The following is a 72,089-nucleotide window of genomic DNA, read 5'->3' as shown; positions in this document are numbered from 1 at the left end:
TTGATAAGGGCTTCATACGACCTAGTGTATCGTCATGGGGAGCTTTAGTTTTGTTTGTAAAGAAGAAAGACGGGACTATGAGGATGTGTATAGATTATAGAGAAATTAACAAAGTGACAATCAAGAACAAGTATCCTCTACCCCGTATAGATGATTTGTTTGGCCAGCTCCAGGTTACACAGGTGTATTCAAAGATTAACCTTAGATCAGGCTACCATCAAGTGAGAGTGAAAGAAGAAGACGTCTCAAAAACGGCCTTCAGGACCAGGTACGGGCATTACAAATTTCTTGTTATGTCATTTGGTTTGACAAATGCTCCTGCAGTATTTATGGACTTGATGAATAGAGTCTTCCACCAATACTTAGATAAATTTGTTGTTGTTTTTATTGACGATGTACTAGTCTATTCGAGGAATTATGAGGAGCATGAGATACACTTGAGGCAGGTTCTACAAACGCTCAGGGAAAAGAAGTTGTACGCCAAGTTTAGTAAATGTGAATTTTGGCTTGAGAAAGTTGTGTTTTGGGGGCATGTTATTTCTAGAGATGGTATTTCTGTGGATCCTAGGAAGATTGAGACGATAGTGAATTGGGCTAAACCGAGGAACGTTCAGGAGATCAGGAGTTTCTTGGGGTTAACTAGGAATTACCGTCGTTTCGTTGAGGGATTCTCAGCATTATCGGGGCCTCTAACACGACTGACCAGGAAGAATACTATATTTGAATGGGATGATAGTTGTCACGGCATCGGTATTGATCATCCCATCAGGGGGTGAGGGGTATGTTATCTACAGTGATGCGTCCTTGAAAGGACTTGGCTGTGTATTGATGCAGCATGGCAGGGTGGTAGCTTATGCTTCCAGGCAGTTGAAAGAGTATGAAAAAAACTACTCTAATCATGATGTTGAGTTGGCTGTAGTAGTACACGCATTGAAAATTTGGAGGCATTACCTGTATGGTGAGCGGTGTGAGATTTTCTCTGACCACAAGAATTTAAAGTACTTTTTCACCTAAAAGGAATTGAATATGAGGTAGAGACGGTGGTTGGAGCTCATTAAAGATTTTGACTGCGCTATCAGTTACCACCCAGAGAAGGCGAACGTGGTAGCTGATGCGTTGAGCAGGAAGTCCAGGGAACTAGCATTGGCGGCTATGGAGATCTAGTATCCGATCATGATGGATCTGGAGAGACTCGGTATAGAGTTAGTTGAGGGTGGTCCTCATGTATGTATTGTTAGTCTAGTGGTGCAGCCTACTCTGCAGGAAAGGATTAAAGTTGCTTAGAAAGATGATCCAAAATTAGTAGAGGTATTAGTTAGGGTGCGAAATGGTCAGGGGGAGGAGTTCTGTATTGTAGATGACAGAGCATTGCAGTTTCATTCCAGGTTATGTGTTCCTGCTGATACTGACATTAGAAAGACTATCCTGGAGGAAACTCACAGATCTTTGTACACAGTTCATCCTGGTAGTACGAAAATGTATAGGGATCTGCGAGAATTTTATTGGTGGAGTGGTATGAAGAAAGAGATCGCCAAGTATATAGCCTAGTGTCTGACGTGCCAGCAGGTAAAAGCTGAGCACCAAAGGCTAGATGGTCAGTTGCAACCATTATTAATCCCAGAGTGGAAGTGGGATCATATATCCATAGACTTTGTTTCATGGTTGCCATCGGCATCACATGACCAGAATACGATTTGGGTGATTGTAGATCAGTTGATTAAGACCGCCCATTTCCTACCTATAAAGATCAGTTTTTCCCTCAATCGTTTGGTAGAGATTTACATTCAAGAGATAGTTTGTTCTTATGGAGTGCCAGTATCTATTGTCTCAGATCGAGACCTACGTTTCACTTCACGTTTTTGGAGGAGCTTACAGGAGGCTCTAGGGACTCAATTATCATTCAGCACGGCATTCCATCCTCAATCAAATGGGCAAACTGAGAGAACAATTCAGATATTGGAAGATATGCTTCAAGCATGCGTATTAGATTTTGGGGGTAGTTGGACTCAGTTCATGCCGCTGGTGGAATTTGCGTATAAAAACAGTTATCAGACCAGCATTGGCATGACACCGTTTGAAGCATTGTATGGTAAGAGATGTCGTTCTCATTTATTTTGGGATGAAGTGGGTGAGCGACGAATTGTGGGACTGAAGCTTGTTCAGCAAGCACGTAATAAGGTTCGGCTTATTAGAGATAGAATCAATGCAACTTAGAGCCGACAGAAAAGTTACGCTGATACCCACGATAGGGAATTGGAGTTTGACATCGGTGATTATGTATTTTTGAAGATAGCTCCATTGAAAGGGGTTATGAGATTCAGAAAGAAAGGTAAACTTAGCCCTAGGTTTATCGGTCCATTTGAGATTCTAGATAAAGTAGGGCCGATTGCCTACAAGTTAGCTTTTCCACCTGCGTTGTCTAGGATTCACGACGTATTCCACGTTTCCATGTTAAGGAAATACGTCCTTGACCCTTCTCATATTATCAGTTAAGGTGAACTAAAGCTCAGTGATTCACTAGTGTAGAGACCCAAACTGTAATAAGCTAGGTTCGTCGACGAAGAGTCACGTTCGTTGACAAATTCCTTCAGAGCCTCGTCGACAAAATTTAGAGCCTCGTCGACGAGCAAAAACCGAGCGAATTAGAGAATATTCAGAACTTGCGCTCAGCGACGAAGGGATGGCCTCGTCGACGAGTTGTGTGCTGGATTCGTCGATGAAGACGCCGCCTTGTCGATGAATTGGACTTGGTCAAAGGCCCTATAAATATCCATTTTGAGTTGCTTAAGAGCTAAGTTTCTCCCAAAATCTCTCTTTCTCTCTCTCTCTCTCTAACCTGATCACTCTCTCTCTCTAAGATTATTAGCCGTTTGTCATCTGTTTCCAAAAACGGAGGGTACTGCGTAGATCAGAAGAGGAAACTCTACAATTTTAGCAGATCAGATCGTCATTTCGAAGATTTTCGGGTTTTTCTCAAAAATCGAGGTAGGGATCTAATCTTAATTCTGATTGGATATTTGGATAGTAGTAGAAAATATAGTAAGGTTATGTTCTGTGATTTAGGTTTCCAGGATCTTGGGTTGTCGGTTTGGATCGTTTCCGAATGTAGTTTCGTTTCGAGTTTAAGGTAAGGAGAAATTGATTACAACAGCATTTTTGGAAAAACTAAACCGTTAAAAAGCTAGTTTATGTTATTATGTATGATTTAACTACTTATTTGCTAAATTCTACTGAGTAGAAATGTTAGTTTTACGATTTTAAGATTTTTAGTAAAAATGAGGATTTCGGTGTATGATCTCCAAACTTTACAAAAATCATTTATTTGTATTTATACTATAGTAGGAGATGCTCGAATCCTTTACTTAATCATTTAAATGATGTTTACTGGATTTCTATCATTTAGCGGGTTTTGGATCAAACTTGTGTGATATATGTTGAAATGGAAATGTATAACTTTTCTATACTATTGATATAGATTGTGGGAATGAAGTTCCAATTTGTTATACTGAATATGTTGAAATGGAAATGTATGAATTTTCTATACTATTGATATGGGAACAAAGTTCCAATTTGTTATACTGAGAATGTGAAAAATAGAGGACGGTGATACACCGAATTGAATCAATAAACAAAAAGGGGTAAACTGAGTGGAAAGGCGCCGGTTTGAACCCAATGTGATCATCTGAATTTGTGAAAATACTGGAATTGCACAGGTTACTATTTTTCTATAAATTGTATATATGATACTAGAACCACAACTTGTGACCAAAAAAAGTTGCAAGAAACTTCAGTAAAAGAGGTTGAAAGAAACTTCAAAAAAAAGGGTTGAAAGATACTCCAGTTCGGGGGTTGAAATAAACTCCTAGTGCTAGGTACCAATGCTGGCAGTGTAACCATACATGTTTAAAATCAGTATGGGTATATTAGATGGTCGACTTGCGAGGAGTTAGTAAGCTGCTGGTAAAAATAAACTAGGGGGCGGTTGAACTATAAAGATGCTCGGCTTTGTATGCACGAACAGGACACTATCAGAGGCAATTAGTGCACAACCTATGCCATGGGATAAACAGGCAAATTGTCATATCAAGCTGGGGATGTTCTAATAATCATATGCATGATTTAAATACTTGATGTGCAGATAAATGTTATATGATACAGTATTATAAACAAATGTTTCAAACGTATGAGTTTGTATGAAAATGTGCATATATGCAGTCACACACTGTTGTAACACTTTCTTCCTTACTAAGAGGTGTCTCACCCTATCTTACAACCTTATTTTCAGGTCCATCAGTACGTCAGTCTAGTAGCTAAAGGGATTAAGGAGGTTGTTTTTGGTTTAGCTTACGTAAGCATTTGAATCTTGTATTAAACTAAGAAGAAGTTCCTTTTTGGAGGGTTGTAATAACAAGATTTATTCTAAGTCCGAATTTATTTAAATTGTGTGGATGTATTAGTAAAATCTAGTATAAGACAGATAGAAATCCCAATGAATGTTTATGTTTTTCTGCAACATTTACATTATTATTATGTATGAGTTACACCCGTATGTCCCTGTTTAGGGCGGGTTGTCTATGTATCTGGAACAGGTACAAGTATTATATGAGTGAGTAACACCTGGGTCCATATAAAGGGTCGGGTTGTTACAGTTGGTATTAGAGCCATAGCCAGTTGAAAGTATGATTTGATTCATGCTGCCTGGTTAGGGAGATGTGCTGAACTTAAGAGTTTCTAGTTTTGATAGTCTAGAATATACCAGAGTATAGGACATGGATAAGATCTGGAGTTTTTCTTGGTATACCTAGAGACTTAAATCCATTGATAGACTTCTGTGTTTTTCTGGATAAATCGAAAGGTTCAAGAAAATCATGGCATTCCATTGACGGTTTTGTTTCATAGTAGAAGAGTGGAACTTGAGCTAGAATGAGGATGTCAAATTTATGGAGTACGTCAAAGTTAAGGATATGAACTTAGAGAATTGACTTTATATTGTGATAGTAGTAGTTGATGGGTAGGCTATTACTTTTCTAATGGATTCTCGTAATTGTTTTCAGGATGGAATCAAGGGATATCACTGCCAACGTGGGTGGTAGTAGTAGTGAAGGTGCCGGCCCTGAGGCTAGTAATGACTCTACTAGTGTGTTGCGTGACTTCGCACAGCAGCTTATGGCTGAGGTAGTGCGGACGAATAGGGGACAAGATCGTTCTACGACTGAGTTGGGTTGCTCCATTGAGCAGTTCACCAGGTTGAAGCCCATGAATTTTATGGGCACTACAGATCCAGTTCATGCTAAGAATTGGATCCAGGAGATCGAGAAGATCTTGGATGTGTTGAACTACACTGAGGGGCAAAAAGTCACCTTCGCCACATTCAAGTTGGTAAAGGAGGTTGAGAGATGGTAGGTGTCTGTAAAGCATATGGAAGAGCACCGATCGATACCAATAGCATTGACGTGGGCTTGATTCAAAGAGCTCTTCTTTGAACGTTATTTTCCGGCCACAATTAGAAATGCAAAGATGGAGGAATTCATGAATCTGACGCAGGGATCACTGACAGTGCAACAGTACGCTGCCAAATTCCAGGAGCTATCCCGATTTGCTCCATTCATGATTCCTGATGAAGCGAAGAAGGCCTGGAAGTTTCAGAGGGGTTTGAGGAGCGAGATCTATAAGCAGACAGCGATCTTGCAGTTACAGGACTTTGCTACGTTCGTTAATAAAGCCACAGTAGCAGAGGAGTGTTTGCTAGAGGATGCAGAGGTTCAGGTTACGAAGAAGAGACCAGCACCTCCTAATTCTTCATCTGGGGCAGGACAAGATAAGTGGAAGAAAAACAGTGGTGGTATGTCCCAGAATACCACACGTGTTCAACATTGCTTTTTGTGTGGTAAGAAACACCATGGGCAGTGTTGGTTGTCTACGGGGGCTTGTATGCGGTGTGGTAAGCAAAGACATCAGATAAGAGATTGTCAGATGCTGAGGAATAGTGGAACCTCGCAACAGCCATACAAGGGTAATACTCAAGCACAGCGTGGTGGTCAGCAAGGGGGGTACGGCCCAGGAAAGGGTGTATTTTTTGACTCCAGCCGATGCTGAGAACGCGGGCAATGTTGTCATAGGTATCATTTACAGGTTTTCTCATGAAGCTGTTGTATTATTTGATTTCGGGACAACACATTCTTTTATTTCCCAAGGTTTTGTTAAATTGTGTGGATTAGAGGCGCAATTGTTAGATTATGAACTGGTAGTAGCTACACCGTCCAGGTCTGCGGTCGAGTGTGGCAGTGTAGTCTATGACGTTCTAGTTGAAATACAAGGGAGGATACTACCAGTTTACCTTGTGGTGTATGTCATGGTTGGATTTGATGTCATCTTTGGGATGGACTAGTTGTCATCCAGTTATGCTAGTATTAACTGCCACAGGAGGGAGATGTTGTTTAGACCACCAAGAGAATAGGAATTTCAGTTTTTAGGATCGTGTGTGCGTTTTGAATCACGGATCCTTTTTTCTATACAAGTTAGAAGGCTGCTTCTTAAAGGGTGCCAAGGGTATCTGGAGTTTGTGAAAGAAATGTCAACAGAAGAACGGGAATTGGAGATGATTGTTGTAGTGCGCGAGTTCCCTGACGTATTTCCAGAGGCCTTGCTAGGGTTACCTCCAGATCGTGAAGTGGAATTTGCCATAGAATTAGCTCCAGGTACGACACCGCTATTGAAAGTTTCATATCGTATGGCTCCACCTGAGCTAAGAGAGTTCAAGGAACAACTTCAAGAGCTGCTTGACAAGGAGTACATTCAATGTAGTGTTTCTCCTTGGGCAGCACCAGTGTTGTTTGTGAAGAAGAAGGATGGGTCGATGAGGATGTGCATCGACTACCGAGAACTGAATAAGGTGACGATAAAAGAATAAATATCCGCTACCCAGGATCGACGATTTGTATGACCAACTTTAGGGCACGCAAGTCTTCTCCAAGATTGACCTATAGTCTGGGTATAACCAGATGAAGGTGAAAGTGGAGGACATTTTGAAAACTGCATTTCGAACCCGGTATGGTGATTTTGAATTTATGGTTATGCCTTTTGGTTTGACTAATGCACCTGCAGCCTTTATGGATTTGATGAACAGGGTCTTTCATGAGTATCTAGATCAGTTCGTCGTGGTGTTTATAGATGATATCCTGGTGTACTCCAGGAATGCTGCAGAACATGAAGTTCATTTGAGATTAGTATTGCAAAAACTTAGAGACAAGAGGTTGTATGCTAAACTGAAGAAGTGTGAGTTTTGGCTTGAACAGATTGTATTTCTGGGGCATGTGGTGTCTAAAGAAGGTATATCAATGGACCCGAGTAAGATAGAAGCAGTAGTTGATTGGACAAGACTGAAGAATGTTCAGGAGATCAGAAGTTTTATGGGTCTTACAAGTTACTACCATCGGTTTGTGGAAGGTTTCTCCAGTTTAGCAGGTCCTTTGACGAAACTCACGCGGAAGAACGTGAGGTATGATTGGACGGATGAGTGCGAGCTGAGTTTCTAGGAGCAGAAACGGTGAGGTTGGTTTGTGGAAGGGTTCTCCAGTTTAGTAGGTCCTTTGACGAAACTCACGTGGAAGAACGTGAGGTATGATTGGACGGATGAGTGCGAGTTGAGTTTCCAGGAGCTGAAATGGTGACTGGTCACCGCTCCATTTCTAACTATTCCATCCAATAATGGTGGCTTCGTTATTTATAGTGATGCTTCAAAAAAGGGTCTTGGCTGTGTTTTAATGCAGCAGGGCAAAGTAGTTGTTTACACTTCTCATCAACTCAAAGAGTACGAGAAGAACTACCTGACACATGATTTGGAATTAGCAGCGGTAGTATTTGCACTGAAAATTTGGAGGCACTACTTATACAGTGAAAGGTGAGAGATTTTTACTGACCATAAAAGTATTAAATACGTTTTCACCCAGAAAGAGCTTAACATGAGACAGCGTAGATGGCTTCAGTTGATTAAAAACTACGACTGTACTATTAGCTATCACCCAGGAAAAGCTAATGTGGTAGCAGATGCTCTGAGTCAGAAGTCTATTGATGCGTCAGTCTTAGTCGTGGAGGTTCAGCATCAGATATGTATGGATCTTGAGAGGTTGAGTTTGGAGGCAGTAGAAGGAAACCATCAAGTCGTCCTTGCTAGCTTGGTGGTACAACCAACTTTGCAAAAAAGGATCCATGTAGCGCAGAAGGAGAATCCCAAGTTGGTTGAGGTTATGGAAGGAGTTCAAAAGGGGTTAAAGTCGGATTTCAATATCTCTGGCGATGGGATATTGAGATTTCGTGACAGGGTTTGTATACCTAATGATGCCGGGATTAAACGGGTCATTCTAGAGGAGGCACATTGTTCATTTTATACTGTACATCCTGGTAGTACGAAAATGTACCGGGATTTGAGAGAATCTTTCTAGTGGTCCAACATGAAAACAAAGATCGCCCGATTTGTAGAATAGTGCCTGACATGTCAGCGGATTAAAGCAGAACATTAGAAGCTGGCAAGACCACTTCAGCCACTCGACGTCCCTGAGTGAAAGTGGGAACACATCTCGATGGATTTTGTGACAGGTTTACCTACGGCGGTGCATGGGCAAAATTCCATATGGGTTATAGTGGATCGGCCAATGAAGACCGCACATTTCATTCCAATCAAAGTCAACTACTCTTTGAATAGGCTAGCAGAACTTTATATGCAGGAGGTGGTATGACTCCATGGTGTCCCTATTTCTATTGTTTCATATCAGGATCCGCATTTTACATCTCGTTTTTGGAAGAGTTTACAGGATGCCTTAGGATCACGATTGACATCCAGTACATCTTTTCACCCGCAGGCGGATGGACAGTCGGAGAGAACTATTCAGACGTTAGAGGATATGTTGCGGGCTTGTGTACTAGATTCGGTAATAGTTGGATACGATATCTATGGCTTGTTGAATTTGCATACAATAACAATTACCAGGCGAGCATAGAGATGGCACCTTATGAGGCTTTGTATGGTCGTCGGTGTCGATCTCCGTTGTAGTAGGATTAAGTAGGTGAGCGGAAAATACTAGGTCCAGAATTAATTCAGCAGACCTCTGCAAAGGTTGAACTAATTAGGGAAAGAATCAAAGCAGCTCAAAGTCAACAGAAGAGTTATGTTGATACTCGTCAATGAAAGTTGGAATTCAAGGTAGGAGATATGGTATTCCTTATAATCGCTCCGATGAAAGGGATAATGAGATTCGGGAAGAAGGGGAAGCTAAGTCCTCAGTATATCAAGCCTTTTGAAATCCTTGAAAGGATGGGTTTGATTGCATATCGAGTGGCTTTACCTCCAGCGTTATCTAGAGTCCATGATGTATTTCACGTGTTTGTACTGAAGAAGTATGTACCAGATCCATCACACGTACTGAGTTACGAACCTCTAGAGATCAGCGATGCCTTATCGTACGAGGAAGTACCAGTGCAGATATTGGATTGAAAAGTACAGTAGTTACGGACTAAGGAAATACCTCTTGTAAAGGTATTATGGCGTAACCATGCGGTGGAAGAAGCTTCATGGGAAATAGAATCTGAAATACGCCAGAAGTACCCGCAGTTACTTGATAGTATGTAGGTATATAGTAGTGTAAGTGGTATAGATTGAATGATGTGATCATTGGGAGAGTTTTGTTTATATATGTAATATTCCAAAGTATCTTTTGCGTAACCACGGTATTCCTCCGCCAAATGTGAGGGTATGTAATGAATTTGGACCAAAGTCACTTAGTAGGTGACGGTCGACTCTTTTTGAAAAGCGGGACTATAAGAAAAGAATATATTAACGATTGTTAGTAAACTTTGAGGAAGAAATTCTTATAAGGAGGGGAGATTATAGAGACCCAAACTGTAATAAGCTCAGTTTGTTGATGAAGAGTCATGTTCGTCGACGAATTCTTTCAAAGCCTTGTCAACGAGCAGAAACCAAGCGGATCAGATAATATTCAGAACTTGGGCTCAGCGACGAAGGGATGGCCTTGTCGACGAGCTATGTGGTGGATTCGTCGACGAAGACGCCGCCTCGTCGATGAATTGGACTTGGTCAAAGGTCCTATAAATATCCATTTTGAGTTTCTTAAGAGCTAAGTTTCTCCCAAAAGCTCTCTCTTTCTCTCTCTCTCTCTCTCTCTAACCTGCGAATCACTCTCTCTCTCTCTCTCTCTCTAAGATTCTTCGCCATTCGTCGTCCGTTTCCAAAAATGGAAAGTACTGCGTAGATTAGAAGAGGAAACTCTACAATTTTAGCTGATCGGATCGTCATTTCAAAGATTTTCGAGTTTTTCCCAAAAATCGAGGTAGGGATCTGATCTTAATTATGATTGGATATTTGGATAGTAGTAGAAAATATAGTAAGGTTATGTTCTATGATTTTAGGTTTCCAGGATCCCGGGTTGTCGGTTTGGATCGTTTCCGAATGTAGTTTCGTTTCGAGTTTAAGGTAAGGAGAAATTGATTACAACAGCATTTTTGGAAAAACTAAACCGCTAAAAAGCTAGTTTATGTTATTATGTATTATTTAACTGCTTATTTGCTAAATTCTATCGAGTAGAAATGTCAGTTTTACAATTTTACGATTTTTGGTAAAAACGAGGATTTCGGTGTATGATCTCCAAACTTTACAAAAATCATTTATTTGTATTTATACTATAGTAGGAGATGCTCGAATCTTTTACTTAATCATTTAAATGATGTTTACTTGATTTCTATCATTTAGCGGGTTTTGGATTAAACTTGTGTGATATATGTTGAAATGGAAATGTATGAATTTTCTATACTATTGATATAGATTGTGGGAACGAAGTTCCAATTTGTTATACTGAGAATGTGAAAAACGGAGGCCGGTGATACACCGAGCTGAATCAGTAAACAAAAAGGGGTAAACTAAGTGGAAAGGCGCTAGTTTGAACCCAATATGATTATCTGAATTTGTGAAAATACTAGAATTGCATCGGTTACTGTTTTACTATAAATTGTATATATAATACTAGAACCACACCTTGTGACCAAAAGAAGTTGAAAGAAAATTCAGTAAAAGAGGTTGAAAGAAACTTCATAAAAAGGGGTTGAAAGATACTCCAGTTTGGGGGTTGAAATAAACTCCTAGGGCTAGGTACCGATGCTGGCAGTGCAACCATACATGTTTAAAATCAGTATGGAAATATTAGATGGTCGACTTGCAAGGAGTTAGTAAGCTGCTGGTAAAAATAAACCAGGGGGTGGTCAGACTATAAAGATTCTCGGCTTCGTATGCACGAACAGGACACTGTCAGAGGCAATCAATGCACAACCCATGCCACGGGGTAAACAGGCAAATTGTCATATAAAGCTGGGGGTGTTCTAATAATCATATGTATGATTTAAATACTTGATGTGCAGATAAATTTTATATGATACAGTATTATAAGCAAATGTTTCAAACATATGTTTCACACACTGTTGTAACACTTTCTTCCTTACTGAGAGGTGTCTCACCCTATCTTACAACCTTGTTCTCAGGTCCATCAGTACGTCGGTCCTAGTAGTTAAAGGGATTGAGGAGGTTATTTTTAGTTTAACTTACGTAAGCATTTGAATCTTGTATTAAACTTAGAAGAAGTTCCTTTTTGGAGGGTTGTAATAACAAGATTTATTTTAAGTCCGAATTTATGTAAATTGTGTGGATGTATTAGTAAACTCTGGTATAAGACGGATAGAAATCCCAATGAATGTTTATGTTTTTCTGCAACATTTACATTATTATTATGTATGAGTTACACCCGTACGTCCCTATTTAGGGTGGGTTGTCTATGTATCTAGAATAGGTACATGTATTATATGAGTGAGTGACACCTGGGTCCATATAAAGGGTCGGGTCGTTACAACTAGTGTATGAAGAAGTGTCAGTACAGATTTTGGATAGGAAAGTGTAGGAATTACGTAACAAGAAGATTCCTCTGGTAAAGGTTTTGTGGAGGAATCATACAGTGGAAGAGGCTTCTTGGGAGTCCGATGAGCAAATGAAGCAGAAGTATCTGCAATTATTTTAAGAAGTTTAAGTAGTTAGGTAATATTTCTTTTGTAGGTACATGTAATAGTTAGTAGTAGCATTTTAGTTTTGGGGGAATTTTCTTTTGTATATTTAATCTCCTAGGATTCGGAATGTAACCACGGTATTCCTCCACCATAAGTGAGGGAAAGTAATAAAATAAGTTGATCAATTTGTTTTAAGGGATGATGAATCACATGAATAGTAAACTTCGAGGACAAAATTTTATAAGGAGGGGAGAATATAGTGACCCAGAGAAATTATAATATTTAAGTAATAAAAGAAAGGGGGAAAGGGAAAAAGAAAATAAGGCCTCGTCGACGAATTCGGGGGGTTCGTCGATGAGAGAGCATGAGGGGCTCGTCGACGAGAGAGCGTTTCGTCGACAAGAAAGTACTGAGAGGATGTTTTGGGCATTTCTAAATTTCGTCGACGAGGGAAGAGTTTGTCGATGAATTGTCTTCTTGACCTCGTCAATGAGGTGACGTGGCTTGTCGACGAAAGCCAGTGTATAAGTAGCCCTAAACGCGATTTTTCAGCTATTTTTGACCGCAGGAATTCTCTCTCTCTCTCTCATTTAGGTTTTCCCTCCTTCTCTCTAAGATTTCGAGCCGATCTTTTATCGGTTCAACGATCTAAAGCCACCACGACACTCCTGGGGAAGTTCTTTACAAATCTACTGGAGTGGGTTGTTGGTGGGGCTAGTTTAGAATCCATCCCAGATCTAGGGTAAGGCTTTCTACTTAGTATTTGACTTTCTGACAGTTGTAAAAAGCGTAGTACGCATAGAAATACTAAAGTTTAGTTCTGGAAAATGTTATTTTCAGGGTGTTGGACAGGGAACCCTGCGGGTGCAGGATTGTTTATCTTAGGGGCTTTTTTGGAATCAGGTAAGGAAATAAACTAAACTAGATGTTTTATGAAAAATAAGTATAATTTGATAGCATTTGATTTCAGGGAAATATATGTATTTATATATAATTATGCATTATGTTGGAAAATACTGTTAAAAAATAACGATATGTTCGGAATGTACGTAATACCCATTTTGTGTGGCATGAGTAGAATTTAGGATGAATTACTATTTTTTGGGAATATGATAGTGATATGAATTTTTATAATGAAAAACTAGCGTACGGGCCGAGAATTTTATATATGTTTTGCCAGCGTACGGGGCGAGCTATGGATATGTTTTGTCGGCGTATAGGTCACACTATGGATATGTTTTTCTGGTGTACAGGCCAAGCTATGGATATGTTTTGCCGGCATATGGGCCGAGCTATGGATATGATTTGTCGACGTACGGGCCGAGCTATGTTAAAATGTGAAATGTCGGCGTACGAGGCCGATGATTTTCATGATGTATATACATATACAAAATGATGTGAGATTATTAATTTGGAAAATATTTGTATGACATATCCATGTATCACAGTTTGATTATATGTTATATGTTATCAGAACCTGGTTGGCTTGGTTTAAGCTAGCACTTGCACGGTATCGATGCTATATGTTCATGATCATCATAATATTGTGTTAATGTTGCCGTACGGGGCGGCGTGAGGACGAATAGTCGATGTGATTTTAAGAAGTGTGAGCGCCCCTGGTGTACGAACCAGGTTTAGCAGACCCATCAGACTTACAGACTATACTTTTAACTTGGTAGTGGTCGGCCAACCATTGTCAGGTCCCACCTTCGAGCCATACAACCCAGTCATGCGGGGGTAATACATGACAACAACCAACTAACCTACCAGGGTTGTTTTTGTATTATTACTATAAGAGATGCCTTATGCTATGAAAATCCAGTATGTTCTACCATGTTATGATTATACATGTTTTTCCCAGAAATGATACAGACATATTTACTAGATATGCTTATATATGCTTTTATGTATAACACGGATAAACTCATGTTGCCACACACTAGTATTAGTTTATTTCCCTTACTGAGACGTGTCTCACCCTAAATTATATGATCATTTCAAGAGCCCCTAATAGGAGAGCGGATAAAGCTCCGCTGAAGTAGTTACAACCGGTCTGCCTTTTTTGAACGATAAGTATTTTGGTAGGGTCGGATGTATTTTTGTGGGAAATGACCCTAGGACTCCTTTTGGGTTGTAAATATAATTACAGTGGATGTAGTAACTCTAGTATTGTAATGTATGGTGTTTGTGTATATGGTACTATAAGGTGTTTATGATTTATGTTTCCTGTTGCTTAGGCTTCCGCACATTATTCTGTTATATCTTTAGTATGTTCAAGTTGATTATGATCTGTCGGGTTTTCATATCAATTTTTACAAAAAAAATATATGGAAATTAAGCAGGTCGTTACATACTAGCCCTGTGGAATAGTCTCGGATTGGCTTTGACTCGGTTAGGAAAGTTAGGTGCACCACTCTGGTAAGGCATGTTGTATTAGGTGTCACTCCACCCGTTTAAGTGAGCCATAGTGGAATCCTTGTGCTGGTGTAGCCAAGGCAGGGACGTAGGCAATTTGGTCGAACCTCGATAACATATCACATGTTATGATTACATTCTCATACTATTTATGATGCATGCATCGTGAATCTTATAATCGACAACCTTCCGTCTAAAGGGTATGGATCATATCCTATTCAGGAATGTTACATTTACGTTGTGATCAATCGCTCAAATTCCTTCATCGTAGTCATTATAAATTTCGGCAGCATCTCCCCATGGCTCTCCAAGTACACGAGATGGGGGAAGTGAATATGTTGCTAGTTTTCCATCACTAACAAATTGTCACAACATCCCACTATGCACCCAGAGAACACAAGTAGAGACGTGCTCGAAATATATAACGACAATTGACAAAGCGTGAACGATGACAACATTGTAAATACAACTTCCTAAATTGTCCACATTGGACAATCCAAGAATGGTTGAAATACAAACATTACTAATCATAAGTGAAACAAATAATTAACATGTTCAATTGATTATTAGTCAACATAGTATGACTAATAATCAATTTCAATAATTGTTTTGTCTCACGTGTACAATGAGGCATGAATGTATAGTAACCATCCTTGAACGGGTCTAAACTTCAATAAACACAAGAAATGACAGTAATTAATTTGGCAGTTTACTTCATATGGCATTCAGTTGGCTTTTCCTAAGCGTCGTATGTTATACATTGTTGTTCCAAAGATTTTCTAACCGTGCACAATCTTAAATGAATGCACAATAAGGATAAAAAAAAAAGTGAACACTTATCTACTTACCTTATCTGTGTAAGTAACATCTACATAAATTCCAGAAATAGCTAGAAAAACATAATGATATAGCGAAACACAAAATACAGGTAGAAACCAAAAGCTCCATGTATTTTCATTAATTTCAGAGGCAATACAATGTAGATAGACACATTGAAGCACGCGTACAGCCATTCAAAAGCATGGTAAAACAGAATACAGGAAAAAATAAATAAAAGAAAAAGAAATAAAATAAAAGCAAAGGGTGCACGAGCACAATACATATGCAAAAGAGAAAGCACATAAAAAGATCTCAACCATCTAGTTTCTCCTAATCAGAGTCAAAATTAGAATCGGAACTACACGAGCAAGGCGAGGCAGCTACTGCTCTAGTGACGTCTCGGTCCCATGCCATTTCCTCCAAAAGACGACGCAATTCAGGGGTAAGAGGGGAGGGTGGTGGTTTGCATGGCTTGAGGACCTAAGGCAGCAACTCTGCAGGAATGTCCGTCGGAGGCAGAGCCTCAAAATCATATGGCATGGTCAGCCTAATCATACGAAACAACACCGGATGAGCGGGCATGTCCTCTGGAAGCCTTGGGATAACATTCGAGGACTACTCTCTAATGGGTGGCGCAACAGAACATGCCAGCGGCAATTGCACATCCTCAAGAATCACCCTTGGTGCTCTTGTCTCATCCGAAATCCTTTTGTGTTCACTCAATACAACTCGACCCCTAGAAGAAGACTCTGCCTTTGGCGGGTCCTAATCCCTTTACCGCTTGGCAGCGCATTGTGGCTAGTGGTCGTGCTTACAGGCAGCCAGAGGCTTCATTCGCGGAGGCATTGGCCAATAAATACAAAACCCTACATGTCACGCCCCGAACCCAGAAATGGGACCCAGGGATGAAAATGTGATCTGACCTGTCCCTGTATCATACAAACCATTCAAAGACACAGGGAGAATGAATGAGGGTCCGACCCCGTGGGGTTCCCAGGCACCCTATACACATTCATGCACAACAGAATATATGCAGCAGAAAAAGGTCATTTTATACATACATGGTACCATACCAGAGTCTATACAGGAAACAGAGTCCAGGCTCCACACATACAAAATGTACAACCGGGTGCTGAACGTACTCCAAAACAGTAACCCATGAAACATAATTCCTAGCACTTACCCAAGCGCTACCCGCAATACACCGACCACTACGCTCCCAACACCAGAACGCTAGTTCCGGTTACTCAAAGGACCTGTTAAAATGTATGTGCAGTAGGGGTGAGACACATCTGAGTAAGGCAAACACAGGTTATATTAGTGTGTGGCATTTGAGTGTTATTATAACAACAAAAATATACACAATTAAAAGCATTTCTAGTGTTTTCACAATGCAGTTCCAGTACAGTGCATACACGCACACACATGCATACGCATGCCCATGATCTACCCGGTGTCGTCACACCCCTCGGCCTGAAGCCAATTCGCGATATCTGGCATTAGCCTATAGCCAACCAGTGATACATGGCGCCATCGGCACATGGCTAGTCCCACACGCCCTCGGATATAGAGTCGGACACTCTTTCGTACCTGGAACAATTTGGAACCCAGTTCCTACTGCATTTCAACAAAACACAACCATGCATGCTCATATAACCAAACAAACCACACCCATTTGGTAATCTAAAATTATGGTTTTCCAAACACATACAGTTTAAACAAGTCAAGGCATGACCATCCTAATATCACAGTATAAAGCATCATATACATACGGTTTTCAACAAAACCAAGGATGCAGCCCAATACCCTTTTTTTGCCAAAACTGTAACCATGAAAAATCCATAGTTTTATCCGTTAGATCCCCCTAAATAAGTAACCAAAATACACACAGGACCATGAACCACAATTCTACCGAGTCCGATTTAAAAAATAACCAATATAAACTATATTCCCTTACCTTTCCCCCAAAAGACCAATCCCGAACTCTACGGCTCCTAAACAGCGAACAAAGTTCTCAAAACCTACAAAACGCAGTATAGAATATACTCACGACTTCGTTATCTACCTAACTATTGGATCAGAAAAGAAAATCGAGCCTTACCTCAATTTTTTACCAAAACCCAAAAATCTCCGAAACGAGTTTCTGATCCGTAGAACTTGTAGAGAATCTTTCACTAATCCTCGTGGTAACTTTGGATCGTCGAATCGGACAATAAACGACGAAGAAATCTAGAGAAAGGAAGTGTGTGGAGAGTTTTTAGAGAGATAGAAAGAAGATATTTAGTTTCTTAGTTGAGAAGTAATGAGAAAAGATATTTAAAGCTCCTTTGACCCGGCTGCCCTCGTCGACGAATGGCGTCCTCGTCGACGAGGCCATATAGTCAGCTCGTCGACGAGACGATGGCTTCATTGACGAATTTTGATATTGTCGATTTCTCGAAATCTCTCAGCTTCTCCTCGTCGACGAGCCTCTGAATTTCGTAGCACTTCACAATACCTCTCGGCTTCTCTTCATCGACGAACACCTCTCCTCGTTGACAAGAAATATGAGGCCTTTGTCGACGAACTCTGGCTTCGTCGACGAAGCCTGTTTAATTGCCTTTTTACCCCTCTCTTATTTTAATTAAACCCACCTATCACGGTTCGAGTTCTTACACTACGATTTATGTTGAAAACAAAATTTTTTTCAGAGGGACATACTTAATAATAACATTACGAGAAAATATTCACACCTACTTATTAAAAAAGTTCAACATAAATTTAAATTTAAAACTCATTTACTAAACCAAATAAAATCATCAGGGATGACTCAGGTGAGCGCTTCATTTATATATATATATATATGATTATAATATATTAATTCATAAATAATAAGGTAAACATTAAGTTGTTTAGGGTGAGTTTGATGCCCCTCTTTTGTCTTGTCGTTTTTAAAAGATAAAGGTAAGTCTAACTTTTGGTATAGTTTTTTTAGTTTCTAAAAATCAACTTTTAGTTTTTTAGAAGTTACAAAATTAAAAATTGAAAAGCTAAAAGCTAATTTTTTTCACAAACAAATTATTTTTTCTATTGTTGTCCTTAATTTTTTCTAACACTCTAACACGGTTAATGTATTAATTATATTTCCTAAAAATATCATATTCTTTCTAGTTATTATATACTTTTAAACACCTTACAACTTTTTTCATCAAATACTCAAATCTAGCTTTTTTCTTTCTAGTAGCTCATTTTTCACAAGGAGACCAACCATTTTTAAAACGACTTCAATAAATTCACATTTACCAAGAGAAATTGTTGCATTTGACATCCGCCAATGAGGTTTTGCATCAAATTGTAACAATTTGAGTAAATATGAGGTATAATTTAACAGTGTAAAAAATTATAATTGGTCTAGCCTAATAATTCTCCCAATAAACCAAAAAAAAAGGATAAATTATTTAACATGTCTCTAAAGTTTTATTAAATTGCACTTTGTTTCTTAAAATTTAAATTATGATAGATTAACAAAGTTTAACCTTTTGATTTTTGTTAAGTGTTTGTTTATGGAATTTATTATGGTTGAAATAAAACTATAAGGTTACATTTAACTAGTAAAATGCCAGTTTCCAAGAATATATTAGTTTTAGTTGGTTATTTTCAATTAGTTGTGCAAGAAATTTGTTATTACTATAAAACAAGTAATAATGTAAAACATTTTAAGAGTTCGTAATAAAAAATAGATAACAAATAATTATTTCAAAATTTCATTATGGGGATGTGTATTCTTTTCTTATTTAATGTTAAATTAAATAATTAGGAATATATAAGAAATAACTTTCCCATGATTCTCAAAAGTTAAACTATATTCCATTTTATTTCAATGAATAGCTATTTTCGTCGAACCAAACAAACCGATTCAAAAGTTTTGTTCAATGTTGCAGAAACAAAATGTTCGTCATTAGCCAAAATTGAGACGGGGAATCAAAAAGACCCATTCAGCAATAGTAGCTCAAATTTCATAAATGAAGTGGGGAATCAGCAAGAACCTATTAGCAATGGTGTTGCCAAACCTGTCATGCCACCCACAGCAAAGACATCACGATGGGTACTGCTGCAGTTGCTGCTTCAAATAATATACTTGCAAAAGTTCCACCCTCCCCGAAAATGGGGATGTAAATCCAGTGATTGAAAAAGAGATGTAAAAAAAAAGGAAAAAAGAAAAAAAAAATTGACAGGATCAACTCAAGGTCTGCTACCGCATCTTTGTAATATTAGGCCATTGTTCATTGTGGCTCGTCCTTGATGCATTGACAAGGATTGTGTTTAGCCCCATTGTTAAAATTGATCAGGTTATGATCCATTTCATACATTAATCTTTAATATAGTAATTTTAAAAATTGTTTTCCCAAGTCTTAATAAGAATTTATTTAGGGGGGTTTTCTAAATATGTACATGCCAATGACCCTCCCTCAGCTTCAACGGTGTAAAAAATGAAGTTATGCTCTCGTGTGGTATAATTATGGGTTAGGGGTTCGATCAATTTGTTTAATTCAGTTAATTAATTAAAAATTTTTGATTAAAAGTTTCATTAATTGAATTGATTGAAATTTCATATTAACAAAACTCACAATAGATTGATCTAAATTTCGATTAAATCGATTAAGTGATTTTAATCGATTTAATATTTTAATATAATATATATAATTATTTTTTTATATTTTCAAATAAAAAATATAAAATAACAAACTGATTTTAAGCTCTTAAGAGCAAGGAAAACACTTCCAGAATGTTGATGAAATTAAAAATTTATTTATTAGAATTTGTGAGTCTGAATTCTCTGTTAGACAAGTACAAAGAAGACATGAAACAATTCAATTTTGGCCCTAATGGAGGAATACTGACATCCCTTAACTTGTTTACAACAAAGTTTGAAACATACCTTGAAGGCTAGAAGGCTTCCGGCAGTTGATCTCCTCGACGAAGGTGACGGGGACGGATCCAGAGCATCAACGGCGGTGGCGACGAAGAGAGATGGAGAGACTGACAGAGAGAGAGAAGAGAGATTGAAAGATATGGAGAGACTAAGAGAGAGAGAGACTGGAGAGATTGAGAATACGTTGAAGGCCTCTAACGGTTGATCTCCTCGGCAAATGTGACGAGAACGGACCAGAGCATCAACGGCGACGGCGACGAAGAGATCAGATTGAGAGACTGACAGAGAGAGACCAGAAAGATTGAGAGATATTGAGAGACTAAGAGAGAGAGACTAGAGAGATTGAGAATACCTTGAAGGCCTCCGGCGGTTGATCTCCTCGGCGAAGGCGACAAGAATAGACTGGAGCGTCAGTGACAATGACGACGAAGAGATCAGATAGAGAGACTGAGAGAGAGAGATCGCAGAGATTGAGAGATGGAGAGAGAGAGAGAGAGAGAGAGCGGAGAGATTGAGAGATGGAGGGAAATAAGGAGGCTTGGAGGGAAAGAAATGAGATTGGGGAACCTACATGTGGGTTTTTCAGTGTCAGACTATTAGTGACGAATCCTCAAATTCATCGCTAATAGTGTTTAATACATTTTTTTATTTTTTAAAATAACAGAAGTATTAGTGATGGATTTAGGAACCGTCACTAATAATGGGATAATAATAACGAATTTTAAATTTCGTCAGTAATATTATGAAATAGTTTTTTTTTTTAATAAAAGAAGTATTAGTGACGGTCCCCAAATCCGTTACTAATAAGAGAATAATAGTAACGAATCACTAAATCCATCACTAATACTATGAAATAATTTTTATTTTTATTTTTTTAAATAAAAGAAGTATTAGTGACGGTTTGTAAATCCGTCACTAATAATGAGATAATAGTAACGAATTTTAAATTTCGTCACTAATACTATGAAATAATTTTTTTTATATTTTTAATAGAAGAAGTATTAGTGACAGTCTACAAATCTGTCACTAATAAGGGAATAATAGTAACAAATCTTTAAATTCGTCACTAGTACTATGAAATAAATTTTTTATTTTTTATAAATAATAGAAGTATAGTGACGGTTCCCAAATCCGTCACTAATAATGTGATAGTAGTGACGAATCATCAAATCCATACTAATACTATGAAATAATTTTTTTATTATTTTTTAAAACAAAAGAAGTATTAGTGACAGTTTGTAAATTCGTCACTAATATTGCGAAATAAAATTTTTTTAATTTTTTTAAATAAAAGAAATATTAGTGACGGTTCCTAAAATCGTCACTAATAATTGGCTAATAGCGATGAATCAACCAATTTGCCACTAATATTATAAAATACACTTTTTCAATTTTTTTAAATAAAAGAAGTGTTAAGGTTGACTTCTAATTCATCACTAATAATTGGCTAATAGCGACGAATGCTAAGATTCGTCACTAATATTGTAAAATAAATTTTTTTTGGTTTTTTTTTAAATAATATTAGTAACGGTTATCAATTGCCACTACTAATTTTCTTTTAGTGACGGATTTAATTCGTCACTAATACCTTAGGAATTGTCGCTAATATTTTCCCGAGTCAATGTCTGCGTGAAAATTTTTTTTCTGTGATATTTTCTAGTTTTTAATATCAAAAGTATTAGTGACGGTTTAAAATCCGTCACTAATAGCCACTTTTAGTGATGAAATTGAATCCGTTAATAATAGTTTTGTCACTAAAATCAATTTTTTTGTAGTGAATAATATATTAAATAATACCCTGTTCAGGAAAATTATTCACAAAATGACGCTCATGTAATCTTGCTACTTGGTCCAGCGAGATTTAAAAATCTCGTTGGACCAAGTAACGAGATTATGTGCCACGCATTAGGATTAGGATTAGTATATTTCCCAAGCAAATCTCACTGGATCATCTAGTGAGATTTGCATGGCACGTCCATCCCCTACATTAGCCTAGACCTGACAAAGCGGATCGGGTCGGTTTATCCATGACGGATAAGGCGGATTATCGGGTGAAAAAAATCATAATCCTTATTTGACTCGTTTAAGTGGTGGATTAGGCGGTTTCGGGTCGGATAATTCATAGCGAATGGGCGGATAATCAGCCATTCTCAAATATAATTTTATTAATAATTTATTTTTTATCATAATAATTTAAATTGTATACAATAACTTGCGATTAGTTTATATATTAACTTTTTAGTAACTATATCAATCATTCAATCATTTATATTAATTAACAACTCCTTATTCATGCAAGTAAAACTATACAATAAAACATAATAAATTAATCCCAATCTAACTCAAAATAGAAACTCAAACCGTGTGACTTGTGTGAGTTTAAAATCTAAATATTATAATTATTCTTAAAGCATGTGAATTTCTTTAAACACAACTATTTTCAAATCGTGTGAAATTGTGAATCTCTCAAAATAAAACTATCAACAAACTAAAAAAAATCTCAATCCATCCTTTAAATAACTTCAAAATCATTTGAATGCCTTGAATTAATTGAAATGCTTTCATTTGTGACATCAAAGCTTTCATCTTCTTCTCCTCGTGTGCCTATCATGAAAGAATTCAAAATATAATTTAAGTTATGAATCGAATAACATAAATTGAACTTATTAATTAGCATCTCAAAAGTCAAAAGTTACAAGTTATCAAACTGGAAAAAAAATTACAAATAATTTATTTAACACTACAAGTTAAAACAACAAATAAACAATTATTTATTGACTACATAATTTTCAAAATAAATAGAAGCACTAGCTGCGCAGCTTGTGCTAGAGTAGTAACGCAATCTGCGCTAGTGTAGTAATATTGAAATAAAGTCAAACAGAGCAAGATGATACGCTAGATGAGGTATGACCTGCTCTTTTAGCTTGAGCAATATCTTCAGCAAGTTCTTCCTTATCTACAAAATCTTCAACTGCATTCAAAATTCAAAAGATAAATAAATAAATAAATATTGCATAATACATAGTAATTATAATAACATAGAAATATAATTAAATAAGCATACCTCCTCGACTATACAGTCAATCATGAGTTAAAATAATAGTTTCACCATTATCAGGCATAAAAGAACTACGTGACATATTTATCACTTTTCCTCCAATACTAAATGCTGATTCTGATGCAACAGTTGATATTGGAATTGATAAGATATCTCTTGCCAATCGAGAAAGAATCGAATACCTATATTCGCGACTCCTCCAAAAATCCAAAATATCCAATTCTTTATCACAATCTACCATCCGCTCTCTAAAAAACATTTCTAATTCTGACATTGGAGCTTCTTCATCTTCCTTAGCAAAAACTTTAAAACACTAAAAACAAGTATGTAACAATATAAATATAAAAATTTTATAGATGTATAATAAAAGTAAAATCAATTTTGTACTTAAAAAAACATCTTACTTTTAGTGTCACATCAACTGATGTTGTAATAGGTGTCATATGACCACGATCATGACTAGTAGTTGCTTCAAAGGAAGGCATTTTCTTAGAAGTCGAAGGGAAGTGGTGCTTCATATACTCATCGAAAAGAGAATGCATCTCACGCTGGATGTCATTTACTCGATCTTTCCAAGACATTGGTTGCACTTCTTTTAAACAAAAAGATACCAATTGTATCTTGAAACGAGGACCCAGAATAACAGCCATTACCAAAATTTTACTATAATCTTACCAGTATTTGTCAAATTTCCCTTGCATTTGACTAGCCACATTCCTTAAAAAGGCATCATCACCAATACTGCATTAAGTAAAGTTACTTGTACCTTCCATACTCCTTGAAAGTACAAATTTGCAGTTGGATATGATGTCCCAGAAAAAAGATTTGTCAAGTCATAAAAAACCTTCAAGAAACTAGCAATTTTCTCAATTTCCTTCCATTTATCATCATTTGGGCAAAACTTAAAATTCTTCTCACTAAACTTGAATTGGCAAATAGCATCTCTATAATACAAAACACTTTCAAGCATCATATAAGTAGAATTCCACCTAGTAGGACAATCTTGGCGAAATCCTCTTACACGTGGCACTCTCACCTTTTCACAATATTCATGAAATCTAAACTTTCGATGTTGTGAATGTTTCACATATTTGACATAATCTCGTATTTTGTCCACAACCAAATGAGATAATTTTAGGTCATCTTGGACAATGAGATTCAAAATATGAGTGCAACAACGAACATGAAAAAATTTTCCTTCCCTTACTAAAGCATTTTTCAAGTTCAAATTAGACTTCAAAAACTCTACAAAACAGTCATTGGATGTAGCATTGTCCAATGTTATGGAAAATAGTTTCTTGTCTATACCCCAATTCACCAATAAGTCCATGACTTTGTTACTAAGTGTTAGACCAGTGTGTGGAGGAGGCATGCTTGAAAAACTCAATACTTTCTCTTTTTATCCACAAAATGTGCAGTTAAACATAAATAGTCATCAGTATTTAACGAAGACCATAAGTCTGAAGTAAGAGAAATTCTACTAGAATTATTCAATAAAAGTTTACAAATGTGCTCTTTTTCCTTTAAAAAAACCCTCATAACATCAGCTTTTGTAGTATTTCTTGTCACAAATTTTGTCTCTGGTTTTAATTTTAAAGCCCATTCATGAATTCCTTCATACTCAACAAAAGAAAATGGCAAATTGTGTCTCACAATTGCCATTGCCAACTTCCTACGTTGTACAGCTTGATCAAGTTTTCGTGTATGCAAAGACAACTTTCCATCACCTTGACTCATTAGCATTTATTTCATATCATTATTTTTCTTTTCCATGCATTTTTTTATACAACAATGTAAGTTTGATGTCCCAGAGTTCTTACTATGGTAGAGATATTTCTTAGGACAATACTTACATTGGGCATATTGTTTATCTCCACTTTCAATCAACTCAAAATCTAACCAAATACTATATGTTTTTTTCCTAACTCTTTTTACCTGTGGAGTTGTTTCTTTTGTAGGTTCTGTGTTTGATGAATCTAGCAACTGAACTTCTTCTTCACTCATTTCATCATTTTGATCAATTGAATTTGCTATTGATTGAGACATTTTTTCCCAAATCCTTGTAATGCACTGCAAAAAATTATGAAATGGGATTAAATGTTTTCATTGCCCTGCGAAGGATTAAATTCATCTTGAAACAGAAACAATGCTACTATGCAGGCCTACAACAATAACAATGTAGAGATGTCAAAGTATTTAAAATGACAAAGGCCTACAACAATAGCAATGCAGAAATGTCAAAGTATTTAACATGACAAATAATGTAGTTGCTAGAAGTATTGGCTTAGAGCTTAAAATTCATATTTTCACTAGCCTCCACTAACTTGAACATTAGTTTGTTTTGCCAAATTTCAAATATTTACTGCCTTGTTAATTGTTTGAAAAAAGATTTCGAACAAAGGACTTTAGTATCATCAAGCACTGCACTCAATCTATTAGCTAAGACTTTAGTAATAATCTTATACACACTAGAGACAAGACTAATAGGACCAATAGGTCTAAAACCCCTCACTTTAATAGAATTAAATTTCTTCGGTACCAAGGCTATAAAGGAGGAATTAATGCTTTTACCAAGGACTCCATTATCAAAGAACTTGCTAAAAACTTTCAGTAGGTCCTCCCAAGTCCCAACGCTCTTGAAATAAAGCAATGTTAAAACCATTCAGGCTTGGCCTTATCCCTTTCCATCCCAAAAACCACCCCCCTAACTTCCTCCTCATGAAAAGGTCATTCTAACCAACACATTTGATCAACAGATATACTGATATAGGGTTCCAATCTGTAATCCCTTTATTATCAGCCTACAGTGATCCTCCTCTGAATACAAGTTCTGGAAAAAATTGGTGATAATAGAAGTAATATGACATTGATTATTAGACACTATTCCATCCCCCACATCTAACTAGATAATCAAATTCTTACTTCTTGTCCTATTAGCTAGTCTACGAAAGAAAGAAGGGTTGCAAACTTACAATCACCATCCTTAACCCATTTGAATTCGGACTTTGGTCTCCAACTCCTCATTTCTTTAAATATCACCTCTACTAGCTCAAACACAAACACCTCGGCATGTGAAGACACAAACACAAATACAATGGTGAAAGGCATAAAGAGTGGAGCTCAGAGTCGGGACTACCTTCTGAGTTCTGAAGACCCCTCGGATAGAGGATATGAAGAATAGTGGAACACCCGCTGGTTTTGAATAAAGGTCTTGCTGGTTCAAAGGATTGAAGCTCCTGCTGGTTCGAAGGATCGAAGAGACTCGCGAGTCGCGAAAGGTCGGAGACTCGAAGGGCTGAGGGCTTCGAAGGGTCGAAGAAGGTCTCTCACTCTCTTGTCTCTCGTGCGGCCGCCGACTGGTTCCCCACTTCTCCTTCTCTGAGTCTCTGTTGGCTGAGGGCTTGAGGCTTAAAATCTCAATTCTCAAGTCTCTGTGGCTAGGGCTCTTTTTGAATGGGAATGGCCAAATGAGGCTGACCTAAGGGCTGGGAGCCTGGGACACTAGGAGTGGGAGGGGCCGAGACTCGAGAGGGGCACGCGTGCGGGCCATGTGGGCACTTGGGCCTTTGAGCTTTGGGTAGTGCCATAGTGGGCTGGGCCGACTGGCTTAGTATACTATAGGCTATAGGGGGCAGTGAGCTTTTATGGGTTAATATTTAATAATGTAAGTGGGTTGGCGGATATCCGCCGGATAAACCCGAGCCGACCCGCTAAGGAGGCGGATATGAAAATGAAAACTCATATTCGACTTATTTAATAAACGGATGATTATGAGTCAGTTAAAACGGGCCAGATACGGTTCGGATTAACGAATTTTTATCCATTTTGCCAGGTCTACATCAGCCTACGCTCCGATGAATCTTCGAAGCCCCATATTTTCTTCACCACCAGAACCGTTTCAGAATCGCCATTTCAGATTTCGACTCTGTACATGACACCGGAGCTTTTAGTGCTGATCATGTTCACTGACATGAGATTTTGGACGACGTCGTCGACGGAGATCTCCATTTTTTGATAAAAAGTCATTCCCAAATGCTCTTGAAATTGTTTTGCTTATGATTACAGGCGCGAAGTAACATGCAAATTGAGAGGAGTACTAGTACTGCACAGGCGCAAAGGAGGAGAGACATAATCGTTGCTAGTTTCGCGACTGATTTGGGGCGGCCAATGGGAGGAAGAACACCGTTTCCCAAAATGGAAAGGGATGGGTTTCTGTCGATGTTGCTGGCGGGGAGGTTTTGGAAGATTGGGGTGTTGGGCAATTCATTGGAGAATTGTAGCTTAAATTGAGGGAAATTTCCAGCTTTGGAAGTTGACCAAGCTGGTTTGGTATTTCGCTGAAGAGCCATTGTTCCCGAGGTCTAACAATGTTAGTTTATTGTAGGACACGATCTCCATCGGAATTCTGTAGGAAAGTTTATTCCCTCTAAGAATAATTTTGGATAATTCAACCAATAATCCAATACCAACACCCTTTAATGGACTTGAAAGCCTATTTTCCGAAATGTCCAGAACCTGGACTCTAGTCAGCAGCATCTTCGGTAGAGGACCCGTGAACCCATTTGAGCAGAGAGCGAGAAACTCCAAGTTTTCACATCTGGATATTGACGGAGGAATTTCTCCAACAAAATGGTTGTTGCTCAAATCGAGTAAATTAAAACTCTTCAAATTTCCAATTTCCGATGGAATATTCCCGACCAATCTGTTGTCGTTTAATCGGAGTCTTTACAAATTTGTGTAGTTCCCTATATCCGACGGTACAAAACTGGATAAATTGTTGGAAAATAAGAGCAGTTTGGTTAGATTTTGCAACCCAAAGATTTGTTTTGGAATTGAACTAGAGAGGTCGTTATAAGAGAGGTCAATTGCCTGAAGATCGTAGCACTGGGAAAGACTGTCAACTTATTTTTCCACGCAAAGAACAAAACCAAGTTCATTAAATTGCTGGTAAGATTAGGAATTTCGCCGGAAGATTGTTGTTGTCGACTTCCAGATACGTGATAGCTGTGCAATTCGAGATTTCCGAAGGTATGCTATCAAATAACTGGTTAATGCTCAACTGAAGTTGTTGAAGCTTTGAGAGGTCTTTGAAAGTCCCAGGAATGGTTCCTGTCAAGAGATTGTTCGAAACGGACGTGTCATATAAATCTCTCCAGCGAGATTTGTTTGGAAAATAAACTCATCCTGATACTGATGCGTGATAAATTTTGCAACTTGATTCAGCGAGATTTGTCCTGACGCATGACAAATCCAGCGAGATTTGTTTAAATTTTATTGGATTAAGTTGTGAGATTAGTCATTTATAAAATAAAGATAAATCGGAAAAAACTCACATCATTTTGCATCAGCCAGCTAAAAATTCAAACCTTGACATTTTATTGTGGTAGGCCTGCATTGTACATTTGTACGTACTGAGCCAAACAGGGGACAAGAAAATGAAAGGTCACGTGACTTTGAGCCGCGCACAAGCAAAACCTTCAGAAGAGAAAACAGAGCATGGAAGATAGAGCACATAAATCCCTGTCCAAAAAGGCAACATGTCATCCTCTGTACGATTGCCGTATCAAATGCGTCATACCAAATTGGTCCCTCTGCAGTCTTCTCTGTTCTGTATGCTTCTTTCCAAGAGGTTCCTTTCAAGCAAGCCCTGCTTTATTTATTTCTTCTCGAACGACACGAAGCCTCCAAACAGGATTTTAACTCTTCGTGAATCACAATGTCATCACATCTCATCACCTTCCCATCATCTGTACGCTCTTGTCCATTTTTATAATTTATATTATAAATCATGTCTGAGCATAGTTTTAAATGGGGGAAGAGAGAAAGCAGAGAGGGCATCAAAGGCATAAACAAGAAATGCTGAGAAACCCAGTACGCAGCAGACGACAGAGGAAGAAAACAAAAAAAAACTGAAATTCATCAGAGAAGTTGAGAAAGGAACAGATGGAATCAATGAAACGGAAAGTGGATAGAGAGGCCCACGCTCCTATATAGTGCGTGGGAAAGCAGAGGAGGCAGAGTCTCTGTGATTTGGTTGGTGAGTGACGAGGACGCAGATGGGTGAGGGAGTGGGGGAGGAGGTTTTGGAAACTTGTGGGTATTGGGAAACTAAAATCCCAATTCAGAAAGCAATATTAAAAAGCCTGAAAGATTAGTAAAATTCATGAATAGGGCCGTACCGAATCACTGATATGATATCCTGTTGATAAAGATGGAATAAAATTTCCATTCTTGCTGCTGCCGTTTCTGCATTTCATCTCCTTTTCTTCTGGACATTAGTTCAGTAGTCTTATTCTTGTGTGTGTGTGTGTGTGTGTGTGAGAGAGAGAGAGAGAGAGAGAGAGAGAGAGAGAGGTGTTTGTGTGTTTGATGACAAATGCGGAGCTTCAAAGCATCTCCTACCAACGCCGAAATGTATTACCAGTCACCCTTCTTCCTTCGGTATTTTCCCCTCTCTCTTCTTTGCTTCGTTTTTGTTTTATTTTTCCATTGTGCTTTGTTGGTTCTGCTTTTACAGACTAGAGTGCAGCTGGGTTTTACATTGCGGCCTGGAAAAACTGTTTTATAGAAGATTTTGCCTTTTCGCTGTACAAAATAAGGGGCTGATCCTCTTTTTCTATCTGCTTTTGTTTGTGTGCGCGCGCGCGCGCGAGGCAGTGGGGACGAGAGTAGCCGCAATCAATCGCGTTTTTCGGGTCTTGGAGAACTTGAACGGTCCGCTGCATTCAATCATGACGATACTGTTGATTTAAGCAGAAGTATGCTCTCTCTCTCTCTCTCTCTCATCATACCTTCAGATTTCCGTAGCTACTTCTGATTCTGATTTTTTGGTAATTTTCAATATCCATAGGCTCCATGCTTAGCTTGAGGTCGGGTAACATCGCTGTTGTCTCTAGCATACAATTTGGGGGCTTGAACACGGTACTCAGATAGCCATACCCACGAACTTTAACTCTATTTCTACTTGATGTTCTATGCTTAATTATTCAATGCTGTCTTGGCCAATGTACAGAACATTGGTGCATTGGACATAGCTTCATCAGCCGCGGGGGTAGATGCAGGGGAGTTTATGTTCCAGAGGGGGCTGATGACAACCGCTACTACGGCCGCCCCTGCATTAGCTAACGGCCATTTTGAGAACTGGGGCGAGTCTGGCATGGCGGAGAACAGTCAACAGACGGACACTTCCACAGATGTTGACACAGATGATAAAAACCAAAAACAGGTCTCTTTCGCTTTGAAATGCGCTGGCATGTGCGTTGCTTTGCTTGGATGATGAAAAATTTGCCTTAGATTTATATCTATGTTGTTTGCCCATTATTCTTATTTGAAGATTTTTTCAGTATTATGCTCCTCTGGATTGTGCTTTGCCTTGACATTTGCTAGATTTGGGTAAGGAATTTAACTCAAGAAGTCTTTAATATAACAAAGTGAGATTGGCAGCGCGAATCATTTTTATGGTTATGTTCTACTACTGTCTTCTGTGTTGTTATGGGCTGCTGTATCCTTTCACTAACTTGAATCACGTTTCTTTTTTTATTTTTTCTTGTTCTAGTGGAAGCTTCAGGCAAGATGACAACCTGAGGTTAATCCATTTCACTTATATGTTGAGTGAATTGTTGGTTGATTTAAGGGGTATATTAAGTAGTGATGGGACCAATATTAGATGTGTTATGGGCATTTGCATGCCTTATGAAGAAACGAGCTTGACTTTGTCTTATGGTTATTAAACACAGTTGCACTAATTGATTGCTTAAGAAGAAACGGTTCTGGTTTGACTGAATTCTATGATACACCTTATAAGAGAAAACTGATTATCAAATATTGGTATGCTTGGTTAAAGGATCTGCATGGGAGCTCTGCTTGATCTGACTTTTTCTGCTGAGGAAGATTCTTCATTGGAAAGTTATTCCTGATTAACGAATCTTCTCTTGTTATAGTATGCTGGAGTTCATCATGGAGCAGTTATTGCTGTGGATTCTTTGGATCAACCCGAGGGAAAAGCTGGAGATCAGAAGGTTGTTGATGTGGTGTTACTGTACTGGCATGTCTGCTTGCATCTCCTGGTTATCTATTTGCCAGTTTAATCTTATGGTTTTTGCTGCTCTTGCATTAAATTCTTGCAGATGCTTCGCAGGCTGGCTCAGAATCGAGAAGCTGCACGGAAGAGTCGATTAAGGAAGAAAGTATTGTGTTACTAATTTTCTAACCACCCTTTATATAAATAATTAGAATTTTGGTTTTTATGTTTTTAAAGTCTTGATTTTTCTGCCATTCATCATGTTTTTAATTCACTTAGCTCAACTGTCAGTTATTTGTTTTGAAAATTGCCTGGATCAGAGTGCCTAGCCACTTGATAGTTGGTATCCGTGAACGGAGTAGTTTAAGTTCATTACCTCAAACACAATTGTCAGCAGGATGGAGGGGTATTAAACTTGATTTTTCAGACAAAAATGATAATAATCCAAGTCATCTTTAGCCCCCGAATGCCCTTGTAGAATCACTTTCTTAAGTATTTTATGTTTGGAAATAGGAGTTTTACCTCATTGGAATATTTTTGTTTAATTTGCTCATCTGGAACCTTTGGAATGCAAGATTATAGTGTTTGGTAATAACAATATTCTAATGTCATTTCAGTAACATTATCAGAATAGCCTAAAATGTAATGATAATATTATGTACATTCTTGTAATTTATATACAAACATATTTTCAAATAATATTTCATGTTTTAAATAATAAAATAATCATAATAATCAAAACAAAAGGACATTAATAATAATTGTAGTAGCAGCAACAACAACAACAACAACGACCAAAACAACAACAATAATTGTTTAATCATAATAATGAAAACAAATAATAATGTAGTAATAATACTATAAACCAATAACAATAATAATACACAAAGGGATGAAAAGGAGGGATATTTTTGTCCCATTTATTTGAATTCTCACGAGAATCTAAAATCATCAAAGTAAGAGGTGGCTATTGAATACACATGTTCTGGAATTTGGGGTATCTTGCATTCCCAAGGATTTAGAATTCTCATGGTTTCCAGACGTGGGCATTCAACATTCCACTCACTACATCCCTTGGCATCTTTCAGTGAAACCTGACCCAAACGCCCCTTGAAGAAGGGATTAAGAGTCCTTGATTTAAATACTCTACCACAAGTTCACTGCTAAAGCATAAGAAAAAGTAATTAAATGCAAACATGTATTTATTGTAATTTTTGTATTATATCTAGAAAATATTGGGATGTAATAGCTAAGTAATTAGAAAAATCATCACATAGACAATATACAAATTTCTGTAGAGCATGTGTGAATATCTTCAGATATGTTTCACATTAATTTGAGATACAATGACAAAATATATAAAAAGAACAAAAATTCATATATCAATGGCTAATAGACTACATTTTAACAATGATGTTGCTAAACAAATATGTATATATAATTTTTTATTTGTTAGATACATTATTACCAAGGAGAAGGGGAGTCTTGGCCCAATAGTGGAGTTGTCGCCATGTGACCAAGAACTGGAAGTTATGATTTTGAGGTGTAAAAAAAGCCTTTTGCAAGGTAAGGCTGTGTGCTATAGATCCACCATGGACCGTCCTTTCCTTGGACCTTGCATATGCAAGAGATTTGTGCACTGGCACACCCCCCTCCCCCCAAACCCAAAAAAAAAAAAAAAAAAAAAACAGAGGAATTTAGTAGAAATATGCTAAGAATATATTATTTCATGCTTACTTTTGAGAAAAAAGTAATATATTGCCTAATATTAATAGAATATAATTACCCCAATCGGTGAAAGTTTGATACTCCTAATCTTGAATCCGAGGCAGTCACACTTCATTAATATTTAGAAAATATGAGATAATTTTTGTCAAAATCATCATCATGTTAAGAGATTATCAACACTCATTTATGTATTCATTTATGTCACAGTCCTATGTTTGCGTATTCATGACACATGCAAGATGGAAAATGAGGTTGTGGAAGGAACTATGATAGACTTGGATTCGATTATGGACATGTCATAGCATGTATTTAAATGTCACTATGGTTGTGGTGGGTTCTGGCAGTTATCATGGTGGCATTCTTGAGTTACTGATATATGATTCTACCGACTACAGATGGCTGCCTTGTCTGGCACTAAGTGAGCACATTGAGGGGCATCTAGGACAAGTTCTTAACATTCTCCTGGGGCATCTTGGCTTCTGTGTGGGATTGGGAGTCCTATGGACAGGAGAATGAGGTTGTGTGTCACTCTCAACCCACAGGTTAGGATGTGCATTTGTGTTGGCCCTTGCGTTTATCCTCAGGTGTTGTTGTCTTATATTGGTTGTATTATTGAGGGATGTTGAACCCCTTAAAATAGTGTATGGCGTATGGGTTCGCTTCTCCCAGCTTTAGCTTGTGGATGGTTAGTGGAGTGTACACTTACACGAGAAACATGCTGTAGAAATGGGAGTTACTTTAAGTGCTTGTTGAATGTGTGTTCAACATGCTTACTATTTGAATCATGGTTCCTTGATGCCAATGGACAAGGGTTGTCCTGCCCTTAGACTATAGACGATTTATTGGATTCATGAGTCTTTCCATGTATCTGGATGAGTGCGATATGACAAGGGCTGTAATGCATGATGTCATGAGACTAAACCACTTAATTGGATCAATGAGCATTTCCATGTACTTGGATGAGTATGGTTGGACTGGACTTTGTGTAGTTTTGTTGCTGCATGGGCATGAGTTCATCACATGTAGGGCAGATTGACGCAAAGGTTGTTCTTGTGGCCTTGGGATTCTACTGCCCCCAGCCACCTAGCTTAAATATAAAAAATTAGCGAAATAGAAAAATGAATGGTTAAACTTGGATTGATAACTTTGCATGTTACTTTCCAAATAAAAGAATAAAGGTTCAAGATTTTGTTAGTGCAAGTTATTATTATTATAACATGTTAAAACTTTATGTAGTAGGATGACACTTGATGCATGGCGAACTAAGTTTAAGAATTTTCTGATGTGTTATAACTAGGGGCAGTATCTTGCTTTCATAAAAGATGTTTTTAATTATTTGAGTTTTTCTTGTCAATGCTACTTAGTCTGTTTGTTTGGGATGATTTGCTTATTTGATTTGGTTTCAATTTACTTTTCTTGAAAATCCATTTCGTTTTAACAACTCAACATGACCATTGTGGTCAGTGGGATCATCCATGTACTAGCATAATTTATTTTTGTTACAGCTAAATTGATATCTTCCTGAAATATTTTATTTTTAATCTGCCTCGCTTTCTCTTAGGAATGTGATATGTTATTTTAATGAGAAAACATATTTGGGTCATTTATAGGTTTTGGTTTTGGATAGGCATATGTCCAGCAGCTGGAGAATAGCCGACTGAAGCTTACTCAACTAGAGCAAGAGCTTCAACGTGCACGCCAACAGGTGCAGGATGTATATTTAGCTTTTTCTCTTCCCATCCCTGGAAGGGGGTGGGATTGTCTTTTTGTCTTTTATTATGCATATGTTTAGACTACAATATTCCTGAAAGCATCCCTACTCAACGTTTTTTGTATTGACTATAAATTTATCTCTGGATTTCATAATTGAATGCAGGGTGTTTTTATTGCATCTGGATATTCAGGGGATCAGAGCCACTCCCTGGGTGCAAATGGTAAGTAATTTTACATGCATCTTAATTAGTTGTTAACAAACTTCTATTTTTATTTTCATTTTTTTACATGCCTAAAGAGTTAATAGATACAAATTTTTTGGGTAAGAGAAAATATATTAGACAGTATGACGAAGTACAAAGAGAGGAGAAAAAGATGCCCTCCAAAGGAACAAAAGAAAATACAAAAACAGTTACAAATAGTTATAAAGAGCTGCCATCCAATCCCTTTAGAGGTCAGCAACAATCCCCAGAAAAAATCGAAAGAATAAGCTCAAAAAGAGGCAAGAAACACAGCTGTCCCATAACAAACTAGGAGAAGTTGTGTGGTCCTTTAAGATTCTTTAATTCCTCTCTATCCATAGAGTCCATAAGGTAACAGAAACAAAACATTTCCATAAAGTCCTACCCTTTCTGAATTTGCTAAAACATAAGAACTAACTTTCCACCCAAGCTTCGCCAATGCACGAGAAAAGAGCACACGAAAGAAGTATTGGTACAATTCATAATTTAAAGAATAGTGAGATGATTTAAATTGGTTGTGGCCACATGTAAGTGCGCCTGCACACATGCCAAATGGACATTTTTATTGCTCAAGTTAGTAATATGTGAAGGATATCTTCTGCTATTTAACTTTTCTGCTGTCATCATTCTTATCGTGTTCGAGACTTGTAACTCTCTAGATAAAGCACAGGTGCATATTCAGTCAACCATGTGATGAGAATGGCTGATGCACCAGCCTAGTGCTAACAGATGATGGTTCAGTTTTGTAAAACAGACTTTCAGAAATACCATCCTTGGTCCTTTCTTTGAGTGCTTAGCAGATTTTATGTGCTGATAATTTACTGACCTTGGTAATTTCAGCTAAAAGCTTGAATGAGGTTTAAGAATAGTTTTGAACCATGGGTAAGTAGAGAATTCGCATTTGCATTCTCAAGTGAGTAGGTTGAAGTAGATGTCTAATGAATGAGGATGTTCAAAGATGGAGGAATAGTGTTGCAATTCTTGTTTGAAAGAAGAGAAGAAACCAAGGATCTAAAGGTTTTAGGATAAGTATTAACTAAGACCAATGCTTTCAAAGGTGAAGGTGTAAGGCGAGGTGTTTTAACCCTTAAAGGGCAAGGCGCAAGCCTTAAGTTGTTGGGGCGTAAGCCTTTTGAGATTTTTTTTTTAAGATAAAAATATGTTAAATGAATTATATATATTTAAAATAAAGTAAAAATTAAGAAAATCACAAATATATTGTAAAAAAGAAAAAACTAGATGTACTTTGCAAAATATTGGTTGGCCATTCAAAAATTGCTAACTTGAATACATGACATAAATCATGACAAGAGATACCTATACCTTTACAAAGTTTAAACTATTTTCATGCTGTAAGAGATGCAACTCTCAGTTGTTTGGGAAAGGTTGAGGTTCAAAAGTTTTAGAAATAAATTCAAGTTATGACATTTCTTTTACACAAACATGTAGTTAAAATTTTCTAACCAATTCTAACTTGAGAATCACACCCAAAATGCGTAAATCTCAATTGAAAAGGTGCAAAAATGTGCTTTTTGTAAGCATGAAATCAGTTAGCCTTTTTGGAATTTGGTATTTTAGATTGAACCTTGAGGCATTTTAGGCATGTCTTGCCTTGAGGCGAGCCTTAAGCGAGCCTCGATTGAGCCTTTTAAAACACTAAGACAAAGGGAAAATGCAGGTAATGTAAATTTTGTATTGATATGTTTAATAAAAATGGAGGATTCCATGTTGAATTTCTGTTCTTTTGGAATGAATATCCACTATAATGCAGATACCAAGGATGATATAATGCATCAACCATTGTGTTCCTATTTGATGTGGGACAAGAGAACTATGGAGAAGGTTTTGAATCATACAAAGCTCAGACGTTGAATCAATGTTCAAATTTTTTCAAAAGAAAGATATAAGGAGATATAGGAATGCTCTTAAGCCAAACAAGGAGGGCTGCCAAGCCCCAAAAACTTTTGGACTCAAATTGGTACTTTGTGTTAGCAGATGAAATTTGTGAAACGAGATGAAATAAAATTTAAAGCTGAGATTCCTTGTTTCAGACTAACCATGCATGCCACACACATTTCACTTTGCATTTTAGTTCTCAGATTCTCTTCTTCAAGTCACGTGCCATGCTTGCTCATGAGTGCTTTCAAAATTTTGGTTGTCTTCATACAAGGGAAGCCCAGCCTCCACACTCTTGTATAGATGGATTTCATCAAGTGTGATTCAGCCTTCACACATGTATAGGCGACCCAACTTTCACACTTAATAGCAACATTAACCACAAAAGAAGAAGAGTAAGGCTAACCTTTTCATCCCATTGTTTTGGTACTTGTTTCAAACCATATTAGGATTCATTAAGTTGACACATTTTGTTTTCATGCTGAAGATTCTCAACCCCTTGGATGCTTCCATTTAAATTTCCTCTTCAAGGTCTATATTTCAGCGGGCAGACTTCATTTCCATTTGATGTTTTACAAGTTTATGAAAAAATAAATGCAATAGTGGGTAAAGTTCTTGTTGAGGTGATTCTAGCCATAGGTGGATAAAAGTTTTGTAATGATTTAGTCCATCTTTCTATTGTAAACCTCTAAATAACTATCCTTGCCACATTTGCCAATTATTTTCTGCAGGTCTTTTCTTCTTTCTAATGACCCGTTTGCAGCTATGCCAAACCCGTTTGCAGCTATGCCAAACTTCATTCTAGTTCATCGTTTATAGCCTCTTTTCAAAAAGAAGCATCGTGTGAAGTGGCAACCTTAAAATAGATTGAAGGTTGTCCCCTTAATTACCAAGAGAGTTATAATAAAAGTCATCCAAAAAAACGTTTTCTCTGCACACTAGATCCCTTCTTCTAGATTTAGATTCTACTCTTAGTTTTGTTAAACAACAAGTACTATGCACATTTTCTATTTTATCTTCAGAGCCACATGTCATTGAAGATTTGTGTTAAACAAACTAATTATCTCCTACCTAGAATGGTATTAAGACTCTAAACTTCTTAGTTGTCTACTAAGTATCTATAGCATGAATTATTGGAAGCATAACAAATGGAAAAGAATTACTCTCTCTCTCTCTCTCTCTCTCTTTGCTCTTCTTGTCTCAGCTAGTTGCCCACATTGTAATACTTAAGCTAGCTACAAAACCTCCCCACATTTCAGATGTTTTATGAAATTTCATTCCAAGGCACTCTAGTAAGACTATAATAGGTGAATAAAATTGCTTCCTCTCACTTGCTCAAAGGTAATCTAGAACTAATTAACAAAGTGTTCATGGTCTCTTAAAGTATTCTAGTTTTTTTCATTGTGCTACATTGTTTTGTTGAGGTGATAATTTCCTTATTTAAAATTCCGATAGATTCTCAGAGTTTGTAAAATAGTGGAGTCATACACACCACCTTCGTCAAATTTGAACTTGTGATATTTTTCATCAATTGATTTTCACCTTATGTTTTATATTTTATAAATACATTTAAGTTCCTCATCTTCACATTTTACAGTATGTATTTTAGTATGTGTTGAAAAATCATCTGCAAAATGATGTTATATTTGCTATACTTTTGGTGTTTTGAACTCTCCCAAATCATTATGTATGTGGCATAGTTTTTTAGACTCCCTACCAAAGTTTTTAAAAGCTTTCATTGCATATTGAGGCTTAATGTGAATTTCACATTTACCAAAATATTTATGTGAGAAATTTGGTAGAAGGCCTAAGAGTGTGCTTGGTGTAACATCTTTCGACATTCTCACGAATGTGATGCCTCTAGCATCTTTTTCCCATGTTTCTTTGGGCACAAGAATCTTACATGATGTGAAACTTAATATTCTTGAGAATGAAGGATTTCCACAAAACATGAGCATTCTATTCCCACCCTCCCCATGAGTAAGTTTAATGAAAATCCTACTTTTTGCGCCAAATTGCCTTCAATATTTTGGTCTCTTGTATAATGCCTCAACAATATAGTATTTATTACATGCTATTTTTATATTTAAAATAATAAATTATCAATAAAAATGAAAGCAAATATTATTATGTTACAAAAGTAAAATATAATGGTTAAAATTGGAGATTATATTGCTCCCACTTTTTTCGGTTAATTGGAATATGAATTGTTGAAATTTTAATTTTATGATTATTGAAAGCTTTAGGACATGGATTTGATTAGGTACATATTTTTAGTAGGTTTTGTGTTGAAAATATAATTATACATTCGTACATTATTTATGCTCATGTAAGGGTATAATTATCTTCTTGCATGTTGAACATAATTTATCATAGGCATCGTGTCTACATTCTTGGGAATCTTACAATATGAACCAAAGTAGTTATCCTATTGCTCGGAATGAGATTTAGGGAATGTAGTTCAAAAATTTATGTTGCAAACCAAACGCCTCCTAAGTCTTCATGTTCTTTGAATTGAACTCTCACCCATGTGTCTTTGCTTATCATCCCATATTCTCAAAGATTTGGTTAAACTAAAGAAAATGAAGTACTTGCATTTTCACTTAAAATATGTAGTATTGAAGGCCATAGCTATAATATTCTTTCTCCATTTGACATCTGGCCGTGGATGATCCTTACTGAGTTCAATCTCATACTTGAGAAAATCAGCCTTTACACTTCTAATTACGTTGCTACTTGCCCAAATTTATAAACTATAGGCTTTGATAATGCATTATTATCAAGGGAGTTCTTTTGTGGCACAGTATGCATGAACAAGCAGGAACTTGACCCAAAAGCTTGAGCCATGAAGTCCTAGCTCCAAGGCATATTTATATAGCCCGCTCATCTTTCTCATTTTTTTTTAAAATGTGAAACAACTCTTATACGTGGAATTTCTAACAATCTCTCACCCACTTGTTAGTCTCTGGTATTGTCCCTAGAGTAGCAACCATTTTTCTCTTGGGAGAAAAAGCTCAATTCTCTAATAGGTCGTACCTCCTTTTGCTTTATTGGCCTCAAATTTCATTTTGAATCAATCTTATCCAATTCTATCTCCCGTATTGACCCCATTTGTGTTTATCTACCTAACCTAGGTAGTCCTCATTGGACTTGGGGCACATTTAGTCCTCCAACTACATGCATGTCAAGAGACTTAAGATCTTCTACATTGACTTGTGTTGTCACCCACCTAGAGTTATCCAGTTCTTAGCACCGAGATACTCCTTTTGCATGCATGAGCTGGGACAATGCATTAGCTACAAATTACAAGTTCTTAGCACTTGGGTGATCCTTTTGCATGCTTAATATACATGGATGAGCAACAATTTGACTTAAAACCTTAAGTCATTAAGTCTTGGATCCTGTATACTAGTCACTCCTTTGCTTTATTTACTTACTTATTTTTTATTTTTTTGTTGTCCTGCATGAGCTACAAATTACCAACTCTTAACACTGAGACACTCCTTTTGCATGCTTGATATACATGGATGGGTAACAATTTGATCTAATACCTTAAGTCATTAAGCCTTGGATCCATCCGGGGTCCGCTATGGGATGACTTTCAAAAGTGGAACTTCCAACACCCACAAGCCATTGTTATGAGTGAGAACTAATTTTTAGATTCAAATGATAACTTGACCCCTATCTTATTTGGTAAAGACCCAAACATCAAGCTGCACCTAATTTTAGAAACATTCTAAACATCATTTTGAAGGGTTCTTATAGGAAGCAAATCTTCTCCTCTACCTCTATTAGCAATGAGCTTGTGTTGCCTATGTAAACTTGTTGGCCAATTCTATGAGCACATGCGCAATGAGCATTCTCCTTTGGTTACACGTGTTGGGTGGCTTTGTTGTTCGCCACCCAGTCCTCTCTTAAGACCTATTTCGCTTTAGAGATCTCAATAGCTATCACTTCCTCAACCTCTTGTGAGGAACCTTTTCACGTGACTTCCCTTTGTAAGATATTTTTATGCATTGGCTTCAACTTTAGCAAGATTGGTTATGGAAGTCCCCTTTAGCAAGAAAATCATGCATACACAAACATGTAGTGGAATGAAACAAGCATGCATGCCAAAACCAAGATCTAACCATGTTTGGTTTTGATAAAAAAGGAAAATGAAGTGAGATTATGACGATTATATCTTTCGGATTTTTGTGGCTTTGTTGATTCTTTTTTCTCTAGCTGCATATGTGCTTAGCCTCCAAGCACATGCATGTGGAGCAACAACAAAACAAAAAGTTCTCCAAAGAACCTACTCTTCACACATTTTTGAAGAGAAGTGTGACCACCTCATTGCTCCTCTCCATCAGGGGTTTTTTTGCATCTTTTATTTATTCAAAATTCCCCTCCCTCCTTGTCATAGGCGTCTCATGCATTTAATGTTTCTCATCTTCTTAATTGCACTTTGCTTCTTTTGTGTGACTTTTTCGGTTCATTTTAATTTGATAATTGGTACTATGATATTCATTTCCACTAATCTCAAAGTCACAATTAATTTGGTTCCTTAAATGGTATTAAAACCTCTTTTATAATCCTTATATAACCTTGGTGAAGGATTTCTCTATGTCATATCTAAATCGAAGACCCAAGACATTTACTCTATTTATTGAGTGATAGATGCCATGTGAGGCTCCCATACTTGAGCTAATAGACTCAAGGCGTGTGTGTTTTAAGTGTCTTGGTGAGAATATAAACACACTCCAGAGGCAAAGTTTTGAAGCTCTTGTACAAAACATTTGTCATGCCTTCACTCCAAGGAGACTTCACACAGCTGGAATTGAGTATTTAATTGATAGACTATAAAACTCTATTTAGATATTGATCGAGAACCACCAATGGAGGATTTTAGATGTTTATTTTGTATCAAGCTTTTTATATTTTAGTTTGGGAAAGTCTTGTTATTTTAGAAGTTTAGTCAATTTAGGTTTATTTTTTGTATTTAAGTACTTTAGGGTTATTTTGTAATTTCTCGTTTTATTGGAGCCTTATTTAAATATGTGTTGTAGTTAGTAGTGGGTAGTGGTGGGTATAAGTGCTGGACATGTAAGTTATTGTACAATTATTGTTTTGAATCAGATTGCAGTTTCCCTTTCAGTTTCTTATTCTTACCATTGTCTTAGTGTCAATGCCCAATTCACCCTTATAATACAAATGTAAGATAGATCATTCTTTTTATATTGTCTGGGTCCAATTCACACTCTGATGACTAGTATAATATATGAATTGAGTGCCAATAAATATAAGTATCATGTTCTTAACCTCTTGAACAATTCATCTTTGACTCGTTCTTGTGATAAAGGCAGCATTAGTACATCATGAATGACTAATTTATTTTTATTAATTTTATAATGTTAAAATATGATGATTTTGTAGCTGTCTTTTTGGGGCATGCAACTAACACAACCCCAATTTTGTTAGATTAGATCACAGACGATTGATCTCTTTGATATAGATGTGCACAATCAAACCCTATATGATCACATCATTATGCTTGTGCAAAGTCATCTTATTGTCCTTCAAGGATGGAGTAGTTTCTCACTTTCTTGATCAAAGCCCCCCTAGCTTGGAAGCTTCCATTGATCATTTGGGATAAAAATGACTCACTAGTTTGAGGTTAGGTGGATCAATAGGAGACACAAGACCTCCTAAAGGAAGTCAACTCTTAAAAAAAATAAGCTCAATTTGACATAGTTTAATCTTGGAAGATAAGTAGAAGATTAGATCACCAAAAATATAGAGATTTATAATAAGAAGAGATTCCTATGAAGTAGGGATCTTAATTCTCTGACAACTTCTATAAAAGGGTAGGTTGAGGAGAGAGGAGGGTAAGGCGTCCACTGTATTCCATTTTCCCATTCCCTATGCTTAATTATACTTAAGGATTTGAGAAGGCTTTTGAGGCCACAGGGTCTCCCTAGCTATTTGGTTTTTTTGTTTGTATGTGATCAACATCAAACCTCAAAAGTGAAGATAAACAATGGCATGGGTAGGGGGACATGTGTTTCCTAGCATCTCCAAGTGATTCTTGTAATTGGTCCAAATTTCATTTTATAAAAAAGCTACAAATTGGTTTCTCAACCATGAAAATTCTGCTCACTCAAGATTGGCATGGTGAGGCCATAAAGGAATATCTTATTTCTCCTATATGTTTGCAGATATGCAAGGCTTGGGTAATGGCGTAATGCCTCAAAAAGAAACATTGGATGCCAATGCCATCACTATTGAACAAACTTACTCCTCGAGGTGAAGTACTGCTATCTTTCTATTGCTAAGCAACCGTCATCTATCACATTCAATAGTCCTCTCTACATGAAATTTGGGCCAGATGGTTGATTTGACCAAGAAATTCATCAATGGGCCATGAACCATCATGTGTGTTGCCTTTGCTTGTTGTCTCTACCTCATCGAGTCTTTACTACTGTCGAAGATGGGTCCTTAGGTTCAGCTTGGGTGTAGAAGAAATTGGGTCTAGCCTTGAGATGGATCCCAAGGTTCAAATTCAGTTAGATTTGGTTCTCAGTCCAACCTTAGATCAAGTCCCAACTCAGAGTGTACAAATAGTGTCTTTTTTAACTCAAATGTCTTCCAAGCCATAGGACAAATATGTCCAAGGGCAATAGATGTAAATCATGTAGTTCAATTGGCATGAGAATGCATAAAACTCATGTGGAACTAACACTGCAACAAGGCTTTAAAGGCACACAAATTAGATGATAAAATGTCTACGAGAGACTAAATATTGTGCATATGTTCAATCATCGACTTGAATTTTTGGAAGACTAATGGCGCATTTGATTCAGCGGTATTGTTATTCCTTGGAATAAGATGGAATATAGTTTAAATTTTGGGAAGTAAGGGAATAGTTAATCGTTGTATGTTTCTAATTATTTCATTTAACATATAATAAGAGAGGAATAGACATTCCCATGTTGGAATTTGGGAATAGTTATTCCTTATCTATTCATTATAGACTCATAAAATGTTTGATATTGTTATTTACTTTATAGTAACAACATAATTTCTTGTATAACTAATTGTAACTAACCTACAAAAACTGGCCTATTCCTAGGAATAGGCATTCCGCAAAGCAAACGTAACCTAAAGGTGGCTTATTTTTAGGACTAGATTAATTTTCTTTAATGATGGCACAATTTTCAAAGTGGGCTGAACACTGAAAAGTTAAGTCATTTCCCACCATAGTACTTGTTTATTTATTTTTTTATTTATTATTGTATTTTCCCACACCCATTGAACATCGATCACTAAACAAGTAAGCATAGGTGACCCATGAAATATCTCATCTCAAGATTTTAATGTGCATTACCATAGCAATTATGAATTTTTCATATGCTCTAAATTCAACATGTACTAATGGATGCCTACCTAAAAAACAGTACTCCTACGGGCAAGATACACATAAAATAATTTCATTATGAATTTATGATGCATTTATGAGGTGTTTGCTTGCATTTGGATGTGGTTTTTCAACTTTCGTATGCTTTATTTAAGTTGACATTGTAAATTCACGCATGGCAAAAGTGCTAAATTTGTAAAGGAATACATATCTAGTGCTAATGAATGTCTTCATTTTGTCATTACTGGGGAGTGCATATAGTTTATTCTCTAATAATAGAACCATGATGAGGATGGTTATTTACTCCTTCCACTTATACCACTTTACACTTGATAGAATGATAGACCAATGTGGAGATAGAACCAACACCCTAATGTGAATAGGCATGGGCTAACAGTCATAAAAATTACATATTACAAGTAGAGCAAAGAACAATGAAAATTTATTGGTGATTGGAAGCTAACTATTGCTACACATCAATATGTTATAGTAATACCAGGATGCATTCTCGCCTGAGCAACCCACATGAAAAAACTATTTTCCAGATTGCCCAAGAAGTAGAAAAAAAGCCCAAAAGGCTACGACATTGGCCTAGGCCTCTATAGAGGTCAATAAAGAATGAGCAATTGTATCAATTTTCTTAGAAGATAAAAATTTTGTGCAATCAAAGGATCAACATGCTAACATTGGTAGCTTGATCTAATGTTGCCAAATTGGCCAAATCATATAGAGTAGCTTGGTCTAAGAAAAAACATTGCTAGAATGGCCAAAAGCATTCTATGGCATAGCTTGAAACACAGACCCAATAAAATTAATTGAAATGACACACAAACTACTCCTAGAACTAGTTCTCTTTCGGGATCCATGAGTAGGTGGTAGCTCAGGTATAAAAATGACCCATTAGCTTGAGGCCATGTGGACTAGTAGGTGAGCAAAGACCTCCTAAAGTCAACTCTTCTTGAAAATTATCTCATTAATATATGGGTAAATCTTGGAAGGAAGACCAGCAGAAGATCAAATCTCCAGAGGTTTAGAGATCGACAATAGGGCTATGATTTAGGATCTTGATTCTCTTGCAAAGTCTATAACAAGACATTTTGGGGAATAAGGAAGCTAAGACATCTACTATTACTGACTACCCCAATCTTTCTCATTCTCTCTCCCATCCTAATTTTAACTTAAGCATTGGAGATACACCCTAGAGGCCTTCTAGGGTCCTCCCAAGCTTATATTTGTTTTGCAAGCAGATCAACACATGGCCTTGTGGAAAACAATGGTAATAGTTTCCATTTGAGGACTTAATTGGCCAAGTATGGGTACACTGTGATTTGTGAGCACACCAATTTTTCATTTGGCATGCTCAAGTTTAAGTTGTCAATTACCAATATCTTAGACCCAATATCTTCAACCATATTCCCCTATACTTGTGAATCCAAAACCTCTTTTGAGTAGTGAACAATAGTCATATTATTGAGTATATAATTCTTTCAAAGTAGGCTAGCCTCGTCTCACACTAGATTAGAAATAGTTCTAGCATGTTCAACCTCATCTCAATGGGTTGTTTCTTTCTTTTTTTAAGGAACCAAATCCATGTGGATGGTCTCAATGGTACCATCTAAGGGTTTTGACTTAGTGATATGAAGGACTTGGGTAATGATATCATTGTGGTACATTTTACAAACTTTGGTTCAAAATTTTTAAAAATAATACGTGATCAATAATGATGATAGGTGGAAAACATCATATTTAAATAGAAGTTAAGAGTGCACATAAAGTAATTGTATTAATAAATTCACATGATAAAAAAGGAACGACATTCACTTTCTTGGAATTGAATTTGCCACCATAATGGTGTAGTAGATTGTTGGCACCTTTCTCAAGAATTGGCAGCCAAACCTCTACTTGGAAGTCTAATACCTTGCCAGTTAAGTTGAGCTGTATGTTTGTACCCAAAGTTGGCTCGAGAAAAAAATAAATTGATGAGAAAGAAGTAGCTTCTCAAGACGAGAAGAGAGGAGTGGAGAGCTCTTTTGATGATCAACAAGTTTATGGCCATGCAGTCTTTTATAGTTGTTGTGGTGCTTAACAACATAACTAGGAAATAAATTTTAAGAATTCAAAATTACTTGAGTGGGCAAAGAATTAAAATCAGTTTATATGGATTTCAATTTATTACAGTTTATATCCCATGTTTCAATGACTTAGATTGCATGTTAAGAAAATGTTGAGGTATTCATTGCACTTGGACAAATGGCTACCAAAAAGAGAAAAATGAATTGGTTAAGGAACATAGTTGTTAAAAGTGTGTTTGAGGTGCGCCAAGGCGCGAGGCGCAGACAGGTGAGGAGGCCAGCGCCTCATACCATGCGAGGCGAGGCGACTTGTAAGAGGCGCAATGAAGCGCAGAGGGGCATCACACGACGTGAGGCGCACTTTGAAATTTTTGAGCCTGTTTAAATAAAGGCCAGAGCCCTAGCCCTCATTCAATTCGAACCAATAGAGCCTTTGCCCTCTTTGACCCACGACCCTTCGCGAGTTCGTCTTGCACTGTTGCACATTTCGAACCAGCAGGAGCCTTTGAACTAGCAGCACGAGTTCGTCTTCGAGCCTACGAACCAGCAGGAACCTTCGCGAGCTTATCTCTTCGAGCCTTCGAACCAGTAGCGTCAGTTCATCTTTGATATTTTGAACCAGCACGACCCTTTGTGAGTGTGTCTTCCACATTTCAAAGCAGCAGGAGCCTTCGTGAGTTCGTTTGCGAGCCTTCAAACCAGCAACGTGAGTTCGCCTTCGACATTTTGAACCAGCAGCGAACTCGTCTTCGAGCCTTCGAACCTTCGTAAATCGTCTTCTTTTTCTTTTTATTCTTCTTCTTCTTCTTCTTCTTCTAATCTTAAACTTCTAAAAAAACATATTTTACAAAATGAGAAAAAAATGCAAGTTGAAGATTCGTAATAATTAATATAATAATCAACAAGTAATGAGCTAGATAAGGTTGTTTGATCAACATAACTTAAGAATTTAACTTAAGCTGATATTTAGATTTTAGACTTTGAAATCTTTTCTTGTACTCTTTTATTTTAATGTTGAACTATGTTGAATTGTTGATGCTTTTGGCCTTGGCATTTTCATTAAAATTTTCAATTTTGCTATTGAATGTTTTGGCATTTTAATATCTAATATTACTAGATATTCATATGTTCATATATCAATTACCCCAAATAGGCATTTTACAACATTCTAATAGTTGTGTGCCTTATCGTCGTGAGGAATGCCCCTTCGCCTCGTGCCTCGGGTTCAAATACCCTTTGCGCCTCGGCTTGCCTTGTGCCTCTGACTACTATGGTAAGGAAGCAAAAAACAATTTGAAGTCCTTGCGCGCAGGGTGGGGTGGGCGGTGTGGTGTGTGTTTTGACGTGGCCAAGCACAACGGCCTATGCACAAGAACTTGTCTATAAAATACCATTGAAGGAGTTCTCACTTGTAAACTAGGATCGTTGTGGTCACTAAGATTGTCCTATTGAGGTCATTAAATTTTAAATTGTTGCAATTAAGTCATTGGACTTGACCAAGTGTTGTAATGCCCTCTTCTTCGTCTAGCAAAAATGCTCCTCTATTAAAATTGCTTACTTCGTAGCATGGGACCCATGCATGCCGCTTTCTCTTTTGTTTTTTGAATTTTGAATATAATTTGAAAGGTAAACTCAAATTATTGTTTAGAATAATTTCTCGACCTCTGCCATTGACCATTGCTGCCACCACAACCACCTTCATGACATCACCAAAGTTCCCTTTCTAGTTTTTAATTCCTGTTTCTTGTTTTTTTTTTTTCGTTTCTCTAATTTTGACGGTGATTCTGAATGACCCCTAAATGTTTTGATATGTGTGAACTATTTTCATATTATTTTAAATGTATTGTGGGGGACTTGCAGAAGTTGTGCACATTATCAAGGTTGATGTGCCTAAAATATATCACCTAATATGAGGTCAACGCCTAGTCATCGCTGCCCAAGTCAGACCTTCTGGCAAGAGCAATCAACTCCCACCCAATAAAGAGGGGGAGAGATCCACGCCAGCGCCTTAAACGATCGGAGTGATATACGCAGGCACTTTATGACCCGGGAGCTATTCACGCCCCCGCATCATAAAGATAATTCAACCCAAGGGTCAACCCTAGCCGCTATAAGGAGGGACGCAGGGAAGAGGTCAAGGTAAGTCAATCAACACCCATTCTTACTGTTGCCTTTAGCCTCTTTGAAGCATTCCCTTAGGCATCGAAGCAATCCCCAGGAGTACGCCCCGGGTCTTCCAAGCCTTTCTTTCTTTTCCCTTTTTCAGGTCAACGAAAGTCGAAAGAGCAACTGATTTTATTCCGCAACAGTTGGCGCCAACTGTGGGAATTTCTTGAGAGGTTTTCTCTTTCAATTTTTAATCATGACTAATCAAATAATTGAAGGTCGATCATTGGCTTGATTGAGATCGTCCAAAATGCCGCCATCTGACACCTAGACGTACTCGACGCCGTCTGATCCATCACCGATCGGGGCCTTACCCAGCGCAAGCTCTTCATTCACGACCTTGGATGGGAACTATCATCAAGAACCTACCTCAGAGAAGACGTTGCGATCCTTGGCAAGGTCACCAGGAAAAGTAAAGGGTACGAGTTTATCACGTTCAAGCATGTCAATGGCGCTTTGCTCGCGTTGAAGGCGCCAAGTATGAAAATTTACGATGAATAATTGGGACCCAGCTTGCAATATTGGGAAATTTCGGATCTAATGCGAATTCAACTGCAATTGATGTTTCTATGCGTAAGATTTATGTAGCTAACATGCCTATTCTCAAGATATGATTTTTTCTCCATCATATAATAATAATTCTAAAAAAAACAAATAGATGCCACAGTTTCAACGCTTAAGAGCTCTACCTTGATGGCTAATAATAATTAATAGAATGTTCGAGTTATTTAATTGATTGAACAATGTCCTATGCCCCAAATGCATAGTGGGGTCATGACAACTGCATTGCCAATCAAATAAACAAAGTCAAGCTTTGAAATTCAAATGGGTTGGTCGAATGCACCATGGGGTCGGCAATAATGACTCTTGCATATTAATGTGCGCTGAATAGTGCTTCGAACACCGAATTTGAAATTGCAATTTAAAATTTGAGTTGAAATTGCAACGCACACTGAAATTGCACCATTATAGCAACTGCAATGGGCAAAATCCCAAATAGCAAAACCAAGCTCCTCAATGACATTCTGTTGAGCACCTGGAACCTAATTAGTTGAACAATCCACAACATAATCAAAACAAATAGTAACAAAATCACTGTTGTCAACGGTAGACATCTTGCAGATTTCATTCTAAACTATACTTTATTGTTGCATAAAAAACCTTTCAAGCCAATCCCTGACTTAGGCATCAGAGAGATTCCTCGGAGTACACCCCGGGTCCTTCAAGCCTTGCTTATTTATCTCTTTTCAGGTGGTCGTGATCAGGGATCGTGAAGATCGTTCAATTTTTGGCTGCAACAGTTGGCGCCGTCTGTGGGAAATTGTTTTTGAGAGGTGATCATCTTGCTCTCGACTTCCAACATTCATACCATGCCAACCACACGCAATTCTAGCTCTAGACCTGCCGCCGGAAATAAGTCGCCCCAGTCCAGTCACTCCACACTTGCACAACCATCGGAGGTCACCAGAGAAGTTCTTCTTGCTTTTCAAAAGAAAATGGAGGATATGTTCAACTTGCTCTTACAGCAAAAGAGTTGGGAAGGGCATGTCCCCCATCAACAACAGGTGAGTCCCGACGCAACCAAGAAAGCAGATAAGCCAAAGGAGGGTGAGGATAAAACCTACCTCACCAAGAAGGTAGAAGATGCGAATAGCGTAGGAGTCAACGAATAAAGATCCACGAAGTTGGAAGAAAAGATTAAGAAAATAGACTAAATAGAGAAAATGATGAAAGAAGGCAAGACCAACCCCTTCTACGGGGAAGCATCATTAAGGTCCTCGAGCCACCATTCACCAAAGAAGTGACGGAGGTTCCACTGCCGAGCAAATTCAAAATGCCAACTTTTGAAAGGTACGAGGGTCTGTTCGATCCAATCGATCATTTGGACACCTTTAGGGTGTTGATGCAGTTGCAAGGTGCTTTTGACGCCATCATATGCCGAGCTTTCGCAACAATCCTTAAAGGAAGTGCTAGGGATTGGCATCGGATCCTGCGATTCGGATCGATTAGATCCTTCTCGGAGATGGAAAAGCTGTTCACCGGCCACTTCCTTAGTAGTCGGAGAATCGTCAAAACATTAGCCCATCTAATGAGCATGGTCTAGGGAGAAAGGGAGACACTTACGAAGTTTATGCGTCGCTTCAATACTGCGACCTTATAGATCCGCAACCTAGACATGGGGGTGGCTTTGGCAGCTCTAACCACGGCCCTATAGCCCGTTAACTTCCTGTACTCTATAGGGAAGAAGCCATCGAATGATATGGGAGAATTGATGGCCAGAGCACAGAAGTACATCAACCTCGAAGAAATGGACACAAGGGGAAATCACATTGAGCTGAAAAGGAAAGGTAATAGTCGGGAGACAGGAGAACCCTCTAGACCCACTAAGAGATAGGAGACCAGCATGCTGCTTGCCAGCTTTAAGACGAGAGGGCAGTCCACTAAGTTCTCCACCTATACACCTCTAAACGCACCGCGGTCTGATGTGTTGATGCATATAAGGAAGAAGGACTATGTCTCATGGCCCGAACCTATGCGGACCCCTTCATATAAATGCAACATGTCCAAGTTTTCTCAATTCCATAGGGATCATGGGCAAAATACAGAGGAGTGTATTCAGCTAAAGAATGAGATTAAAGCCTTGATCAAAAGGGGATACCTGTCAAGATTCATAATGAAGGAAGATCGGCAAGGGGAACCTCATGATCAGAAGAAATCCATTGGGGACGAGAAGGAAGAACAGATCATGAGGGAAATCGCGGTGATCTTTGGAGGATCCGCTAGTGACAGAGATAGTGGAGGAGCTTGCAAAAGATATGCTAAGCAGGTACTTTCAACGTAAAGAGCAGAACCAAGCGGCAAAAGGAGCAAACAAGATGATGTTATCATATTTAACAGCAGAGACGAAGGAGTGCAATAACCACACGACGACGCATTAGTACTCTCCCTACCGGTGGCAATTTACAAAGTAAGACGTGTGATGATAGATAACGGGAGTTTGGCCAACATTATATTTTGGTCAGTGCTCGAAGGAATGAAGATCGACAAGGAACGATTCAAACCAATCTCAACTCCCCTAGTTGGGTTCGGTGGGGACGTTGTTCATCCCATGGGAACAATCACCCTACTGGTAACAATGGGGATGACCCCATAACAAGTTACTTCACTGACGGAATTCCTGGTGGTCGACCGGCCATCAGTATACAACATCATACTGGGCCGCCCCTTGCTTGATGATGTCCGAGCAGTAACATCAACGTACCACCTCAAGATGAAATTCTCTACTCCGTACGGGATTGGGGTGGTCAAGGGAGATCAAACAGCAACTCGGGCTATGTAATGGTCCTAAAAGGGAAGACGGAAGCACGGGAGACCTTAACTGTAGAAGACCTAGAAGTAAGGGGGGAATACCCCCAAATCAGCACGGTGGATGAAGACATCACGCGTATCTTCCTAAAGAGCAACCAGGAGAGGTGCGTGCAGATCGGGAGCCGCCTACCTGACACCTTGAGAGCAGAACTAAGCGAGTTGTTAGGCGATTTAGCTGACGTGTTCGCCTGGTCGGCTGAAGATATGCCGGTTATTGACCTTGCAATCATAGAGCAAAGGTTGCAAGTTGACCCCAACCACCAGCTTGTAAAATAAAAGGAAAGAAGTTTCGCGATGGAGCGAATCAAGGTAATTGATGAAAAGGTGACGAAGCTAGTGCAAGCCAAGTTCGTTAGGGAGATTAACTACCTGAAGTGGTTAAGCAACGTGGTTCTAGTACGGAAGCCAAATGGAAAATGACGCACCTGCATAGATTTGGCAGACTTAAATAAGGCATGTTCGAAGGATAGCTTCCCTCTCCCCCGAATTGATCAGCTGGTGGATTCGATCTCCGAGCATGAACTTCTCAGCTTTATGGATGCCAACTCGTGATACAATCAAATCCCAATGCATTGAGCTGATGAAGAGAAAACCTCCTTTATCACCGAGAGAGGGCCATATTGTTATCGAGTAATGGCCTTCGGACTAAAAAACGTAGGGGCCATATATTTGAGATTGGTGAATAGGATATTTAAAGATCAGTTCGGAAAAACGATGGAGGCATATGTAGACAACATGCTCGTGAAAAGTTTAAAAGCGGAGGAACATTACAAAGATCTAAGGGAGACGTTTGAGCTGTTGTGCAGGTATCAAATGAAACAAAACCCTTCGAAGTGCGTGTTTGGTGTTTCTGCGAGTTTATAGTGATGCACAAAGGGATAGAAACCAACTCGGACAAAATAAAGGCGCTGTTAGAAATGGAGCCCCACGCACGTAGGAGTTCCAAATCTTGACAGGAAGGATAGCTTCTCTCAGCTGATTTCTCTCCTACTCAGGGAACAAAGGCCTACCCTTCAAGGCATTAAGGAAAGAAAGGAAGATTTGAATGGGGGAGGAGCAGAATAGAGCTTTCGAAGAGCTCAAACAGTATCTTGGCTCTCCACTGCTATTAACCAAGGTAGAGACGGGAGAAGACTTCTACTTATATGTAGCTTCGACGACAAATGCGGTCATCTCGGTGCTAGTTCGAGAAGAGGGCAGGCAGCACAGACCCATATATTACACTAGCAAGGTGCTGAGTGGGGCCGAGAAGAATTACAGTATGGCTGAAAAGGGGGCCTTCTCCATCATTTGTGCTGCACGAAAGTTGAGGTCCTATTTTCAGGCGCACAAGGTAATTGTGTTGACAAACCTACCATTGAGGCACATTCCTCAGCGGCCAGAGAGTTCGGGAAGGATGATGAAGTGGTGCATTGAATTGGGCGAGTTCGACATACAATAGCTGCCAAGGCCTGTTGTGAAGGGCCCAGGTGCTAGCCGACTTCACAGCCGAAAGACCTCTCGAGGTAGCAAGAAAATCGGAGGTATGGACGTTACATGTCGACGGGTCATCTAATGCGGTTGGAGGAAGTGCGGGGTTTATACTCACGACACCAGACAGTAGGGAGACTATATATGCATTAAAGTTGGAGTTCTCAGCAACAAACAATGACGTTGAGTCTGAAGCTTTGCTAGTAGGGCTACGCATGAGAGAAGCACTAGGGGTAGTACAAATTAAGGTATCAAGTGATTGCCAATTAGTGGTGGAGCAAGTGAAAGGAGAATTTGAGGTTAGGGATCAGAAAATGAAGAATTATCTAGCCAAGACCCAAGAATATGTTATAGCATTCACTCATTTCAATATAAAACGCGTGCCAAGGGCTGAGAACACCAGGGTTGATGCCCTCATGAAGTTAGCCTCAGCCACCAGTTCGGAATGGAGGGATGCTATTTACCTAGAGCGAGTCGAAAAGCCCTCATATGAGGAGGGCAGTGTTAATTTGTTGGATTTTGAAATCAACGAGGTGGACTTGAGGGCGCCTCTGGTGCAATACCTCCGTGACAGATCCTTACCAGAGGACAAGGAGTCTCTAAAGGTAATGAGGAAGGCGGAAAGATACACACTCATATACTAGGAGCTATATAGACGATCCTTAATGCTGCCGTACCTATGTTGTCTTAGTATCGAAGGAGAGTACGTACTAAGGGAGATCTACGAAGGGGTATGTGGAAATCTAGCCAACAGGGCTCTAGCTCACAGGGCTCTATGGCAAGGATTTTACTGGCCCACAATGAGGAAGGACGCTGTTGAGCTTGTCAAGCGGTGTTACATGGGCCAACGGTGCACGGGAGTACCTCACATGCCGTCTAATCTTCTCTCCCCTCTGACCAGTCCTTGCCCTTTCGCCCAATGGAGACTAGACATCTTGGGACCTCTACCTCCAGCAACCGACCAAAGGAAATTCCCGTTAGTGGCGATTGATTACTTCACTAAGTGGGTTGAGGTCGAAGCCCTAGCCCACATAACCGAGCGAAACATCACACGATTTGTTCGGACATCGATGGTTTGCCAGTTAGGAATCCCATGGGCCATGGTCACTGACCATGGGAAACAATTCGATAATGAGCGCTTCAAAAAATTTTGGTATGACTTGTCCATTAAACTCTTGTTTAAGTCAGTGACACATTCCCAAAGTAATGGTCAGGTGGAAAACATGAACAGAACGATACTGCACAGCTTAAGGACATGGCTTGAGTCTGCGCAAGGCAGGTGGGTGGAAGAGCTCCCCTCCATAATCTGGGCCTACCACACTACCCAACGAGCATCGACAGGGGAAACCTCGATCATGCTTGCATTTGATGTGGAAGCTGTCATCCCCGCTGAAGTGGGAATCCCCTCTTGGCGAAGGCAATGCTTTGACGACTAAGACAAAAATGAAGAGCTCAGGGTGGACATAGACTTGCTAGAAGAAAGGCAGGAGCAGGCGTGTCTGAAAATCGCAGCATACTAGCAAAAGGTGGCTAAGTGCTACAATACTCGCATTAGAGTGCGAAAATTCCAACCTGGAGACCTGGTCCTTAGTAAGGCGCAAACCAGCCAATTAGAACCAGGGCCGCACAAGCTAAAGCCGAACTAGTAGGGACCATCCTAAGTTACAGCGGAAATAAAATCGGGGACATACAAATTAGAGGACGTAGAGGGAAAAGAGATTAAAAATACGTGGAACTCTGACATGCTAAAAAAATATTACTCTTAAGTTTGTCATTTTGCCATGTATCGTGCAACGAAGTAGTAAGATTCAAATACAACAGTTGTACCATCAGTGAACTCAAAAATGCATTGCATTATGTTGAATAAAACTACAGATAAAATGTATTCAGCGGATCAGCTGGCTTTGCTCCCCTCTCTAGCTTCCTCTTCCTCCCCCTCGTCCTCCTCCTCCATCTCTTCCACGAATTTAGGACTCTCACGACCGTACCCGTGAGAACACACCCCATCTAGAGGAAGGTCATGGTGCATAGTCCAGACCTGCTCTCGACACGTCCTGAAGCCTACTCGATAAGTCTTGGCGGTGTCCATAATGAACCGTGCGGAATCCTTGTACTCCCGTACCGCAGCTCGGGAAGCATCAGCAGCGGCAGTCGCTGCAGTCTGAACCTCCTCCCTTTGGATACCTTAATTTGTGCTACCCCTAGTGCTTCTGCCAGGCGTAGCCCTGCTAGCAAAGTTTCATACTCAGCGTTATTGTTTGTTGCTAAGAACTCCGACTTTAATGCATATAGAGTCTCCGTACCATCTGGTTCCGTGAGTATAAACCCCGCTCCTCCTCTGGCCGCATTTGATGACCCGTCGACAAGTAACGTCCATACCACCGATTTTCCTGCTACCTCGGGGGGTCTTTTGGATGTGAAGTCAACTAGTACCTGAGCTTTGACAACAGGCCTTGACAGATATTGTATATCGAACTCGCCCAATTCAATGGACCATTTCATCATCCTTCCCGAACTCTCTGGCTGCTAAAGAATCTCTTAATGCTAGGTTTGTCAACACAATTATCTTGTGCGCCTGAAAGCAAGGCCTCAACTTTTGTGCGACACAAATGATGGAGAAGGCCGCCTTTGTAGCCGTACTATAATTCTTCTTAGCCCCACTCAGCACTGTGCTAGTGTAATATATGGGTCTGTGTTGCTTGCCCTCTTCTCGAACTAGCACCGAGTTGATCGCATTTGTCGTTGAAGCTATGTGTAAGTAGAGGTCTTCTCCCGTCTCCGCCTTGGTTAGTAGAGGTGGAGAGCCAAGATATTGTTTGAGCTGTTCGAAAGCTCTATTCTGCTCCTCCACCATTCAAATCTTCCTTTTTTCCTTAATGCCTTGAAGGGTAGGCCCTTGTCCCCTGAGTAGGAGAGAAATCTGTTGAGGGAGGCTATCGTTCCTGTCAAGATTTGTAACTCCTTCGTGTGTGGGGCCTCTATTTCTAGCAGTGCCTTTATTTTGTCCGAGTTGGTTTCTATCCCTCTGTGCATCACCATAAACCCAAGAAATTTACTTGCAGAAACACCAAACACACACTTTGAAGGGTTTAGTTTCATTTGGTACCTGCGCAACAGCTCAAATGTCTCCCTGAGATCTTTGTAGTGATCCTCTGCTTTTAAACTTTTCACCAGGATGTTGTCTACGTCTCCGAGCTGATCTTTAAATATCCTGTTCACCAATCTCTGATATGTGGCCCTTGCGTTTTTTAGTCCGAAGGGCATTACTCGATAACAGTATAGCCCTCTCTCGGTGATAAAGGAGGTTTTCTTTTTATCACCTCGATGCATTGAGATTTGGTTGTATCCCGAGTAGGCATCCATAAAGCTGAGAAGTTCATGCCCGTAGGTTGAATTCAGATCAATTTGGGGGAGAGGGAAACTATCCTTCGAACATGCCTTATTTAAGTCTGTGAAATCTATGCAGGTGCGCCATTTTTCATTTGACTTTCTTACACTAGAACCACGTTGCTAAACCACTTCGGGTAGTTAACCTCCTTGACGAACTTGGCTTGCACTAGCTTCGTCGCCTCTTCATCAATTACCTTGATTCGCTCCATCGTGAAACTTCTTTTCTTCTATTTTATAGGTTAGTGGTTGGGGTCAACTTCAACCCGTGCTCTATGATTGCAGGGTCAATACCCGGCATATCTTCGGCCGACTAGGCGAACACGTTTGCGACTTCTTCCAACAACTCACTTAGTTATGCTCTCAAGGTGTTAGGTAGGTGATCTCCGATCTGCACGCACCTCTCCTTGTTGCGTTTTAGGGGGATACATGTGATGTCATCATCCACCGTGCTGATTTGGGGGTATTCCCCCCTTACTTTTAGGTATTCTGCAAATGAGATCTCCCGTGCTTCCGTCTTCCCTTTTAGGGCCATTACGTAGCAGTTCCGAGCCGCTGCTTGATCTCTCTTGGCCACCCTAGTCCAGTGCGGAGTAGGGAATTTCATGTTGAGGTGGTACGTTGATGTTACTGCCCGAATCGCATTAAACAAGGGGCGGCCCAGTATGATGTTGTATACTAATGGCCGGTCGACCACTAGGAATTCTGTCAGTGAAGTAATTTGTTGTGGGGTCGTCCCCATTGTTACCGGTGGGGTGATTGTTCCCATGGGATGAACTACCTCCCCATCGAACCCAACCGGGGGGGGGGGTTGAGATTGGTTTGAATTGTTCCTTGCCGATCTTCATTCCTTTGAGCACCGACTAGAACATAACGTTGGCCGAGCACCCGTTATCTATCAACACATGTTTTACTTTGTAATTTGCCACCAGTAGGGAGAGTACTAGTGTGTCGTCGTGTGGTGGTTGCACTCCTTCATCTCCGCTATTAAAGATGATAACATCATCTTGTTTGTTCCTTTTGCCGCTTGGTTTCCCTCTTTTCTTTGAAAGTACTGTCTTAGCATATCTTTTGCGAGCTCCTCCACTATCTAGCGGATCCTCCAAAGATCACTGCGATTTCCCCTATGATCTGTTCTTCCTTCTCGTCTCTGTTGGGTTTCTTCTGTTCGCGAGGTTTCCCTTGCCGATCTTCCTTCTTTATGAATCTCGACAGGTATCCCCTTTTGATCAAGGCTTCAATCTCGTTCTTTAGCTGAATACACTTCTCTGTATCGTGCCTATGATCCCTATGGAATTGACATAAATTGAACATGTTGCGTTTATATGAAGGGGTCCGCATAGGTTCGGGCCATGAGACATAGTCCTTCTTCCTTATATACAGCAACACATCAGACCGTGTGCGTTTAGAGGTGTGTAGGTGGAGAACTTACTGGACTGCCCTCTCGTCTTAGAGCTGACGAGCAGCATGCTGGTCTCCTATCTCTTAGTGGGTCTAAAGGGTTCTCCCGTCTCTCGACTATTACCTTTCCTTTTCAGCTCGATGCGATTTGTCCTGGTGTCCATCATTTTCTCGAGGTTGATGTACTTCTGTGCTCTGGCCATCAATTCTCGCATATCAGCCGGTGGCTTCTTCCCCAAAGAGTACATGAAGTTTTCGGGCTGAAGGGCTGTTGTCAGAGCTGCCAAAGCCACCCCCATGTCTAGGTTGCGGATCTCCAGGATCGCGGTGTTCAAGCGATGCATAAACTTCGTAAGTGTCCCACTTTCTCCCTGGACCATGCTCATTAGATGGGCTAATGTTTTGACAATTCTCCTACTACTAAGAAAGTGGATGGTGAACAATTGTTCCATCTCCGAGAAGGAGCCAATTGATTTGGGTCGCAAGGTCCGTACCAATCCCTGACACTACCTTTAAGGGTTGTTACGAAAGCTCGACACATGATGGCGCTTTCGGAGCTCCTTGCGATTGTGTCAACACCCTGAAGATGTCCAAATGGTCGATTGGATCGGACAGACCCTCTTTCCTTTCATAAGTTGGCATCTTGAATTTGCTCGGTAGTGGAACCTTCATCATTTTTTTGGTGAATGGTGGCTCCGAGGACCTTGGAGATGCTTTCCTGAGAAGGGGCTGGTCTTGTCTTCTTTCATCATTTTCTCTATTTGGTCTATTTTCTTAATCTATTCTTTCAGCTTTGTGGATATTTGTTGGTTGACTCCTATGCTATTTGCGTCTTCTACCACCTTCTTGGTGAGGTAGGTTTTATTCTCACCCTTCTTTGGTTTATCTGCTTTCTTGGTTGCATCGGGACTCACTTGTTGATGGGGGAACATGTCCTTCTCGACTCTTTTGCTGTAAGAGCAGGTTGAACATATCCTCCATTTTCTTTTGAAAAGCAAGGAATTCTTCCCTGGTGACCCCCGATGGTTGTGCAGGTGTGGAGTGAATGGGCTAGGGCGACTCTTTCCGGCAGCAGGACTAGAGCTAGAACTGGGTGTGGTTGGCATGGTTTGAATGTCAGAGGTCGAGAGTTTGAATGTCAGAGGTCGAGAGAAAGATGATCACCTCTCAGAAGCAATTTCCTATAGACGGCGCCAACTATTGCTGGATAAAATCAGCTGCTCTTTTGACATCCGTTGACCTGAAAAAGGGAAAAGAAAGAAAGGCTTGGAGGACCCGGGGTGTATTCCGGGGGATAGTTCCAATGCCTAAGTAAGGGAATGCTTTAGAGAGGCTAAAGGCAGTAGTAAAAATGGGTGTTGAACGACTTACCTTGACCTCTTCCCCGTCCCTTCTTATAGAGGCTAGGGTTGGCCCTTGGGTTGAATTGTCTTTATGGTGCGGGGGCGTGAATCGCTCTCGGGTTATAAAGTGCCTGCGTGCATCACTCCGATTGTTTAAGGCGCCAATGTGGTTCTCTCCACCTCTTTTTGGGTTGGAGTTGATTGCTCTTGTTAGAAGGTCTGACTTGGGGAGCGATGACTAGGTGTTGACCTCCTCATGTTAGCTGATATATTTTAGGCACATCAGTGGAGATGGTGATTTTGAAGAGCTTGTTGCCAATGTTGAGCTTGATGCGGTTGTGCTGCGAAGACCTTATGGCAGCATTGGAATTTCTGCACCTTTTTCAAGTTATTGTTGTTGCTGCTGCTGTTTTTGTCACTGCTATATATATAAAATTCAAAAAAGATTAAAAATGCCATGCATGGGTCCTAGAGCGACCACATAAGCAATTTTAATGAGGGGGTGTTTCCCTGGACAGAAAACGGGATATTGCTATACTCTGTGAGGGTTTGATCTAATTGCTAAAAATTGAAAGTTTAGTGACCTTAATGAATTTAGTCAGTGGTTCAGTGACCATGCGAAGAATTTACCCCTCATAAACCCGCAATTGTTTCTATCTAATGTGGAGCAAGAGAACGAAGGGAAAAAAATTTAAATAATCTTACAAAGATGATTTAAATTTGAACTGAAGGGCCTTTTTCTATTTGTTTTCTCAACTGCAGCTTCAATTGATTGCTCTGACAGTGGTTTTTTAGGAGCTGAACCTGAATGTACAAGGCCTATATTAGATAGAATTCAAGGGAAAATATTCATATTTTTCTCTTCTAATATTGATGCAGAATCAGGTTTTCAAATTATTTCCAGATTCTTGGTCATTTTGAGTGTTTCATGAAGTGTTCAGTGTGAATGCATTCTCTGTGTCGTACCTTCATAGGTTTATAAATTTAGCTCTTGAATAACTAGTCAAAGTTTCCATTCCTTAGCACAAGCACTAAGTGATAATAATACGTTCGTCAGTATTTTTCTGGGTGTTGATTCGATAGGAATTGAAGAATGGGAAATTTCTATGGTAATTCAAGTGACTTTGGTCTTATTTCTTTTGCATCACATTCCTTTTGGGCTTCTCCACTCATTTGTGTACTTTGTTAGTGAAAAATGATGAGGGCCACCATCCATGCCGCACAGACATGCATGCATACAAGGATGGAACAGTACATTTTCTTCTGTTATGAACTTGGTGTGATTTATTCGTTGTGAACAAGAGAAAGTTTCAAATGATAATCTGATGATAGAGCGAAGGCCTAAGGGGTCCATATTGCGTTCTGAAGGATTTATAAAATTGGTTAAGGTTGCTGTTAGCATTTGGAAGGGTATCCTGTCTTTTCCTTCATTCCTTTTTTTGCTGGTCATGGGGCTAGATGACACCGGCATGTGTACAAGCTAGGTTTATATCTCAGAACCTTTTTTAGTTAAAGTTAGTTTCCTTGGTGCATATTGACTTGCAATACGGGTAGAGCAGAGTGAAGATGGAAGTAGGATTTGACACAGGTTTTAACATTGAGTCTCTCTACCTGGATGGTATACTGTCTTTGGTCATTCCTTTTTTTGCTGATCCTTGTTGGTAGACACCAGCACATGTACAAGCTAGGCTTAGATCTGGCAGTTCAATTGTTGGTTAAAATTTTGTACTCTGGTGCCTATCAACCTGCAAATATTGTTAGAACAGAGGATTGAAGAACAACTTGATAGGTTTTACAATTATAGGCTTTGAGGCACATTTTAGAAATGCTTTCTTTAAGGTGATAATTGCCCCATCTCTCAAAAACAAGTTTGCTAAAGTGTTCTAGAAGCAATTCACCTCCATGACGCAACAAAAGATGTTGCGACAGTGTAGTACGACTTGATAGGTTTTACCATTATAGGCTTTGAGGCACATTTTAGAAATGCTTTCTTTAAGGTGACAATTGCCCCTGCTCTCAAAAACATGTTTGCTAAAATGTTCTAGAAGCAATTCACCTCCATGATGCAACAAAACATGTTGCAAAAGTGTAGTGTAGAATTTTAAGATATTAATTATGAAAATTTGCATCAGAATTCTCAATGAAACAGTTCCTAAAGAATATGGCTATGAATTAGAGAAGAGGGAGAAATGATTCTGCAGACAGATTTACTGCTTATTTCTAGAATGTGTTCCAGTTACACCCATTCAAAGAAGCATTTTCTATAATAACTGCCAAAAAGTAATGTAGTGTAGTTTGGCCAATCACAGAAAATATTAGGGTCTCTTGAGTTGTGGAAACTAATTTTCATTTTCCATTTCCAGAACTGGAAAAGGTGACAGTTATGTAATTCTTTGAAGAACTAGAAATGGAAGAAACTACTTTTGGTAACTAAACTGGTCCTTAATTTCCATCACCAAAGTGCCCTAATACCCTATAGTCCACTGCCCATGCCATGGATGCACATGTGTGTGCTCAACTCTCTCTTTTCCTTCTAAGGTAAGATGCCCAACTTGTACAAGTCTAGCAAAGTTCTTGTAAACTGTCCACATGGGACAATGCAAATGTTCCTGAATTTTGGAGGCGAAGCTTAGAATTTGGCTCGCTTATTAAAACAACTCATCTTTGCACTGTATTACAATCAAATCAATAACAACAATTGAAATGAATTTCAAAAAATTCTACTGGGGCAAGACAAGTTTCATTAATGTTGTTTCATAAATTCCCTGCTGGCATTTTTTGCCACCACTTGAGTTTGTATGTCAGATAAAATTTTAGGGGAATGAAAGTATACTTCTCTGATCACATGGTTTTTTTTTTTTGGTGGTGATGAAACTTTTCAGGGGCTTTAGCATTTGATATAGACTATGCACGCTGGGTTGATGAACATCAACGGTTGATTAATGACCTCAGATCTGCTGTTAATTCCCACATGGGTGATGATGAGTTGCGCCTTCTTGTTGATGGTGTTATGACACATTATGATGAGGTATTCAGGCTAAAAGGCGTAGGTGCAAAATCTGATGTGTTTCACATGCTTTCTGGCATGTGGAAGACTCCGGCAGAAAGGTTTTTCATGTGGTTGGGTGGATTCCGCTCATCGGAACTTCTCAAGGTGATTGATTGTGCGCCATGTTTTGGACCATTTTGTTTCATTTATGTTTTTCTTGGTTTGGAGGAAAAAACTGCAATTTGTTTTATTCACATTTATATCGTTCTTTTGATTCATTTGGAATTTCAGATACTTGGGAACCATCTTGAACCTTTGACAGATCAACAGTTGATGGGTATATGTAATCTACAGCAGTCCTCCCAACAGGCCGAGGATGCCTTGTCCCAAGGAATGGAAGCTTTGCAGCAATCTCTTGTAGAGACGCTGTCCTCCACCTCTCTGAGGCCTACGGGTTCTGGGGATGTTGCTGACTACATGGGTCAAATGGCAATCGCAATGGGTAAACTGGCCACACTTGAGAACTTCATTCACCAGGTACAAATTTAACCTCAGACCTAAGTTCTACTCGTATTTGTTACCCTTGTGCGTCTTTTTTATTTTTTCAATGAAAAAGCCATTTATCTGCGCAAAGGTAATAAAAAAAAAACCTATTTTCTCTTCCTAGGCCGACCTTTTGAGGCAGCAAACGTTGCAACAAATGCACCGAATTTTAACCACCCGACAAGCTGCTCGTGCTCTTCTTGTTATCAGTGATTATGTTTCACGTCTTCAAGCACTCAGTTCTTTATGGTTGGCACGCCCTAGAGATTGATTTTTTCCATCCGCACAACCTACCAAAAAAATTGAAGAGCTAATTTACTGGTCGAGTTTTCGGGACCAAGATGATGGTGAGCCAGCATTTGGGCTTTCCTGCTGCCGTTGTTTTGCCCATGGTTGTGTGAAGCTTCATAAAAAAGTATGTTGTCTCGGAAACATGTAATGCTAAGTGCCGGTATCTAAGTTGTAATTAATTACAAAATGTTGTAATTAAGTCTAGTCGATGAACTGATAAGTAAAAATTATAATTATTATGGGGTATCAACCAAATCTATATTTAGTTAATCCAATCTCTATTATTATCTTCTATCTAAAACTCATGAATGTAGAGGTACAGATTTCCCGACTTCATTTGTCAGATCTATACATGTTTTTCTGTAATTGCTCGACACTGCTGTATAATTACTTGTTCTTGTTCTTCATTCGCTTGTACATTCTTCTGTTCTTCCGCCCTGGAAACAACCATGGTGGAGAATGAATCAGTTAAAGATGGAAACTGAAAAATTAAGCTAAAGAAAAAGCATTGGAGGATAAAACTTGGACAAAATCATTGTCTGATCTGTTTAAACGAGGTATAAGGGCAAATACCTGGCCTCTGTTTTCTTTTCGATTTGCCGACATGAGGAATGAAAACCCCGGTTCCATTCCCGTTTCTCCACACATTTGACAGCCAGGCAGGTGCAGAAGTCCCTGTTTCATTTTCCCACAAGTAGAAATAGCTTCTGGGCTGCGAAGCGACAGGAATGCCAACCGATGAGGTGCCCGAGCCATGCCCGTTTACTCGGACAACCATATCTCGATGCCTGCTTTCGAGAAAGTCTTCTTCATCATCCGCCGTCAAGAGCGAAATCTGCCTCTCCAGCTCGGCGTACAGAGTGTCGTCATCGCAGCCTGCTTCAAACTGGAAATTGGAGTCGGTGAGCATGTCTGTCTTATGGTGGGTTGAAAACCAATGGCGGCCCAGAATAGGAGATGCCCGTCTGAGAAAATGATTGGTTGAAACTTGAAAACCAACGAAAGCCCAAAAATAGGAGATACCCTTTTGAGAATTGAACTCGAGTTTAGACTTCTTTGATGGAAGGGCTGATTGTGGGGGGGATTAAATAGGATAAAGGTGAAGTGTGTGAACGTTGGGAGTCTACGCGGAACACGAAGACTCCACCGCCTATATCCAATAGGTGATAGGTGCAGAGGACACAGCTTTGGACAGGTGAATCTTGTCGACAGTTGGAATGAGTTGTGAGATTTAGGACACTTTTTCATGTAGACATGAGAGAAATACGCATGGCTGTGAAGGTTAGGGTGTCCCTCTGGAGGTGCTGCCGCCTTGTAATTTACATCCTTTCCTGCCCTCGGGTTTTCACACCTTGTGAGACAACTCCTTTACAGCTAGGCTTCTGAGTCGGGGGGCAGTGCTTTTGTTTTTGATTTTGTTTTTTCGTCTTTAATTTTTAATTATCCCAACTGTTTCGAATTTTATGTGCATCGGTACATTATCACTATTCATTTAATAATTTTGTCATCAAAGTATACATTAAATTCACAAAATTCATTTAATGATTTTATCATCGAAGCATGTTAAATTTTGCATAATGGATATACAGAGACACTATAAAAGTTTAAATCCAGGCGTTTCATTCCCTGTGCAAATGGATGTATTGGACCTTTTGGCTCTGTTGGTCAACGCCTGAGGCCCCCCTTTAATCAGGTTACTAAGATGGCTCCCAAAGTGAGAATCAAATCCAAAGAATATCTCAAATTTTGTAATTTAATAATATGCCACTTCATTAAGACATTTAGGTTTCTTTTTAGATTTGGTCACACTAAAGAAATAATGAGGAGACAAACCCCTTGTCCCCTAAGCTAAATCTCTTTTGGGTTTCGGAATAAAATGGCATAAAATTTAGGTATAAAGTATATAAAATTAAGGATCTATGCATGAACTTCACTCTTGGGTTGCAAATTTGAGGGGAGTAAAAAAATTAGATACAAAATTAATAAATTAAGTATATTTCATACCAAACACGTGTTTAAAGTCAAATTGTTAACTCTTACTTTTAGTTTAAAGTGGGTTTTTATTGATGTATCTAGGTGGTATTTTGTTTGCAAAATAAAAGGTATCGACATGCCGTGATATTCCTGAGATTTTTATTCCTAAGAATGTTGGGTGTTAGTTTTATGAGCATATTTTTATTTGGTTCTTTGTCTAAAAAAAAAGTGTTGTGAGATTTTTAGAATGGTCACATCATTACCTATATTAGTGTTTGGTTTAAAATAAGATTTTTTTACAAGCATTTAAAAAAAAGAGTTATTGTTATATTCCAGGAGTGTGTGAATAATATATGAACAATAATGATATTTTAAAAATAATCATATAAAAAATATGTAACAAATTAAATCTTAATACATAATAATTTAGTTAATTGAACTAATTCGGGCAATATGTTTTTAGTATTTCAAGTATTGAGACGTACTAATACCCATGCAATGCGCATGATATCATTAATTTTTAATATAAAAAATAGATTTATTTGAAAACTATTAATATTACTTTTAAATTGAAAATGCATTTATCTTTTAATATGAAAAGATCTTTTCTTTGTACAATAACTTAATTAAGACAATTACATCTGGTCAGTCAAAATGTCATCAGAGCACTTACAGTGCAATTATTTTCATTAAACATTGTTTAGTTGTGATAAATTCAATTAAAGCATTTGGGAATAAATTATTTCTTTAAAAATCCTTTTAGAGAACATGATGGACTATCTTCCAAGGAGAGTTCCTATCGAATAAGCAATTTGAAGAATGAATGAAAGAAATACAATATATGGCATGACTCATTTAGAATTTCAATTGTCTTTAGAGAGGCTTCTTATCGATAAGTAATTTGAAGAATAAATGAAAGAGATACCATAGTAGTATACATTTATAATCTCAATTCTATCGGTATAGTGTTATTTGGGGTTCTTATACTTTAAGAAAAGAATAAAGAAGGAAAAACATAAAGGAGGCAACACAGCAGACTTGTCGACGAGGAGCTATGTTTGTCGACGAGGAGACAGCAAAGGCTCGTCGACGAAGGCTCTAAATTTCATCGACGAGTAATTATCGAGAGTAGGTGATTTCAGATTTCTAGATTCGTTGACGAAAGCCCTGTGTTTGTCGACGAAGTGTTTTCTTAGTCTCGTCGACGAAGCACTGTGTTCGTTGACGAGAGACGTTTGGGCTGCGAGTAGTTTTTCAGAATTTTTGAATTTTAAATGTTGGGTGGTTGGGCAAACAGGGGGAAACCTCCAAGAAACTTTTATATATGTTATCCTGGGCATATATGAGAGAGAGTTGATCATTTTTGAGAAGTGTATTGTGTACATCTTGATTTCTTAGTGAAAAATTTGTGTGCCATTACTTCCGTGGATGTAGGCTTTGCCAAACCACGTTAAATCTTTGTGTTGTCATTCTGATTGTGTATTTTTATTCACTTGTTGTGTTTTATTTCCGCTGTGCATCTTTATTATCTGATCCGACCATTATCACTACAAATTGGTATTAGAGCGAAGTTGCTATGGCATCGAGATCGTCTTCTGCAAGGTTTGACATCGTTAAATTTGATGGAACCGAAAACTTTGGTTTATGGGAGAGGAGAGTGAAGGACATTCTTGTGCAACAAAGAATGGATAAGGCTCTGTTTGATACTCAATCGGAAGGAATGGATGAGACAACATGGGTAGATTTAAAAGTAAAGGCAGTGTATACAATATGCTTGTGTTTGGCCGACGAAGTTCTCTATCGGGTGACGAAGGAGGCTTCTCCAGCGGCTATCTGGAGAAAGTTAAAAAGTCGGTACATGTCTAAGTCCCTCAATAACAAAATTTTTCTTAAGCAGCGTTTATATTGGCTTAAGATGGTAGAAGGATCTAGTCTAGATCAACACATCAATGCGTTTAATCAAATCATAAGTGATCTTATGAGAGTTGATGTGAAGTTTGATGAGGATGATAAGGCTTTGATGCTATTAAATTCCTTGCCCTCAACTCATACCTATGAAAATCTTGTGGCCACTCTTATATGGGGAAAAGAAACTCTTGATTTAGAAGTGGTAACAAATGCCTTGTTGAATTTTCATCAAAGATTGAAGATTTGTGATGAAGGAGGACTTGTGATAAAATGTAGTAATGAGCAAGGCAAATGAAAGTTTAAGAATGGGTCTAATCAAAAATCCAGAAATCAATCCAAGAAGAAGAAGGAAATCCGGTGTTATAAATGCAGTAAAAAGGGGCATGTGAAATCGGAGTGTCCAGATGGAAAGAAAGGAAATGCTAATAAGCATGAAGGGATTTCAAAATCTGTGAATGTTGTTCAAGAAGAAGATTTAGCAGATGGTGATGTTCTATTAGTTTCATTGGAGTCGGATATTCTAATGAACTCTTGGATACTTGACTCGGCATGTTCTTATCACATGACTCCAAACAAAGAGTGGTTCAGCACTTACAGGTTAGTAAACTCTGGATCAGCTCTTATGGGTAATGATGCTTCTTGTAAGATCGTTGGCATAGGAAATGTAAAGATAAAAATGTTTGATGGTGTTGTAAGAACATTGTGTAATGTAAGACATATACCTGAGTTGAGAAAGAGTCTGATATCACTTGACACTTTGGATTGTAATGGCTTCAATTACAAGTCCAAAGGTGGAGTCTTAACGGTGTTGAATGGTAATCTAACTGTAATGAAAGGGTAGAAACTGGATGGAAATATCTACACGTTGCAGGAAACTACTGTTGTAGGTGGAGTTGTAGCTGTGGATGCTGAATCAAATGAAACTATCTTGTGGCATATGCGTCTTGGACATATAGGAGAGCATGGCATGAAAGAACTACACAAAATAAATTTGTTGAAAGGTTTGAAATCATGTCAGTTGGAATTTTGTAGATTTTGTGTTCTTGGAAAACAGAATAGAGCAAAATTCAGTTCAGCTACTCATAAGACGAAAGGAATTCTTGATTATGTACATTCAGATGTTTGGAGCCTAATTAGAGTTGCATCAAAGGGTGGACATGTGTATTACGTGAGTTTTATTAATGATTACTCACGGAAGGTTTGGGTTTACTTCATGCGTCACAAATCTAGTACGTTTGCCAAGTTTAAGATTTGGAAGGCTGAAGTTGAAAACCTGACAGGGAGGAGAATCAAATACTTAAGGTCGGATAATGGGACTGAGTACATTGATTCTCGACTTATGGAATTTTTTCAGAGTAGGGCATCAAGAGAAATTTTACAGTTCGCCAGACACCTCAGCAAAATGGTGTGGCAGAATGGATGAACCAGACTTTTGCTGATAGAGCTCGGTGTCTCAGATTAAATGCAAGACTACCAAAGAATTTTTGGGCCCAGGCAGTTAGTATGACTTGTTTTCTTGTAAACCGATCACCAAGGGCATCACTAGCGGGTAAAGTGGCGAAAGAGGTTTAGACGGGAAATGCAGTAGACTACTCCAGATTGAAGGTATTCAGGTGTCCAGCCTATGTCCACGTGTCTAGTGAGGAGAGGTCTAAGCTTGATCCGAAGTCTCGTCATTGCATCTTCTTGGGGTATCCAGAGGGTGTGAAGGGGTATAAGCTATGGGACCCGAAGGCAAACAAGGTAGTGGTTAGTAGAGATGTAGTCTTTGATGAGAAGGCTATGGTGAAGCATACTCAAGAGTTTGATGATCTGAAATAGGAGTCAGAAAGCTGGGGCAGTGATGAACATGTTATGTAGGTGGAGTTGGAAGCTCAGGGCAACGAAAATGATCATTGGTCTTGTGGTTGTAGGGAGCTCTAGCTTAGAAAACCAGCAAGTCGACGATATTCCTATACGGAGATCCGGTCGCACTATCAGGCCTCCATCAAGGTATGGTTTTGATTAGTATCTTATGCTTTTCTTACTTGTTGCAAAGATCCAACTACCTTTCAAGAGGCAGTGCACGACCAGGAGAAAGAGAGGTGGATGGAAGCAATGATTGAGGAGATGGAATCTTTGCATAAGAACCAAACTTGGGACTTGGTGGAGCTTCTAGATGGAAAGAGACCGATAGGGTGCAAATGGGTGTATAGGAAGAAGGAAGCAATTTTAGAAAAGGAAAGGGAAAAATTCAAGGTATGATTGGTGGAAAAAGGATACTCACAGAAGAAGGGAATAAATTATGATGAGATCTTTTCTCCAGTGGTACGACATACTTCTATTAGAATTGTGTTGGGGTTTGGGGTTGGTAGCTCATTACGATCTTCATTTGGAATAGATGGATGTGAAGACGACGTTTATTCACGGTGAGTTGGAGGAACAAATCTACATGGCACAACCGGAGGGATTTATTGAATCAGGAAAAGAAAATTTTGTTTGCAGGTTAAAGAAGTCTCTTTATGGGCTGAAACAATCTCCAAGGCAATGGTATAAACGTTTTGATTCCTACATGATCAAGATTGGCTATAAACAATGTGAGTATGATTGTTGCGTTTATGTGAATAAACTTCAGGATGGTTCTCTTATTTTATTATTATTGAACGTTGATGACATGTTGATAGCTGCAAAAGATTTAACTGAGGTGAATTAGTTAAAGGATCTGTTGCATAAGGAATTTGACATGAAGGATCTTGGTTTAGCCAAAAAAATACTTGGAATGGAGATTCGCCGTGACAGGACTGTAGGGAGATTATGGTTATCTCAGGGCGGTTATGTGTAGAAGGTGTTGGAGAGGTTTAGCATGATTGATGCAAGACCAGTGAGTACACCTTTAGCGAATCACTTTAAATTGTCTACTGTAAATTGCCCAAGTTCGAATGAGGAAATTTGGGACATGTCAAAGGTTCCCTAGTGCTGTGGGGAGTTTAATGTATGCCATGGCATGCACAAGTCCAGATTTGGAGCATGCGATAAGCGTGGTGAGCAAGTTTCTCTCTAATCCAAGAAGGTAGCATTGGGAAGCCGTTAAATGGATATTTAGATACTTGCGGAGTACATCGGGATATGGCATCATATTCGGCAAGCAATAGAGTTGTCCTACAGTTATGGGGTTTGTTGATGCAAATTATGCTGGAGATATGGATGACAAAAGGTCTACAATGGGATATGTGTTTACCTTTGTAGGAGGACCGGTATGTTGGAGATCCATAGTACAGTCTTTGGTTGCATTATCCACGATTGAGGCGGAATATATGGCAGTTACCGAAACTACAAAGGAAGCCTTATGACTTACTGGTTTAGTCAGAGAGCTGGGAATACAACAAAATGGAGTGGTTCTGCATTATGATAGTCAGAGTGCTATTTACTTGGTGAAGAATCAGGCATATCATGCTAGAACAAAGAAAATTGATGTGAGATTTCACAAGGTTCGAGAATTGATTTCTTCAGGTGAACTTGTGTTAGAGAAAGTTCATACATCTGATAATGTAGCAGATATTCTGACCAAATCAGTTACTTCAGAGAAGTTCAAGCATTGGTTGGACTTGCTTCATGTCTCCAAGTGATTGAAGGGAGACAAGCCCAAACCTAACGTTTTTCAAGTTCAAGGTGGAGCTGATCATATTTTTAGGACTCTCCTAAGGGGTGTATAATCTCCAAGGTGGAGATTGTTATTTGTGGCTCTTATACCTTAAGAAAAGAATAAAGAAGGAAAAACATGAAGGAGGCAGCACAGCAGACTCTTCGACGAGGAGACAGCAAAGGCTCGTTGACGAAGGCTTTAAATTTCGTCGATGAGTAATTACCGAGAGCAAGAGATTTCAGATTTCTAGATTCATCGACGAAAGCCCTGTGTTCGTTGATGAAGTGTCTTCTTCGTCTCGTCAACGAAGCCCTGTGTTCGTTGACGAGAGACGCCTGGGCTGTGAGCAATTTTTTAGAATTTTTGAATGTTGGGTGGTTGGGCAAACGGAGGGAAACCTCTGAGAAACTTTTATATATGTTATTCTGGGCATATATGAGAGATACTTGATCATTTTTGAGAAGTGTATTGTGTACATCTTGATTTTTTAGTGAAAAATTTGTGTGCCATTGCTTCCATGGATGTAGGCTTTGCCGAACCACGTTAAATCTTTGTGTTGTCATTCTGATTGTGTATATTCACTTGTTGTTTTTATTTCCGCTGTGTATCTTTATTATTTGATCTGACCATTATCACTACATATAGTATCACTTATACAAGTAGGTTTTTGAATTTTAAATTGGGAAGATCAGCAGGTTGGGAATTTGAAGGTAAAACCTCTAGGAATTGATATAGGGGCAATTGGGGAACTTGCTAATCCCTTTGTGTGTATATGGTTAGCATATATACAATGTTGTAAGCCCGATTTTGTGAAGATAGTGAAAATCAACTGCCACTTGCTCTTGTGGATGTAGGCACATTGCCGAACCATGTTAATTCTTGTGTCATTATTTATTTGCTTTCCTTATCATCTGTGTATGATTGTATTTTCATATTGTTCATCGTTGGTTGCTGCATTGCACGATTTGAACGGTTTTTTGTTGCGCATTAATTTGCACAACAAATTGGTGTCAAAGCTGTTGGTTATAATGGCTAGGATTTCTTTCGTGAAGTTTGATATTGTCAAGTTTAACGGATCGAGAAATTTTGGACTTTGGGAGAGGAGGGTTAAGGACTTGTTAGTGTAGCAGGGTAGGGTGAAGGAATTATATGGAAAGCATCCAGAAGACATGGACGGCATGAGTTGAAAAAAATTCGAAGTGAAGGCAGTGGCGACTATCTGGCTTTGTTTGGTTAATGATGTGATGTATCATGTCATAGATAAGGAATCGCCAGTGGCAGTTTGGCTGAAATAG

The 72,089-nt window shown here is 38.7% G+C and overlaps 2 protein-coding genes across 2 annotated transcripts; one reads left to right on the top strand and one right to left on the bottom strand.

The window, feature by feature from the left end:
* Positions 1–29,211: 29,211 nt before the first annotated feature.
* LOC131154066 (transcription factor TGA2.3) lies at positions 29,212–63,580 on the top strand. Its single transcript, XM_058106566.1, has 11 exons — positions 29,212–29,705; positions 29,922–30,022; positions 30,115–30,185; positions 30,277–30,489; positions 31,205–31,282; positions 31,391–31,450; positions 34,640–34,717; positions 34,889–34,946; positions 62,350–62,621; positions 62,748–62,993; positions 63,124–63,580. The coding sequence occupies exons 1-11, from the start codon at positions 29,641–29,643 to the stop codon at positions 63,268–63,270; spliced, it is 1,389 nt and encodes a 462-aa protein (XP_057962549.1). The 5' UTR covers positions 29,212–29,640; the 3' UTR covers positions 63,271–63,580.
* LOC131154067 (uncharacterized) lies at positions 63,552–64,587 on the bottom strand. The gene is made up of 2 exons (XM_058106567.1): positions 63,864–64,587; positions 63,552–63,727 (listed from the first exon to the last, which is right to left on the bottom strand). The coding sequence occupies exons 1-2, from the start codon at positions 64,198–64,200 to the stop codon at positions 63,678–63,680; spliced, it is 387 nt and encodes a 128-aa protein (XP_057962550.1). The 5' UTR covers positions 64,201–64,587; the 3' UTR covers positions 63,552–63,677.
* Positions 64,588–72,089: the final 7,502 nt, after the last annotated feature.

Source organism: Malania oleifera, chromosome 4, assembly GCF_029873635.1.
Source record: "Malania oleifera isolate guangnan ecotype guangnan chromosome 4, ASM2987363v1, whole genome shotgun sequence".
Taxonomy (NCBI): Eukaryota; Viridiplantae; Streptophyta; class Magnoliopsida; order Santalales; family Ximeniaceae; genus Malania; species Malania oleifera.
This window is presented reverse-complemented; position numbering and strand designations above follow the sequence as displayed.

What these genes read in the sequence shown, in the direction of transcription:
- LOC131154066 (XM_058106566.1), top strand. Translation starts at nt 29,641, where the DNA reads ATGCGGAGCTTCAAAGCATCTCCTACCAACGCCGAAATGTATTACCAG. An exon ending in CAGTCACCCTTCTTCCTTCG is followed by an intron (nt 29,706 to 29,921) that starts GTATTTTCCCCT and finishes CGCGCGAGGCAG; the next exon opens with TGGGGACGAGAGTAGCCGCA. An exon ending in GAAAAGCTGGAGATCAGAAG is followed by an intron (nt 31,283 to 31,390) that starts GTTGTTGATGTG and finishes AAATTCTTGCAG; the next exon opens with ATGCTTCGCAGGCTGGCTCA.
- LOC131154067 (XM_058106567.1), bottom strand. Translation starts at nt 64,200, where the DNA reads ATGCTCACCGACTCCAATTTCCAGTTTGAAGCAGGCTGCGATGACGAC. An exon ending in GAAAAGAAAACAGAGGCCAG is followed by an intron (nt 63,728 to 63,863) that starts GTATTTGCCCTT and finishes GGTTGTTTCCAG; the next exon opens with GGCGGAAGAACAGAAGAATG.